The sequence below is a fragment of the Telmatherina bonti genome (assembly GCF_933228915.1).
Source record: "Telmatherina bonti genome assembly, chromosome: 19".
Lineage (NCBI taxonomy): Eukaryota > Metazoa > Chordata > Actinopteri > Atheriniformes > Telmatherinidae > Telmatherina > Telmatherina bonti.
The window spans coordinates 19,238,712-19,292,643 of record NC_136617.1 but is presented as its reverse complement, the minus strand read 5'-3'; the positions used below and the strand labels follow the sequence as shown (position 1 = coordinate 19,292,643).

The window sequence follows — 53,932 nt, the reverse complement described above, 5'->3', positions numbered from 1 at the left end:
AAATTTCTGGAACGTCTGATCCTAAAAATGAATATTATCAGATATTTAAAATGGCATTATTTTAAGTTGAGCATTGTGTGACACTTTAATCCAGTATAGCTAGAGGTGGTAATTTGGTTGAGGGGTGTGTTAAAACATTAGGGTCAAGTTTTACAAAATAATTTGCTTCAGACATTACAAAGTGAAGATAAAAAGTTTGAAGGTTGAATTCCCCAATTCAGGCACAACAAGTCTCGTCCTCTGGCTTTTTTGCTGCAGTCAGCCTTAAACAGGAATGCAGCTTTATCCTGTGTTGAAGACCTGCAACAGCAGTGGCAAATTTCTTTCACCTACCTGTTAATGAATGTTTGTCTGTTGTTTACTCAGGATGGCAAAGTGCTTCAACACCTAATAGATCTCTGACACAGAGCTAATATGAACCACCATGTATGCTGGAGTTTAAACAGGAGACCTGACACCCTGACTGTTACTAAATCCATCTCTGTCATTAATGTGACTGTATAAGTAGAGGAATGTTACACTTAATTTCGGCACTAATGTTTAGAAAGCTCAGAAAATATGTTCTCCTCATCAGAAGGATGCAAACATAATTGTTTTACAATTCACATAGAATTTGATCAGGAAATACAAATGTTTTGTCGAGTAAATGAAAAAGTGAGTAAAAAGTGCTTACATTTAAAAAACATTTTTTTAAAAATCTTGTGGCCACCACTTCAATGCCACTTATGAGATTCTTGATCAAATGTTTACATTTAGTCAATTTTATTATGAGTGGGGTTATATGTTAAATCTCATTAAAATAAACCTCAATGACCAAAAACCTGTTGATTAGTTGCATGTTGAAAATTGTGATAAACTTACTTGAGCAGACCTCATGCTTGTCAAACCATGTGGTAATTCTGGTCTCCATCTGCTGGTAAGGATTGCAATTACATTACTCAGACTACTGGCAAATTACTGAAAAAAAATTTTTTCCCTTCATTACAAATTAGTTTTGAGTAATCACTTTTATTACATGACGAAACTTTTTTTCATCCAGACAAGAGTAATCTGTTGAAGAATGCAACATCCTGTTCATCCTGTTAGAACAGGAGGAGATACTGAATGATCTAATATGTGGGGGGAAAAAAACAGTAAGTTAAATCATATGCTATAACCTCTGCTCTGACTTGAAACTTAGGATAAATTTCTATTAGTGTGACGATCTTCTAAAAAAAAAATTAAAAAAAGAAAAGAAAAAAGCTTTCAGTCATTTGTGATTTATGCTAAAGTAAACATAGGTTCTCCTAATTTTGTGGCAGTCCAACACCCTAGTAAAAAAGCCAACTGTTAATCCAAAGGATATCCATTTACGGCCAGACCTATTGATGAAAAGAGATTAAATAAATTGGTATGAAAGTACAATAAATGCATTAATGCAGGGGACAGCTAACAGCATCACTGTATAGTGAAACAGAATATAAATTGTGTTTGAACATGTTTATAACTCTCATTAAACCAAAAGTCCCATAAGACAGTTGAAATTAAAGTAAAATTAGAATTCTGAAAGGCATCATTGCATGCTGCTCTCAGCACCTTAAAACTTCATAACTGAAGCAATAAATGAAGAGGCTAATGTCTTTGCTCTTCAAGAGGGAGCATAAGATCATTGACCAAAGATAAGTAAGAATAAGAATTAATTTGCCAATACATGGTTAGGTAGGTTCCCTAATAGTAATCCTAGCCTCCCCAACTGCTTTTTTATCCAAGAGCAAGCTCAGCTTTTATCTGCTGGGCTCAATTTATCTAAAGAGTACGTAGGGCAAGAACCACCACTAAAATCTAATTGTTTCCTCGGGTGCATCCCAAAGATAAAGAATCAAAATCTAAACTAAATTTAATCAAATCAAAGGGGGTTTTTTTTGTATAGCACTTTTCATACAAGAAGCAGTTCAAAGTACATATATTAAAACAACAGTAAAACAAATAGACACATCATCATTGAAACACACACACTGACACACTCCCAAACTCATGTTGCCTGATGAAGCTTCTAAAATAGTCTACTGTCTCTTTAACCAATAATAATAATAATAATAATAATAATAATAATAATAATAGTAAAAGAATAAACATAAAAAAGATAACATCTGGCTGGGCGAACTGAGGAAAAATTTAGTCCAACTTAACCTATAGCTGGGTAATCCTCAGATGTCCAATTGTAAGTGAATGCACCACGTAACGCGCTAGCTACTAAATGATATTCTAATCTACATCATTACCATATTCTTGATCATATTGCAGTATTTATTCAGTATCATCTCACATGCTGGGTATGTAGATAATAATATTTCTCTGTTCAAACTGTTTACACTGTATGAAGATCGTGTAAATGTCATAAAACCACCAGACGTGGTGACTGAAGTTCAACAGCCAGTAATGCAGAGTAACAGTTATGAGTTTAGGGGATAATCCTAAACAAAAGGTTGTTCTTAAGAAATAATAATCTAATTGGCTGGTTTATTTTTTCAGAATTTGGCGAATAAACATAAATGTATAGAAATACACACGGTCTCAAAGGTGGTAGAAATTTACAACACACGATTGTAACTGTGAACATTTTTGACTCCTACAAGCTCCCGTCCACTGTGCAGAACACGTGACGCAGTCAGTTGACAAGGCAAAACACGGCAGTAGTTCAGAAAAACAGGCGACATGGACCATCACCGGGTCGACAGGGTGGGTCTTCTGTCCCCTCTTGAAGAGTCCAGCGCGGAAATAAGCAGAGACAGCGGCATTGTCTCTCAGAGTGCGAGCAGTTTGTCCATGGTGAGCGACATCCTGAGCAGCGGGACCGTGTCGCAGAGCCCCAGCTTCGGAGCAGCAGCAGCAGCAGCTAACGTGATACCTGGAAGCCTCGACGAAGCAGGAGAGCAGGTTACAGGCGACCAGCACGGCTCAGAGCAGGACGACGAAGTCCTGAGACAAACCGCACTCGACTATTCCTCATACATCAGGGCGACAGCTGGAGAGGAGGTTTGTCCGTCACTTAAAGGTTTACGGTTTAACTAGCTGAAGTTAGCGTTAGCTTTTTGTTAATGGTTTGCTTGTTCAAGTGTCCCATCACAGTTTGTAGAGTTCAGCTCTTTTCGAGATGTAGTTTAAATAACACGGGTAAACAGTTGTGCAACTTTGAGTATTATCTTATTTGTTTTGAGGGATTATGTCACTTACAACCCACACAGTAGAACAGCTCCAAGGAGTATCACTTGTTTCCATCGCATAAAGAGTTTTTGTGTGAGCTTTTATGTTTTGTGCTGACTGACTAACCGGCTCACTGTCACTCATGAGTGGGCATTAAGTGGTTAGGCATGACACGAAGCAATTTATAGTAAAACTGGTCTCATAGAAAGACAAAGGCCCCTGTGTTTATAAGCTTATGGTTACATCTCATCTCAGACATATTACTTAGACACTCAATTTCAGCTGAAATTCCTTCCATTGAGGCTGTAACATAACTTTTGACTAAGACTTTTTCTTTACATATGCTTTTGCACGGTTGATATCCATGTCACATGATGCTCTTGTCTTTATTTCTCTTTTAGATCTTGTGCTTGGAGAAAAGCTTGGAAGAAATGTTGACGAGAGTGGATGAGTTTGTTGGGATGCTGGACATGGTAAGTTTGGTCAGTTCATGAAGCGATAGAGGCTTGTGGTACTCTTATTGTATAATTTCACCTGCTTTCCTTTCTGTTTCATCTTCAGATCCGGAACGATACCAACCAAATAGTGAATGACAATCTACCTCAAATCCAACAGAAGTCTGATGAAATGAGACAAATATACAGAAGAATTGATAAATTAGAGGTAAGTGATCATTTTAACTTTAAGGGAACAAAGTGTGTCAAACTGCTGTTTCAAAAATATTCATTTAGCCTATCCTGGCCTCTCCACCACCATCAAAGAAAATTGTTTTGTAATCAGATTGATCAGAGTTAATATTTGTGGGGTTTTTTGGGTACAAGTGGACTGGCAGTTCAAAAACATCTTTGCAACACAAATTTTTAATATATAATGTAATATATTAGAAAAGCAGTGTGTTATGTAAACATGATATATGATGGACGTTTGTCTGTTCCCTCTCCCAGATAAAGATGTACCTGAGTGGTCTCCTTTAACATATGTCATTTGTTTATGCAATTGCAATTTCCTGATGTGAAAAAACAGAAGGGAAAGCAAAGAATTTTGATTCATCATCTTGTGCCCTATAACTCTGCTATGGTTTCAGGCCTTTGTAAAGATGGTGGGAGCCAACGTTAGTGCAATGGAGGAGCAGGTCACACAGGCAGAGGGAGAACTAGGAACGCTACCGAGTACTTTCAAGAAGATTCTTCGCACAATGAGTGTTCCGGGTTTCTTAAATGTAAGAGCTGATTCATGCAAATGTAAACTCTCATCGTCTGCATTTGTTTAAAATAACCACTGGTTTTAATGTTTTATACTTCAGAATTAAACATAAATGGGGTTTTTTTTTTCTTCTTCTTTCTCAGTGGATGCTCTGAAAACATTTGTTTATGTGTCTATCCACTCACAGAAACAGGCCAGCCCACGAAGACCAGCACCACATCAACGTCAAGAGATCCCCAGCGTTTTTCGGACAGATGATTATTTCACATCACAGCCAGAACAGTGACACGGTGGAACATTTCAAACAGAGTTTGGTTCTAACCTCAGAGGCCTGATGGACAAACTGTACAAACAACTTTTACTGCCATCTCTTGGAAGAGGATCTTTCAGTGCAGTGGCCTCAATGAAGCAATAGCAGCCTTTCTGAACAATTCACTGGAAGTCTGGTGCATGAGGACATTCTACTTTTTGGGGTGCAATTTTCCTGGCAGCGATGAGCACTGGACTGTAGCAACATCATTTTTTAAAGTGCCTACATAGGTCTTAAGTCTTTCAGTTTGTTTTGTGATGAAAACAATGCCAGATGTTTGGGCTGCGACATGTAAGAAGGACAAAAGAATCCTGCTTGCCAATAAGATGTAAAGATGGTACATAGAGTTGCTGTAAAGATCGTTCGATGTAATACATGAAAAATTAACCCAGCTTTTTCTTATTATTATTTTATAAATCAAATTCCTGTCACTCGTATTTGTAAAGACCTGCACGCTCTTATGATCTGAAATGCATTTTGTGTTTTCTCGCTTCCCAAGCAATACTGACCTTGCCCAGTCAAGCAGTAAATGTCTTCCATTTCATTCACATTATATCTAGCCTTATTTATAATGGCTGTGGACGACAGTTGTCTCACTGACAAGGAGCTACATCTTAAACAGCAGCTTTTTTTTTTTTTTTTTTTTTTTTTTAGAAAAGCACAGGTATACTGATGACTAAGTTTTTGCGCCAAGGACACATTTACTTTGTAAACAATTATTGGAAGAACGTTTTGATTTAATTTCTTAAGATGATGTGGTAAAGCCTCTGTTCTTTCAACAATTCTTTCAACAAGGCAGCAAAGATCACTGGTATGATTGATTATTTGCCAAAGTAGTTAGTAAAAATATCTCATTTGCATATTCTTTTGGTTTACATTTTTAAAATCATTAAAATTTATTTAAGGCAAGGTACTTGTTTTCTGACCTCTTTGTGCATTTCGTTTTTTTTTTTTACCTGTTATATGTGACTTGGGAAGAGGGCACCATAATTGCATTGTCGCTTGTCAGAATTTGTAACTTCATACTATTTCCATAGAAAAAAAAAACTATTTGCCAAGGCACAATTAGGTGTCTTCACCTTAATTTTTGTTTATCTCTGTTTCATTAAACTACAATGCACAGTTTAGGGACTAAACGTAGAGGCTGCCTTCAAGCACCTGACAGTCTAAACTCAGGGCACTACTAACAACCACAGCTATACAATAGATTATGACTCGCAGGAAGCGGGAACACGGCCTCATTCTTTTCCAGTAAGCTTTCACTCTGACCTGCCTGCTCCAGGGAAAAGTAAGCTTCGTACCAAACAGTGAAATACTTTTTTTGTATTAAGTCTTTCTCTGTTGTTGGCCCTTTCTTGTTCCTTCTCATTTAGAGGAGTGTATTACACAGAACTTAGGAACATAACTTCCGAGAAAAGACTCGTGTTTGCACCGTACATGTTCAACCGACATGTGTTTTACTTGTTAACTAAGTTTAGTTTTGGGTAATTTTTTATGACATTACACACTCGATTAAAGATCTTATCCGTCCACGGTCGAACTACACTGGCTCTTTGCGGAGTTTCGTTAGCAAAGGCTGAAACATTATACTGAACAGCGCTGCTAATTGTTGGTAAAAGTTGGACCTCTGTCAAGCAGAAACTGCTACACGGAAAATGAAAAGTGTCACACCAAATAATGCTGCTCATCTATCATATATTAAGATATGATGAGGATTTTTCAGTTGCTTAAAGTGTTTAATTTTATGTTTAGCTATTTTGTTTTATGGATGGTTTTACATAAATATAGAGGGTAACACGTGATCTGTGGTAGCATATAAATTACCACAGAATCGGACACATTTCTTTCCGTCTGTAAAAGTTGCATTTTAGTATTTATATCATATGACTGCGTCTGATTGGCAACTTAACTGTTAATCTTCAAGACTTGTGAAAGAGGTTTTGTTTGAATGTTTTTTTTTCTCTCTCTCTCTTTTAAATGATCCTTCCTGTCAGTGGTGTAGTCCAGGGTATACGGAATATACCTACTTCTTTTTCAGTCAGCATTGAGTATACCCACTTCTAAACTTGTAAACCTCCTGTGATGCTGTTTTTACAATTACAAACATCTCTACACATGTACCTAGGTCGCCCGGCAGCTCAGATAAGGTTACCGATCCTACACTGGTTCAGTCATTAGTTGCGTTAACTTTAGCCTGAACATAGACTTTTAGATATATGTATATAAATCTATGAGCCTGTCTCTCACAAGTCTGTGTGCCAGTATTGGTTTAGTCATTTCATAACTCTTCATCTCTGGAATCGAAAAGCAGAAATTATGTGATAATGAGCAAATATCTTGATGGATTTTAGTGGTGAACTAAATACGAGTAGTCTTAAAAGTCACTTTTATTAAACAGGGGCTTTTTGTTTGTTTGTTTTTTAAAAAAGGACGAAAAATTTAGAGTATACCCACTTTCTGAGGGACCACAACACAATTGCTTCCTGTTTATAACATGAAGCATTTGAATGGGATGATTACCAAATAAAATATGTATTTAAATTGAGGTGAGATCCCTTTATAAAAATTCAAATTCAAAGCAAGGGTCAAATTATAATGTATCGCTAAAAAGTTGACCTATAGAAGAGCAGAGCTGTATGATGATTGAAATCCACTTAATTGCAATAGATCTTTTTATATATTTTTATTTACATAGTTTATAATGTGTATATTTTAGGTAGCCTGATTTTTTTCTCTCTCTCCTTTTAGTAAAAATGTCCTAATCTTCTTCTTTTAGATCCATAGCTTCACATATGGCTGGAGAGAAAGAACTATGGCAAAAGATTGGAGAGGGGTTTGTCCAGGAATATTATAACCAGTTTGACAATACCAACAGGTTGGGACTTGCCAACCTATATGTAAGTTCTTTTTTTTTTAAATTTTTTTAATACAATAATACTGAGATCTGTAAACAGTGACATTTGCCTCAAATCAGATCCCATGACAGTTCTGTAATACTATCGTGTTTAGTTAAAAAAAAATAGCTGTGAATACAATTGATAAAACATTTTTTTACTCTCAATCTGACTCAGTCAGCTGATGCTTGTTTGACATGGGAAGGATCACCATTTCAAGGGAGAGAAGCAATTGCTGGCAAGCTAGTAGTAAGCATCTTCATTATTTTATGTTTTGCACAAATGACTGATGTTGCTACATCCTCGTCCAAGTTTGTTGTACTTTTTGAGTACCTGCATTTGTTCACTACTGATGAGGATGTTTTTTTAAACACAATTTTTCCCCATATACATCAATTGCAAACTATTCTTGGTCTTAAATTTTCATTCATCCAGCATTGTTTGTAATCCACAGAACCTGCCTTTCAAGCGTATTAAGCACATAATTACAGAGCAAGACTTCCAGCCGACAATAGACAGCTGTATCCTCATCATGGTCTTTGGACAGTTGCAGGTAAGCTAGTGAACATCAGTTAAATCAGGGTGATCACCAGAATCATGAACATGCAAGACTCATTTAGCTCCCATTGGCTTGTTGCATTTGCCTGATCTATCCTATAATACATTTTATGAATACAGCTTAAAGGTCCTGTGTTGAAAAGGAAGTTTAATTATCCAGTGGATTTCAGCCAGCTTGCTCTTTTTTTTCTTTTTTTTTTCTTTTTTTTTAAAGACCTTCCACTCAAATATTTCTTTTCTTTTAACAGGCAGATGATGATCCACCAATGGCTTTTCATCAGGTGTTTATGCTGAAGTCCCAAAATTGTGCATGGGCATGCACAAATGACGTGTTTCGGCTGGGAGTGCACAATATACCAGTGTAGTAGTCAGGGTTTGCTGTGAGCATTAATGTCTGGCTTTGAATTTATATTGCTGAAGCATTGCCTTCTCTAAAGGAAATTGTAAACCTCCTTCACTTTTACAGATCAGAATTATTCCACTTTGTGGTTAATATTCCATATTAAAAAAATGACATTCCTGTCAAATTAAAGAATTTATTACTCTGAAGTGTTGTTTTTGTTTTCCTTTTCTTTACCAGTTTTTGTTGTTTTACATACTAATGAAAAACTGAACTATAACTACTAATATAGATACAGTTAGTAGGTAAATTAAGAGAAAGTATGAAGTCTTAGTCATTTTGGTGCAACCCAGTCGTGCCATGTGGTTTTAAAATATCTCATGTTGTATTCTGATGCGCCGCTAGGGGCGCTGTAGGCATATTCCTCTGTGTAAATGTCGGCTCAAAGCCAGAGTTTAAAGCTACAGCCACATTAAAAGGGTCATGGAAAGACTCCAGATAACCAAAAAACTAAAGCCCTGAATTCATTCTTCATAATGACACCGACGGTGAAAAAAGCGCAGGAAGCGGATCGCTTAAATGTAAGTCGATAATTTAATCTTCTTAGACAATCGGTAGCAGGTTAAGTAAGGACAGACCTCATCATGGGTGAAGCCCGGTTGTCGTTAGTGTAACTCACTTTCAGCTGTGTTAACGCTGTTGGTATTTAAATGGACAAATATAAATTTTATTTCGTAAATATGGGATTTCTTCCATAAAGTCCAAGTTTTCTACATATGAACCCCCCATTAAATGTCAAATGTGTGACTTGTACCATCGTAAAAATGTCCTTGTGTGCTTGTGTTAGCCATGTTTTTGTCGTGTTTTGTGACGTTGTTGTTTAGAAGTAACCACTGCAGCATAAATGTAACTATAATGTAATGAATATAGAAAAAATAGCCCACGCAGCAATGTGGCAATTTACATATAAATGTCATGTCCTTTGTTGAGTAAATGCGCAAGCGCACTGGCTGGTTTTGTAACTACAGGAGCAATTCGTAAATTTAACCTGTTTTATGAGTCTATTTAAAGTTAATGCAGCAGACACCAACAGAAATGCATTTGGTGATTTACAGAACGGCTTCGGAGAAAAAGATGCAGGTTGTCAAACTAGTTCAGAGACCGAGGACGAACCTTTACTTCGTGAGAACCCTCGAAGGTTCGTCATCTTCCCCATCCAGTATCCGGATATCTGGAAGATGTACAAGCAGGCACAAGCCTCTTTCTGGACGGTGGAGGAGGTGGGTATGAATTGCTGATTCTCATTAAGATATCTCAAAGGTTATTATCCCATTTAACGTTAATAAAAGCAGACCAAATATGCATTTACTATGGTGCATTGTGTTGTCAAAATAACATGTGCACCCATGTTTTAAGTAGGTTATCACTCAGGGATGCATATTGTATTTGCTATCTTACATCAATAATTCCTCTGACGAATCAGTTTACTTTCCATCACAGCTTACATTTGGTACAGTCTGAGAAATCCATGAAATTGCTGCACTGTTGATGGTGTCTTTCAGGTTGATCTATCCAAAGACTTGGTACATTGGGACTGTTTGAAGCCTGAGGAAAAACACTTTGTCTCACATGTCTTAGCCTTCTTTGCTGCCAGTGATGGTATTGTCAACGAGAACCTGGTAAGAAATAGCTGAGGGATGTCACTTTGCTTCAACAATTGTCCTTTAGCTTCTCTGACTAAAGAATTCACTTGTAATATGTGGACTCATGACAAAACTCTAATGTTGAAAGAATATGGAATAGGTGTGATAAATTTAACTTCCTCCTGCTCTTTTTCATTTGTGGTGTACAAGGGAGAAAAAAAAAAAGAACCAAAAGATCCGAACAAATTTATTTATGTAAACGATGAAGGAATGAATAAATAATGGGTCTAGGTTGGGTATCTTTTAAAACCCCCTATAAGTATTTCCAGATAGCGCTTCAGTGTCTGAGCTAGACTGATACATTTGTTTTACATAAAGCTAAGAGGTAGCTTAACCGATGTGTGGTTTAACTGTTTTCCCACAACAGGTGCAGAGGTTCAGCCAGGAGGTGCAGATCCCAGAGGCACGTTCCTTCTACAGCTTCCAGATCCTCATAGAGACTGTTCACTCAGAGATGTACAGTATGCTCATCAACACGTACATCAGGGACCTGAAGGAGAGGTCAGTGACTTTTTTTTTTTTTTTTTTTTTTTTTTAAATTTCATTTTATGAGTGGGTTTAGCTGGTTGTGCCACTGCAGTGTGAGATGTAACCATCCTGTTTCCTGAAGTTAAATCGAACAAGAACCTGAACCTGTTTGTCAGGTTCATTTTACGTTGGTGATTTCTTTTGCAATCCCAGCTGCAGTGGATTTAATGTACACACAGAAGATTTCAACAGCTATTTGTAATTCATAATACTTGTTTGTTCATGCATTCATTCAGTCATTCATTCATTGCCTCTACCAGACTTTTGTATTTTGAATGACATATTTTAAAAATATTTTTAGATGAAAACATATTACTTAATAAACCATAAATAATTTGTGTCTCATATAAAAAAAAAAATAATTTAAAAACATAAATGATAAGAAAAGAAAAAACTCCAGTATTGATTGATGGGGTGTCATTTAAAAAAGAAAAGCTCCATATCGACTGTTCATAGGCACTGTCCTTTTCATTGTTTGAGCTAGTTATTTCAAATGTTTCTGTTGTTGTGTTATTTATGACAATCTGTGTATTATAGGGATTATTTATTCAATGCCGTTCAGACCATGCCTTGCGTGCAACGAAAAGCAGACTGGGCTCTCCAGTGGATAAATGACAACAAATCCACATTCGGTAAGAACATGACGTTTGAAACGTGGTTCTGAAAACTCAATATAAGAAACAACTGTGGCCTAGACTAATTTCCTGTTTAGGGTCCATTAATGCTAATTCTAACATTTGTGTCCTCAGGGGAGAGACTTGTAGCTTTTGCAGCTGTGGAGGGCATCTTTTTCTCTGGCTCTTTTGCTGCCATCTATTGGCTAAAGAAGAGAGGCCTAATGCCCGGTCTTACCTACTCCAATGAGCTCATCAGCAGAGATGAGGTGAGTTTGATTCACACAAATAAAGGCATGTTGTTCTGTTTGATAAATTAATTACGTAGCTGTGAGAACCTATGGAAAAATAATCATAATAATCTATGGTTTTAGTGCATATGCTGAGTTTAGATCAGAGGTGAGGAACGTTGGCCCTCGTCCTGACAGTTTACGATGTGTCCTTGTTCCAACACTCTCGATTCAAAGGAATGAATCACTGTGCAGATCTTTATAAGCTGTTGGATCCATTTGTTTTGAATCAGTATTGCTGGACTAGGGATACATGGAAAACCTGCAGGATTCCAGTCCTCAAGGACCAGGGTTCTCCACCCCTGCTTTAGGTAGTTATTAGCTTCTTAAATTCACTGTAGGTTATCAGCATCTTGCAGTACATAAAATAAAACATGAAGATCTTATTCATTGCTGTTGGATGATGCTGTGCAGGCATATTTAACCTGGATGACACATTCGACATACAAATTTTCTAAGTATGTTTTAAACAGTTGTGCTTATAGAGAGCAAATCTCTGCAACATTTACTCTGATCTTAATACATTCAAATACATACATTATTGATATTGAGCCAGAATTATTCACGATGGGTCGGGCATGTCTCACCTGATGGTGCCCAGAATTGGCCTGAGCATAAAAAACATCAAATGTGATGTTCATGAGCAGCAACTAAGTAAAAACCCAGATCTAGTTATTTGTTTGGGTTTTTTTTCCTCCCTCCACAATTTTTCATAGTCTCTCTGGTCTGGTTCTTCATGTAGTAAGAACCAGGCTTCTGCCAACTGCCTTCTATTTTGCAACTAGAGTTGAGTTCATGCATGTTTAAGGTAACTCTACGTGAGTCTCAATAGTCAAATACCTCTCTTATAATGATGCAGAATCTGGGAGAAAAAAAATACAAAGTTGTGTTTGTCCATTATATTTTCCCAGTGTAGCCATTAGCTGCTATTCAGTTCTTGTTGACTTCATCACAAAGCTAACATTTATGAAACATTGTTTATGGAAATATTGGACTCTTGTTTCACGGGTTAAATGGACTGTCTTCAGCCAATGGCTTCCTTGCTTCTGAGTAAATGTGCTGAACCTTTCAGACTATGATGCCACTTCCATCTTTCACGGTCGGTAAAATGTCAGAACAATGTCTGCTTAGCCAATCAACTTGCAGAAATATAACTTGCAAAATATAACCAAATAAGATGAACAGTCTCTGAATTGACAAAGGTCAATTGAAAATCACCAATTAATGTAACGTATATAACCTTCTTACTCCTGCAAGGGTACCTGGAGAGAACCTAGACATGCACAGAAAGGATGTGCAAAAATTCTACAGAGAACAACTTTTACCACAATTCAAAGCAGAACCATCTGGCTGTGAAGCAGTGCTGACCACCACACCACCTTGCAACCTAAATTTCATTATGGTGCTTAATACTAACATACCTTGTCCACATGCTTTACTTAAGCCATCCACAAATATGGGGATGATCCAGGTTATAATATAAAAATGTTCAATTATTGGTAAATGTGTGTTTTGTTTTGTTTTCATTCCCAGGGTCTGCACTGTAACTTTGCCTGCCTTCTGTACAGCTACCTGGTAAATAAGCCCTCAGAGGACAGGGTCAAAGATATCATCACCAAAGCTGTTAGCATTGAGCAGGTCAGATGGGTCCACAGAAGAGCAAACTTCACATTACAAATTGCTGCAACAAATGTGTTTGTTTTACATTGTATTTTTGATTTACACGAATGGAAATGGAAGTAGTTCAATGATATCTAATAAATCTTTTTTTTCTATTTTAAATAACTTGATCTGTATCACAGCAGTTTGTAAATGGATAATTACCTGATTTATAATGCAGGAGTTCTTGACGGAGGCCCTTCCTGTTGATCTAATTGGAATAAATTGTCTTCTGATGAAGCAGTACATTGAGTTTGTGGCTGATCGCCTTCTCACCGATCTTGGACTGGCCAAGGTAAATGAACATATAAAAGGTGTAAATGATGCCAAATGGTTACTTCTCATCAATTGCAAGCTTATACCCCAGAGGAGTCCAAAGCAGGTCCTCAATGGTCACAGTGCTGCAGGTTTTCAATGTATTATCCCTTCAACACACCTGACTTCAATTAAATGGGTCCAACAGCCTATGAAGTTTTGCACAATTACTCATTGTTTTGAGCTAGATTTTTTGCAACAAAGATGCATTTTAACCTGCATGACTGTGGCCCTCGAGGGTCAGGGCAAGACACCCCTGCTGTACACCATTGCACTCCAAATAATAATTGTCCTTGCAAACGATACCGTGTGCTTTAACGTTTTTCTGTTCTTTAAGGTTTACAAAGCTGAAAATCCATTTGACTTCATGGAGTCCATCTCACTGGAAGGGAAAACAAACTTTTTTGAGAAAAGGGTTGCAGAGTATCAGAGATTTGGAGTGATGTCAAACATGATGGATGGTGAATTCACTCTGGATGCAGACTTCTGAAACTGAGATGATGCTCAGTTACATATTTGTTACATTAGATTGATTTGCTTTTTGTTAAAGCAGACATTGACAAATACACTCATATTTTGTCTCAGCAATATTCTTGTCTTTCAAACTTCACAAGGCTTACAGAGTTATACTGTCCGTATGTTGCAGGTTTTATAAATGGAAAGGTGAACAAATGAGACTAAAATACTGAGCTGTGGCTTTTTAAATTTTCACATACTGCAGCAAGGGATTTGAATGTGTGGTTTACCATGTGATAGAAATTACTTATGGTGGGTATATATTGTACAGCACTTGTCTGGGAACTTAGAGGTTGGTTATTTGTTTTTGTTTTGTTTTTCCCCAAAGATGTAAAGAAGAATTATGCGGTTTTGGGTGTTCACTTTTATGGCAAAGTGTTATTTGTTCATACTTTTAATTGTTCAATAAAATTTTGTAAACATTTTTTCCTTATTTTTTTATTATGTAAAAATTAGTATGTGTGATCAATGTTCAGCAAGCTGAGTCAACCTCAGCTTTGTCACTGGATTTAAACTGATGCAGGTACATGATCTTGCTGCCACAACGTTGATTTGTTCGCAAGCAGGAAATTTTTTACACTGAGCAGTTTTACTCAGATTTCTTCCAGCAGTCAGATTAGATTAGCCACTCCTCCATTAGCATACGGATGCTGGATATACTTGGAAATGAAAGCTAACAGCTAGTGTTTACGCGTTTTGTGAAGATGGCAGGAGACTTGAAGGATTTTGCGCTGGAGAAAGCCGAAGAGCTATCCAGCCTTTTGAAAGAGCTTGTATCTTCTGGGCAGAGCTATGTTCGGAACCAGTTTGGGGTAGACCTGGGTCTGAAGCCCGAGCTGTACCAGACGTGGGTTATCCTGTCTACGGCTGCGGTGGGTCTCCTGCTGCTGCTCGGTGTGTCCTGGGCCGCTGTCTGCGGCGGTCTGCTCTTCGGGAAAAAGCGGGGATCCCCGGTCACCCACGGTGGCGGTGAGCCTGACAAGGCCAACTTTATTAAAAGTACTAAACCGGAGGATCAGAGAAGGAAGAACAAAAAGAAAACCCTAGAAAAGGTAGGCAGCACTATGAACCTGTAGTATCACAGTCAATCAAAACAAGTTCTACTCTTCCAATAATGTAAACGACGCTCAACAAAGGTGTACATTCATTTTAGCCACTCAAAATTAAGCTAGTTATTGTTAATTAACTGACAAGAGTTATACTATTTGGCGCTATCAGCACCCTTTATTTGCACAGCATACATTAAGCCATCAGAAAACAACCCTTTTGACCGTCTTGTGAATGAAAACCTAAAATCAGTTTGCTTGCTGAGTATGCTATCAAAGAGCGTTTTAAATATGAAAGGACGCTAACTATAGCTATGTAGCTAACTGACACGTCATTGCTTTGGGTATCATGAGCGAAAATATCTGGTCTAATGAACGTCAGTCAGCGCACATTACGGTAACACCTTTTAAACAAATATTTTACCTTTTATATGTGATCGTGATTATCTACGAAACCCATTTTTAGCCACTTTGAAGAGTATGACACCATTTAAATGATTTAATCTTTCTTACATAGTAATATAGTTTTTAATTGAAGGGTATTTCATGTTAAACGATAGCAACAAGATTTCTAGCAAACCTACCAACTGCTAAGAAATTATTGTCACATAATTAACTGCTATTTTAGCATATATTTAAATGGTTAAATATATTACTAAGTGAAAGGGTGTAAGTCATATTACAATGGAAAAGAAGGACCAGTTGTTATAAGGAGTCATTAATAACTATATTTTAGAGGTACAATAAAAAATAAATAATGAGCTTACTAAAGCTGAATCCTTATTTATTTGTAATTGTTCTTGATCACAAGTACGGTGGTGTTAATAAAATGTCTCCTCTTTAGAAGGCTCAATCTAATGGACATCCAGTGACTGTAGCTCAGGAGGAAGTTAAAGTGGTTGAGAAAGTTTCCAAACTACCACCACAGATTAAAGCTGATAAGGTAAGGCATAGTTTAAAGGGGATCTGAAAGTGTTGTTGCTGGAAAATGTAGTTACAGTATCACTGTTGTGCTTAGTTATTTTCAAGTTATACAAAACAGAATAACTTCAAGTTTTATTTTTCAGGTACAGGAGGTTCAGGCTCCAGTGTTGGTGAAAAAGAACAAGAAGAAAACTAAATCAGAAGTGAAACCACTTAAGCATGCGCCCACAAATGATGGGAAAGAACCTGATGATGGTAACTCGGTTTATGAAGTTTTTTTTTTTTTTTTTAAGAACTTTTAATTTTTAAACAGTTTAATTTACCCACTGCATAGCAAATGGCTCTTAATAGACTTGTTAAGTGTTATTGTTAAAGTCAGTAGTCACATAAGCATTATGTGATCATTTATATGCATGTGTGTTTGTCAGGTGCATGGGAGACTAAAGTCAGCAATCGAGAAAAGAGGCAACAGCGCAAGAAGGAAAAAGGCCCTGAGGACTCTGGCGGTGCTGGAGCTGTGGAAGCACCTAAACCCCATGTGGAGGCCTTGGTGGCCACAGTTCCCTCAAAGAAGAGCAGAGCAAACCATGGTATTCATCTATTAAAGATTAAATTCATTAAGAAAACTTTCATGTGGTGATATACATGACTGCAGTAGAAATGTTTTGTTTGGTATGAAATCACAAATGAATTAGCATAGATTATTTATAAAAGATTTAAATATTTGGTACATGTTCAGAATGTAATTCTCCCCTTTCCAGACTCCCAGCATTCAAGAACAACCACAAAGGGCGATGGAGCCAGAGGAGCTGGTAAATACTAAGCTGCACTACTGTAATTTATGACTGTTCTCTTTCACTTTCATTTTAAGTTTGACTCTTAATTTTACTTTTCGTAACATTGTGTAAGCAAAACTACTGTGGACTGACTCCATATCTCTGCTTTTTACATGTTTTCACAGTATCCACCTGGAGAGAGGAGACTTCGGTCAATGGTGGAGGCTGGTCTGACATGTCATTGAAGATTCCAGGTCAGATGGCTTCAATGGAAGGAGCAAAATGGAGCTCCATATCTTCATCTACACATTACAGGCCCCAGCCTGAACCCCAGCCCTGGGTTCAGGATTCACAAGGTACTATGTCTTCCATATTTTCATACCAAAAACATGCCAGTTTGTGTGTGTGTGTGTGTGTGTGTTTTTTTTTTTTATTCTTAAAGACAAAATAAAAGTTGACATTCTGTTACACAGACTTGCAAGCTTTACTCATAATATCCATTTTGTTTCATGCAAACACACATATCAAATGTCAGGAGAATAATTTTTGGTCTTCCTCTTGACTTTATGAAAGATTGCACAGACAAAAAGATTAACAAATTGAGAGAAAAAAAAATTGTAATACAAAGCTGCAAAGAATTTGGGGGTTTAATCACCCATGCGCATAAAGATTCAACAAATCTCTATTCGAAGAAGAGGGCTGAAAAATTTCACTTCTGCACCTGTGGATGCTGGTTGATTGTAGAACATGCACATATGGAGAACTTCTTAGTAGAATGATTTCCTCATCGATACACCTGGCTTGTTTTAATGTTTTAAGTCAAAATATCTGCGTTTAGTTTGTCTTTTGCTTATTTTGGACACGTGTTTTTTGAGCTACATGTATTCACCCGCTTACTCAGAAGGAAAGGACTTTTGTGTCTAAACCCTTTAATCAATTATAGTTTATTAAGTTTTTACTATGCTGGAGATTGCTGCTATACAGAGCTTTGCTGTAGCCTGCTGTACAGCGACAATAAAGCTAGTATTTTAGTGTTTAACAAAAAATGAAAATCGTTATGTTTTTCATTCAGTTCTTGTTTGTTAATGCCAAATCTGAGCTGGTGCATGTTTGCTAGAATACTTATCCAAGATCCATATGTCCTTTTGGGTTGTCATCTTCAGCGTGGAGCAGCATTGATGGCCGGATAAAGACCAGCCTCCGCCCTGTGTCTTTCTCCATGCTTGGACTAAATAGTACAGGTTAGTACTGTGGTTAACTGTCACAAATCAACTCTATTTCCTGGATGTATTGCTAAAGACAGTTTTCACAGCCATCAGTCATTTTGTAGCAGCGCAGCTCCTTTACTTCTCTTCTCCCTCTTATAGATCCACTATCAAATTCAACTGAGCTGCAGTGGGAGAATCAACCAAATGTTGATGATGAATGGTCAGGATTCAGTAAGTAACCAATAGACACTCCCACACATTATACCTTCCTAAATACCTGGTGCTTGTTGGGAAGTAAAGTTTGTTAGGATTTTTGTCCATCTAGCTTCTATCTGTTTGATGTCCATTTTTTAGATGGCTTGTCAGCAACAGATCCAAGCTCTGACTGGAACGCTCCAGCAGAACACTGGGGAAACTATGAAGAGCCTCCAGTATTTGAGGCTTCAGCTCCTCTGCAGAGGGATCACCCTGTCCCCAACAAGGTTTTTCATAGTCATTTTCAGATTTTGGTTGTTGCAGTACATTTCTAAATTATGCCCAATGAAGGTTTTAACATCTTGATAACATGCAATAGTGTTAGCAGTTCCTTGCTCTCTTGTATCTGCTTTGCCATGAACATACTAGAAAAGATAGTTTAATTTTTGTCTAATATACTTGCGTTTTGGGACTGTAGGCATCAGATGATGAAAAGAACACTGATGATCCCTCTGGAGGAGCAGCCAAATCTAAAAAGAAGAGAAAAAAGAAGAAGACAACCGAAGAGGAGGCTGCATCTGATGCCCAGGCAAGAAATGGCATCAAGCTGTTAAGATTTCTGTCTTGCAAACCTTTAAATCATTCTTTTTATTCTAAGGGAATGTGGCAATTTAACCAGTTTTAACATAACCCTGTTTGATTTGTTTGATTGTAGATGGCAAGTACAGTAAACACTGTCACCAAAGCCCAAGAGGTTCCTGTTCTGCCTACTAAAAAGCCGAATACCAGCATATCATCCTCTCAGAGTAGGTTTTGGCAGATTTTTTAAGAAAATAGATATGATAAATTCTTAAAACCAAAATGTTCAAGTTTAAGTTCATGTTGTAATTTGAGTTGTAAACGTCTTTCTACATCAGAGGTATCCAAGTCCAGTTCTCAAGATCTAACATCCTGCAACTTTTAGATGCGTTCTTTCTCCAACACACCTGAATTAAATGAATGGCTTGTTACCTGCATGACATGTGGATGAGGGAATTGAGCAATTTGGTTCTGGTGTGTTGGATATGGGTTGCATGTAAAAGTTGCAGGATAGTAGATCTTGAGGTCCAGACTTCCTTGGTCTACACATATCCATGTGCTTGTTTTTATTTCCTCTTTTTCCAGAGAAGTCTGAGCAGATTGTTGAGCCCCCAAAATCCGTCCAGAAGAAAAAAGTCAGAAAGGAAACTTGAACATCACAGGTCTACACAAAGCATATGCAAATGATTGTTAAATGTGTCACATGCAATAATTACCAGGTACAGTGTCTTTTTGAGATACGCAACAGTTAATTGATTACAGAAACAAAATGAAAACAAGCAGCAGATAAAACCTGCTGAAATAAATACTGTATGGTGATGAAATGTGGTCCTATGGACTGAAAGCTTAACTACTTTTGCACTATTTGCTACACTGCAACCAGAGTGGAATTTGTGGTGAATTTTTAGAGGGTACATGTTTAGTGGCTTCAGAAGTTTTTTTGTTTTTTTCCCCTTCCTACAAGAGTGTATGCATTATCGACCCAAAAGTGTATAACAGGTTTTAATTGTATGTCTTTTTATGATGATAGAGAACAATGCATTTTTGTTATCCCATATGATGCACTTTGATTTGACTGCCATGCTGCTGTCCCTCCATGAATTGTATACATACATTACATATGTAATAATGACAAAAAGTTTAGGGTATTCTACTTTTTACATGATGTCAGCTTGTACATAAATGTACTATAACCTTTATAGTGAACTTCAATTTCTTTTTCTAAACTTCTGAATGCACATATTTTGTTGTGCAATGCTTATCCTTAACTTTTTGTAAGTAGTGTGTATTGATAAATTGAAGGGTTTAATTCCACCTGTCTCTATAGTAAGTATTAAGTGATAACTCATAGAGCAAAAACAGCATTGTATACTGTAGAAATGGGATAGGGGGTGCTTTTTTCTGCAAAAATAATGCAGCTGTCTGAATTTTATGAATATTTTCCAAAGTATTGCCCTTTTGAGTACATCATTTAATGTATTTTGCACCCATTTTCTTCAAAGTACATAGTCAAATGAAGTTATTCCTACCCAGTTAGTATGGGAGATAAGAATAGCTGGAACTCTTTTGACATATAGCACATACTGTATGGCGCATGTGTTGTATTAAAATAGACATATCTGTGCTCTTATGTGATATTCCCTAATTGATTAGAGGTAGTCACTGCTGTATTATTTGGGTAGTTTCAGCTGTGGTCCACATCAGTTATGGTGGAGTTTAAAATATCTTAGCTCAACAACCAGCCAGTCTGTAGGGTAATCCACTTCTAAACCACTTAACAGTGCAGTTGCATTTCCCAAAAAATTACTAAAATGCAGTTAAATAAAATGATTTTATTAGAACTTTGGGAATTTTGGAACTTTCTGTGATCTGAAATGACAATTAATTATAAACTGATTTAGCTTTTTTTTTGAGACCTCATTAACATATGTGAACCACTAGGGGGCACTGTAATATAAAGTTAATGGTTGGATCAAACCACTGAAGCACAAATACATGTAGTACTTCTACTTTTATCATCAATATCACTATGATTAGATCTAAATAGACTGTATGTTAATTTTTAAATGTTTCCTTCTGCACTCTGTATGATTTCTCTAAAACTGTTTCTTCCATTTTTGTGTTAGAAAGAGCCATGGCATTTGTACAGATAGTAAGGGCTTTATCCAGCTCTTTAATTGCACTGTGCAAAAGGCTGTATTGGGTTTCTTTCATTGTAGATGAATTGTTTGAATACCTTCTGCTGAATGTGAATTTTATTTTAATTTTTGGTGGTGGGGCTATTTCTGACTTCACAGTTTAGTGATGGGAAAAGATGTTTTAGACTGAGAATGAAAACTTCCATACAGATGTGACTTAGTACAGCTTTAATTCCACATTGTTTGTTTTAATGAGATATTCAGACACACATATGAACACCGTTACACACACACACACACACACACTCACACTTAAAAGGAATTTAATTCCATTGCCTTAACCAGTAGTTTAACATAAAGTGCATTGGAATCATTTTTAGAGTTTCCATCCATTTACAAGTTTTGATGTCTGAATTACTTTCATTTGCATGACTTTGATAGTACATATATTGTGGACATAAAATATGATCAGTCTTTTGCTTTAACTGATAGTTGTTGCTTTTAGAGTGCCACTCTAAAAAAAGAAAAAGAAAAAACTGTAATACCTTTCTGTTGGGAGACATGTTTGAATTTTTTTTTTTTAATTCAATAATTTCTTTGTTTTTATGGTGGGAGAGTCTTAGTGCATTAAGGTGTCAATCAACTGGTTTTGGTAGTTGTTTTTAAGATCTGATAGATCCCAAAATCTTGTGTCACTGTGGCTTCAGGTGCCCTCTAGTTCACTTTTTACTGATGGGTAAAAAGGTTTTGTCAATGTATTTATATATTTGTTTCTCTGCAATGGATTTGTGGATGATTTTGTTAATTGAGGACATACAAATGATATTTATATGTTTGTATGGTAAAGATGACAGTTAAATGAGAACTGCTTAATATCATTTTGTATGGGGTTTTTATTTCTTTCTGCTGAAAAAAACACAAAATATAGTTAAGTTATTTATACAGGGTGATAGAGCTTTTTTGAGGGGTCTGTTAGTTCCTAAATAAAGATCTTCAAATTTAAACTAGTTGCAAATTGGTTCAACAAAAGACACCATTCCAAAGAAGTACTAAAAACCATACTGCTATCTTTATGTGTTTTTTTTGTTATACCTAAAGTGTAAATTAGAATTCTTTTAGCAGAATACAACACATATGGTACAATATTACTGGCCCTTTTTATGTTTGTTATTGGAATAATCTCAAAGCCATCATAAATACTGTTTATGCTGTGGTGCAAATCTGTGTCAGGCCCAGGATGCGCTGACCCTCCCGAGGCCAAACTGCTGCCTCAGTCAATGTGGTCAGGCAGTCGCGTGGCAGCTCACAGAATCTGACCTCCTTCGGATCTCCTCTCTCTGTCTCATCTCTCGGTCCATTTAGGATTTACCAGCTTTTAATCTCTGACCATCACTGGCTCAGTGTGCATTCAGTTACAGTTCTGTGAGGTCTCACGTTTTCCATTCATCCCTGTTCAGAGATTATTGTACTCACTTTCTGTGAATATAAAAGGCAGATATATAAATAGTACAGGTCACTCTGATGAATAGGACTTTGGTTGATAAAAGCTCTGCTTAAAAAAAAAAGGAAAATTCTTCCTTAAAAAGAAGATAATTGCTCCCTGAAACCCAAAAGCTTTGCACTTTTGCATCCCAATATTTGGAATAATAACATTGCAAACATTGTATAAAATGAACAAACTGTTCTCCCAAGCATCATCTGTGAGACTTAATTGTTTCCAATAACTTTGAGAGAGATTATCAGGCTTTGAAGTCATTATATCAGAGCCCTCTCTACAAAGACACAAAACAAATTTTTGAATGTTCTTTAAAGCTTCAAAACGGATCATGAGATTGAGATCATGTGTGTCTACTCTGCCTCAGCATTTAGAGAGGTAGCCATCATGTCATGGCAGGAGAGGAAAATCCCCAATCTGAGTGACGGGGTCCAACAACCAGAGCTTAAAGCTGTGCTCAGTGGTCGCCCATCTGTCAGGCTTGTTTCAGGATTTTTGCACAAAGAGACTGACATGAAATACTGTCTGAGCTCAACAAAACGCATAAATGTGTCTTGTTTAGAGACATTTTTAAAATTAGAAGGAAAACGTGTCAAGGAAATATCCAGAAACATACTGGTTTGGCATATGATTTCCAGATGATTCAATTTGACCTTGGAGGGGGTAATAACACTGATTTATTTCATTTCTTAAAAGATAAATTATGCATGGAAAAATAATTTCCTCTGTTTTTCCTACTTAATCCATGAGCCTTTTCAATGTTTGCATAGAATATTTATTTATTCACATTACAAGTTAAACCATGAACAACAACATACAAGCCATACTCCTGGTCAAAATTATTATCCTTAAATTTGATAATTTATAACAATTGATAATATAGTCAGTTTTTATTAAATCAAACAAACACATCGCACTTCACATTCCCCAAAAGACCAATAATTATAGCTTAAATCTTATCATATGACACAGTTCATGAATTATATTGGTAATCTTTGTAATTCAGCTTTCATTTGACACTGAATACCTTTTGATACTGGAAGCTGCAAAGCATTCCAATAAAATGATTTACAAAAAAAAAACTTTTTGAGTAGGAGAGATCCCATCCTTATAGACATCACTGCCACATAAGTAAACTGATGCAGTTCCTTTTTTCCTCTCTGCTGCAAAACTATCACTGTTTAATACAGTTCATGTGAATAACTAAAAATTCCTCTCAATTCCCTTTAATTTTAAGAGCCAAAACGATTATTAAATGCTTTCTTATATTGACAACAAATCCCTTTTTTTTTTTTTTTTTTTTTTTAAACTTTTAATCAAAGCTAAATATTTTTGAAAACATTTTGTTTGCAATTAGCTGTATTAGACTCACATTTATGATCAAGACTATAAATTCAAAAAAGAGAAAAATAAATAAATTCGGTTATACATCTATATAAGTATGATTGTTGATTAAGTAGGTTAATTTCTTTCAATGAGAAAGCTTCAGATGAAAACTTTACATGGCGCTGCATTCACTGACCGGAAATAAAGTCTATTTCAGAAAGAAAGAGATTCTATGTTAAATATTTCTGGAGGATTCCAGCTCATTTCCACCTTCGTCATCATCACCATCATCATCATCATCATTATCATCATCCGTCTCTCTGATCTTGGTCAAAATCCTCCTGTGGTCACGTGACGCGGGGATAAACCAGATTAACGGCTTTCCGCCTGCCAGGAGTCCACTCGCGGAAACAGGCAAACAAACGCTGGATGTGGCGCCAACTCTTCCATCTTTTTCCAACACTGTAGCCTTGAACAAAACACTATAGTTTTTTTTCGGCAGCATTCATGAAATAACTTAAAATTCATTGGGTGTTAAAGATGATTTCACCGTGGGACCGGTGGTACTCGACGAGCTGCTGCCTTTGCTGCCATGTACGGACGGGCACCATTATTCTGGGAATATGGTATATGGTAAGTCGGGTTTTTCCATTTGGTGTCAACCCAGAATGTGTAGGAATGTGATTGAATCTGCTCAGTTTGCGTTGAGATGTTACTTTATTCTCACTAAGTGTTGAGTTTTAGAGCAGTAGCTTGCTAACTACACCTGCTCATTTGTTGTGGACTTCATTTGCCATTTTCAGAATGGTTTGACGGACTGAAACAGACGATAGTAATCACTCAGTAATCACCATCGTAATTACATGTCCATAGAAATATATTCCTATTAAATAGACCTATTTATTCAGACATACGCCTTTTCACTAACGTACAATACATTTTTATTTCATACTGTGCTATTCCTTACCCACTTTCCCACATTTTTCTTACAAATTAGGTGACATTTTCAGCCCTTGTTGTTTGTTTAAATTTAGTTATCTTCCCCTTTTAACCCGCAGGATAACTTATAGTTTTATACATAGTTCAGTAAGCCTGGTAAATCCTTGACCTTTTTGGAAGAGTCGTCCCTTTTTTTAGCTTGACCCTAGTATTAAACATCACCGTCATGTAGAGCCAAAGCTATAAAAAGAAAGCAGTAATATCCTTTAAGTTTTTTTCCTCTATAATGGTTGAAAACGATGACATAAGAGTTTTAAAGTAATACTCCTGATCCTTACAGGAAAACACCTGAATTTATTGGACCTTGTCAGTACTTTATCATTGGCACTTTCATAGTAAATCTTTCACAGTACAACAAACTTGTAGTATTTTTACAATTTCATGATACTTACATGATCAGTTTAAATATTGGTTAAGTAATGTAAGGAGTATAATTGGTCTGGCATTTTATCTGTACTGGCTGATAAGGTTACATTTGTGCCTGCTGTTGCAACTTTTTCATGTTAATGAAGTGTACTGCATTGTGTGTTGATGTCAGGACAGAAGAAACATGATTAAATCTGCTTTTTGGTGGGCAATAAATGTGTGTATTGGTGCTTGCATCAACAATCTGCTAAAATGAATCAGATGATTTTAGATGTAAAAAAAATACAATAGCCTACATCCTATTATTTATTTATAACAAACTCATTTTGTAATTTATTGTTACACTTTTACAGGTCTGACGTGATACCTTAGAGAATAGCAGAACTCAAATACCAAATTCATTCTCTCTTCTTTAACTATTTCTTATTTTTATCACTTAACCCATTAAGACTCTTATAATATTGATTTTGTATTACTGTATAGTATTACTGTAGTGTTCTTTAAAAATAGATTTAACTTTTGCATGTATTTCCCTTTAATATTTAGTTTAATATAATGTTATTGTAACATGACTCATAACTTTTTTATTTTACCTTTTTTATTGTTGAAAAAATAGGAAGGCCAAAGACAATAAAACTGAAGCATTGACATATATCCTATTTCATGTTTCTGTGTTTGTCCTTTGGATTGAAAAGTCTTGTCTTCTGTCAAAATAAAACTTTAAGCTGCAGAAAGCTGTTTCAAAGACCCAGCACACAATTTGATATTGATACAGATTTTCTTTCTTCCTCAGCTCATAAATGCAGTGGTCCTACTCATCCTCCTGTCAGCTCTCAATGACCCAATACAGTACCGCTACCACCTTACCAGCTCCGAGCTGGGAACTGACATTGATGTCATGGACGATGCAAGTAAGTAAACACATCAGAGATTGGTCATAAAGGTTTGTTTCGATTTTGTATTGTAGCATTGACTACGCATATCTGCATAATTGAATTGGACAAAGAGTGACTGCGTCCAGTCAATACCAAAGCCATATCCAGAGCCCAGTTCCCAGTAAACATTATGTTTCATAGCTCAGTAACAGCAGTGGATGAATGTCGCGCAAATGTCCTGCCAGAGAAATTAGATGCTATGTCAATATGGATCATTGTGTGTCTGCAGCACTAGATCCCCATTTCTTTTTTTCTGCCCACCACTTCTTTTCTGAGAATGCTGCCCTCAGCACAGACACAGCTGAGTAAGCTCGGCATAGAGAACAAATGTGAGCGCATGTGTAGTTTCAGTGCTTCCTTCCAGCAGCTATCATCTTCATCACAGTCGCTTCTGGACGGCTTCAGAAACTGTTACTGGCAGCTGATTAAAAATGACTGCTCTGAGTCAATGTTGGATTAAAATCGCCATCTTGACTAACTCCTCCCTCACATGGCGCTCACACTCGTAATGCATCGGTCTAAAATGTATTACGAGAAGCTTGTATAATGTTACAATTTCCCTGATAATTTACAAAGAAATGTCACAAGGGTGGACTGACTGGACTGGTGGCATTGTCTTTATGCATGTTTGTGTTTATTATATACAAAATGTATGTGTCTCTAGTGTAAGGGCACATGCTTAGAGGCAGACCATTATTTCCTGCTGTAGGTCTAAACACAGTATCAGTAAGGATAGGGATATATGCAGTAGTTGCTTACAGTTTTTTTTTTTTAGTTTTTATTTTGTGTGAAGTTACTTTGTAAGATATGTTTAAAATCTAACAACAATGCAGAAACTAGTCAGGTTGTGTAAGAGCTACTACTGCATGTTGATCTGAGTTTTCATTTATTCAACAAGACTTAGCTTAATATCAACGGATGTTTATAGTTTTTTCTGTTGGGTGCTACAATGACATGGACAAGTGTGAGCTCCTATGGCTTTAGAAAGGCTTGCATAACATTGTTGATCATGTTTTGTGCAGGGCAAACGGTCTACTTGTAAAAAGTATGATTACATTAAAGTACTCTGTGCTTTGTGAAAATTTATGTCCTGTTTAGTAGGGCATTCGGATCAATTTCATCAGGTATATACATAAAGTAACATTTCAGGCTTACGTCTTTGACACTGATAATATGTGAAGTATAGTCTCAGCATTTAAAGGCAAATGAATTCTATCTAACACTCATCAGGGGTAGAAATGCTATAAGAAAATTGACCTACTTTATTATTAATCACCGCAAACATTTTCCTATTGGGTTTATAGTCTTAAGCATCAGTTCTGAGTCTTCTTCAATACAGAATGATATTCATTTAGTAAAAATTTGGTTCAGTTAGAGGGAAATTAAGTAATTTGGAAAAAACACAGGCTTTTGGATGGAGCTGCCTTGTGATTCACAGGTCACTGCTGTACCATCAGTTAGCCCCTTGCTCACACACAGTAGTGATTTCCTCAAGGTCTCAAAACAATTGCCCTGAAATCTTATATACAACAGGAAGTCTTATATACAACATTTAACACAAAAAGCAGCGTGTACATTTAGTGTTAAATCAAATCAAATCAAACTTTATTTCTATAGCACTTTTCATGCTTAAAAAAACACTACAAAGTGCTTCACATAATAAAACAATTTACATTAAATGAAATACAGTCTATGGTTAGATATCATATTTTTTAAAACGTAACACTGTAGCACATCTCAGTCCTATTATACTGCCCAAACCTAATTGGAAAGAAACCAGAAACATTGTCAGTAACTTTTTGTAAAAAATGGTCGTTTTTACATTTGCCCAGCAATACTTTTCAGTCAGTGACTACACAGGCTCAGAAACAGTAGGTATTTAGTGTTGCTCTGCACTTACCAACTATAGTAAGTCCTTTCGCATCTTATCATGTTTCTCTCTTGTTTCTTTGTGTTTTTCTCCACCAGATATCTGCATAGCTACTGCAATATCCCTACTCATGATTCTTATATGTGGCATGGCAACATATGGTGCTTACAAGGTAAGTATTCAAAACAAGTAAGAGCCAAACCCACATCTGGACTTGAGAAAATGAGTTCCTCCATCTAATCCTAATCTCTACTTTGTAGCAACATGCTGCTTGGATCATTCCATTCTTCTGCTACCAAATCTTCGACTTTGCCCTTAACACACTGGTAGCCATTAGCGTGGTGGTTTATCCCAACACAGTGCAGGACTATCTCCAGCAGCTGGTGAGGACCATTTCCTTTCCATTTAAAAAGCTACTCTAAATGATTGAATGATGCTTTCTGTAAGTGGATGTTTTACAGAGGAATCACTCATTTCTGTCAAAGGCAAAAATGTAACTTCTGTTAAACGGTAGAAGGGCACAGATTTTGGGCATAAAGATTTTGTGTACCTACTTGACTTTTATTGAGTTTTAGTTTGAGAACGATTAGAAAAAGGCAACTTTTGTTCTTTCTGTTCCATATTTCTCAATAATGTTTATTATCATATGATTTATTTTCATCTCCCTCTCTCCCTCCCTCATAGCCAGGAACATTCCCTTACAAAGAGGACATCATGTCCACCAACAACATGTGCCTAGTCTTTGCAGTCCTTCTCTTCATTGGCTGCATTCTTTCTTTCAAGGTAAGACTGAGCCAGGCTTTTTGTCTAGCTGTATTCATTGACTGAAACTGTGCAGATAGAGTCAAAGCACATATTTAGTATATACATGTACGTCAGTGTAAGATATTACATTAACTTACTGAACATCTTCTCGCTCTGTAGCGGCTGTTTTACAGAGGTTCATCATATGGCAGTGTAATTAAGTCAAGTCTCACATTGTGCACAAACGTATGGCAGCATGGACCATATGACATATAGAGAGAATTTACCAATGTGGACATTTTGATTATCAATGGTCTTTATAAGATGATCACGCAGTCGGAGAGCAGAGGGTCAGGGACATCAGGAAACCAACTCCTGTCAAAATAACTCTCCCTTAATGCATGGCTGATTCTCTAGGCGCAGCTCTGCTCTGAGGCTCTTGGATGAGACGGGGCATGAAGTTGCAGTCATCTGTACAATCAAATCAACTTGTTTCTCCTCTAAGCTGAGATTAGAAATGTTCTCGGCAGATATCCAAAGCCAGAGCAGGGGCTTTATGACAGGATGCAGCCACTGGAAGACAGCCTGCAGTCAAAAGAGTAATAAATGTCATGCTATAGATACTAAGCTTTGTTTAGTCTATATTTGAATTTGCACATACATTTGTGATGTTAGCCAAGCAAAATGAATAGAACTCTGTTATTAACAGGCTGCTAGTCTTTTTACTTACAATGGTTAAGTTTCCCAAAAAGACCCAGATGTTAAACCTCAGGGACTCCTCCAGCTCTCAGCAGGGAGCGAACACCTGCTGAAGTTACTGCTGATGCCAATCTCCTTCACCTGACTGCACTTGGCATAGATGGCAGAGACAGACAGGAAAAGGGAGAACTGGAGAGAAGAGATGGTAGGAACTTAGAGAAGAGGTTGAAGCAGAAAGAGTAATGTAATTGGATAAATGGGTCAGCTGAAATGAGAATCAGATTAAAAGTAGGAAGAAATGCTAAGAAAAGTTGTGATTTGGTGGTGATTTGCACTGATGTGACATGTTCAGTCAAGCTAGAAGGGAAAAAAAAAGAAAAAGGTTTTAACCAGAGAAACAAGTAAATAGTGAATCTAGAAAGGAAATTTATTAAATAGTGAACAAAAATACATTTTGATCAATGTTACAAATATCTGAAAATCAAAGCTTGCATTTGTATCAACAATCAGAATATGTGCAGAGTTACTGTTATTGGATGAGTTGACCTTACACTTGTGTTGCGCAGAGAAGGAGGTCAACTCAGCAGATGGTTAAGTGATTGGCTAGCACTCTACTTGTCTTCCTGGTTGGTTGCTCCTACTGCTGGCAGAGGCGCCAACTCAGCAGGCTACTCACACACACATACACACAATGAACCTCCTTTTCTTTTGCCAAGTCAGGCAAACCACCCCCAGTGCATACATCGGCTTAGTGAGGCAAGAAAAGCCGGATGAGTTGCTTCTGGTAAAATAGTGGCTGCTAAACTGAAAGGACCATGTTGTCTGGGAAAATGTCTTAATAAAACCATCACATCTTGTTCAGTGGTGCATTTCTGCTGCCACCATCCTTAATCCTGATAAATCTAAACAAACAGCATGGGTGATCATTTAATAAAAGTAGTGTTTGTAATGGCCATTGTGTTTCTTTTGGTCTTTTCAGGCTTATCTGATTGGCTGTGTGTGGAACTGCTACAGATATGTGAGCGGCAGGGGAACCACAGAAGTCCTGGTTTATGTCACTACGAACGACACCACGGTGAGTCCTTGAATGCACCCGCCTCTTATCTCACCTCAGTGACACACTGAGCACACCTTCACCATCAGATAACAACATGATCTCATTTCAACTGCGATGTTTTTTACATTTTCATCTTAGAAGCTGTCTGTTCTCAATTTTAATTGTATGAGTTGACTGTTAGAGGCAAGCCAACTTGAGTGACTTGAAAGCATCTTTAACCCCAAAGAGTATTGATTAACAAATCTCATAGGCCTCATTGGATTTTTTAGTAATTTGCTTAATATTATTAGACATTTTAAAACAACAGAAAGTAGCTGTTACTTATAAAACTTACTGTCTTCTGAAATGTTTTTGTTTGTTTAAGAAAACGATTATGCTGTTTCCTAAGTGAAACTGGTGAAAGTCAAACGTAATTAATATGTATGACTTCATTCACTAAACTGTATTTACAAATACTTTGAAAAGTAATTGTGTAGTGTTGTTAGGCCCCCTTTAATGTGATCTGAATTATTTATACTGTAAACCCCAGCTCAGTAGCATACTGTATATAATACCATCTTCATAATACAGAGACAATGTCTAAGGCCCTGATTGAAGTTGTTTTGCAGTCGGTCTCAGCTGTTTCACAGCTGTTGGAAGTGTCAAGGTGCTGTAGGTCGTCCTGACTGTGTGATTTGTTAGTCGTCCATTCCAATGGGGTGCATTCAGCGTTGAGTCTAGATGTTTCTAAGAGGCATTAGCTTCGTCATGGTTTCCGCGTGTCTGTCTTGCTTATAATCCCCCATCCTGATAGATAAGACATTAATCTGCCTCACACCCTCTGTCCACTCAGTACGCAGCACTCTGTCTGTCACTTTGTCCTTGCGCTGCAGTGGCCATGCTTGACACTGATGACGTTTTTCACTTTATGAAACAAGACTTGACACCCAGGAGCTAATCCAGCAGGATCTGATGTCATAGTGTGCATCATATGTGCTCGGAGCAATTAACAGATATGTGGACGTTACTGTGTCCCCTGCAGATAGGATTTGAGGATTTCTTTTTTCTGCAAAAGTAAAAACTTTTTATACTAAATGTGTTTGTATTTATTTCAGTAGATGTGTAGTATTAATAGTAGTAGTAGATGTTAATTAAGATGTGCTTAATTTGTGTGGGTTTGCTGATTTAAGGACAGTGGAAGCAAAGAAACAAGCAAAAGGAAAATACGAAGAGTCTGAAATTGGAAATTCAAAAAGTACTTTATTTAAAGCTGATTATTCTGTGAAACACAGAGGCTTCATGTAATATTTCTGTTAAACGTAGTGAGTAAACAGGTTCATTTTCTTTTTGAGAAAAATGCTATTACCATAAAACTATTTTTAAAAGCTACATTTCCAAATAGATCTAAAGCTTTAATAAGGAGACTTATTTCAAATTACAGGTGCAGAAATGTAATAAAGTATACATTTTTATTAACTAGCTAATTGAGAATACACGCCTAAATCTAGCTTTGAAAATCAAATGTTTTTTATCTATTTTTTTTAATTGGTTGAAATTTGAAATACTTCCCTAAAGATGTCAAAAGTAAACATGGGAAAGAACATCTGAAGTTAATGGGTGAAAAGGAATGCCACAGAACAGGCTGTGTGACTTTTAATTAGAGAAATATAAAAGAGAATATTGTACTTCAGTGTAACAAATGTAAACGGATGAATAAAGCCTCCATCTATTTTTACTACTAAAAAGACAGCAGTGTGTCGAAATGGCTTTTTACAGCCTCGAACATCAAGTACCCAGCTGCTTCTGCTTATCTGTTGTGCTTCTCTATAAATGCCATTAAAATGCGCAAGGGTCATCCCTCTCTTTCTCTCTCCCTCCTCCTCTTCCTCTAACCACATATCTCTTTCCATCCTCACTTCTTCTGGAAAGGTTACATAACTGTCTGCTTGTCTGCTTCATTTCAAATCCTCTCTGTGATGTGCTTGCCGGGCCTCCCTGGCTGCTTCACTATTCCAACCCCTTGGAGCATATTCTCTCACTCACTGAATTAGCAGCAGTGCTGGTTTTATAACATCATTTATAGAAAAGGACCTCTGACGGGCTTATGTACATGTGAATGGTATCCTTGGAGCTACTCGCTCCCTGTAAAGGGACGACATAAAGGGCGGCAGTGATGAAGGAGACAGTGAGCTGTGTCCAAAACCACTTTATCACCAGTAGTGCGCTATATGATCAGTGAGTGTATCTAATTCTGATACAGAGTTTGACCCAATATTGTAGCTCTCAGAGTCACATGAAAATATGTTTTGTGACTTTGTAGCTCACAAAAATATTGATCCTCCTCAAGAATTGAGCACTAATGAAAGACATCTTTATATATGAGGTAGTAAATTACTAGAAATAACAATTATTTACATCACAGCTTAAGATGAAGACTGTTACATAAATTCCTTTAGTGGCTATAAGTGTCAATTACATCAGAATAACTAAAGCTTTGTGTCATGGTAGCACAAATTGTGAAGATTTTCTGGATTAACAGAAGAAATTGATGCAGTAATCTCAGTTAAGGTCATCTTTGTTGTTTCATATTTAAGGTAGGATCAGCTAAAACCCTTGAGGCCTTTAGCTAATGTTGCAAGTCAAGCTATAAGTTTCTGGAAAACGTTTCACATAACAATCAATTGCTCAAGATTGTTTTGTGAAACTTTCTATCTCTCAGCATTCACCCGTAGCAGGACTGACTGGTGGTGTGATGTAGCAACCACTGATATGAACACAGTGGAGAATTTCGCTCACTTTGTTTACAACCTTTTTCTTTTAGCTGGTAACTTTTGCCTTATTTGGCAAGTTTGGCAAGTTGAGCAGCGTCAGCAGCATCAGGCCAGATATAGAGACAGAATCCTGAAGTTAATTTTTATTTTGGCATAAATGATCAGATGAAGGGTTGGGTTGTGTGTGTGTGTGGGTAACATGTATGTGTGTTTTTAAATATGAAACTGTTTTTTAAGGTTGTTAAGCACTTTAATATGTTTCTGAATGAAAAGTGCAATATAAATAAAGTTAGATTTGATGCATTTTGTATGTTTGATAAAAATCACTGCTGATTTTTAATCAATTTTCACTTCATTGAATATTCCGTCTACGGCCACCAAATATTTTACTAAATACATTTTTCTTTTTTCTTTTTTTTTTTTAAATAATGTCACACTGACTCTTCGGGAACTGACAATAGAGGAAAAAAACATAAGACTTTTGGTATTTGACTGCTTTTTTTCTGTTTGATTTCAGGTTTTGCTGCCACCATATGAGGAGGCTGTCACTATGCCACCAAAAGAGCCCCCTCCCCAGTACATGGAAGCATGACACACACCCTGACTGCTAGCTTTTATACCCCAACACCTACCATATTTCCCTCCAAACTTTAGGATTCCAGCGCTGGCTACAGTGTGTCCAAAACAAGGCAAAACAGTGTCTTAGACTTTCATCTTGGATTCTGGCCCACTTTAGATTAGATTAAGCTAACCCCGAGGCAGTAACTCTGTCCCCTCTCTCCCATTTACCCCCCCAGTTGTTGTGACGTATTGTCTTTTATCTCCTGTGTCCTCCTCCAAGGACAGCATCACCTCCAGCAGCCCTCCTTCTGGGCTGCTGCTGTTCCCCAGAAGAATCTAAACTTTTGCTGGACGTTCTGACCCAACTTAATGGGCACTTTTTCTTTTTAGTTCAAAGTGCACCTGTTTGGCCACCAACTGTTAACCCCCAATACTGTGAATTACCCTTGTGGTCTTTATCTAGAAACAAACTACCTGAAGAAAGGTATCAAGCTTGAGAAGGAAAGCGACAAAAATCAGTAAAACATGAGCACTTTTTTCAGGATTGACAAAATTTCTTCATTGAATGTAATGTCTGGGTATTTTTGTATGACTTTTTGTATAACTTGAGAGGAAAAATGTGAGAAGTGAGAGGCTGTCTTGTTGTGATAGGATACCATGTTGTGCTGTGATGTCGCTCACCTTGCTGGAAGGCATATTGGAAGAGACAGACTCCTTGACCAATGAAAACTGTCTTCCTTTTGTACGTTCCAGACTGTAAACCTGTAAATCATTGACTGCCAGTGAAAATCCCTTGTTCACCCATTGATTTTTGTCACGATATTCCAGTTTGCCTTCCTACCTTTTTACAAGATCTAAGATAACCAAGTGATCCAGTGAAGCACTCATCACAAAAACACCAACTAAACACACATTTATACACTCCAGGTTCACACCCAGAAAGGCAATACACAAAAAACCAAAGTGTGTAAATGTGTGTAAATGTTGGGGTTTTTGTCGTCATTGGGCTGCAGCTGCAGTAGCATCGACTGTGTCTTTATGTTAATTTTTTTTTTTTCTTTTCTTTTTAAATAAGGATCATGATGTATTCTGGGATCATTTTAGTTGAGCTGACTTAGCTGGACTGAGGGCATTTTCCCATAAAGACTGCATGACATGCTGCTGTACATGCAGAGACTGTATGTTTTTATTTGTGTGTGCTTGTCTGCGTATGGCATGTGATGTAACTCTTGGGTCCTTTATCTGTAGTATTCATTTTCATGGTGAAATGTTTATTTTTGTGCAGGCGATCCCTTTGAGGCATTGACTTAGATCAGCAGAGAAGCACAAAATCAATATGAAGTTTGTTTAACGGTGTAAAACGCTTGTCATACGCTTCAGCTTTTCAGGCAGTCAGCATTGTGACAGATAATTATGGGGCAAATAGTAAAAGTACTTAATCCATCTATTCTGTTAGTATTAATTTAGTTTCACGTTGTCATAAAGAATATGCAGTAGTGCATTCATCCGCTCAATAGTCCTAAACACTCTCACCAATTCCATTTCATACTAATCCTGTAGTTAATAACGTAGCCATTTGTTGGCCCCGTTGTCATTATCCCTGTGAATTATGTCCACTGCTTCTCCAAATCCAACCAAACTCAAAAAATGAAAATGCACTTTAAAGTCTGAGCGAGCTAACTGAATACTGTTGTGTATGTGTTATTGTTCACCTTTACTATACTATACAGTAGCTAGATGGCTCTAATATAAACAGCTACCCTTGCCCGAACCATATAAGCATATAAAACATGACATAAATCAGTATTTTTAGTTTGTGATGGCTGCAAAGCTGACACATATACACTTGGTTTAGGAATTTTAGGTTTGCCCTGTATCTGAAGTAGTGTAAGGCTGACGTCTCCCTTCATTTATCATGTCATGACTGTTCTCTCGCTCTTTCCTGTTGTTGGATCTCCATGAGCTCATGTGTTCAATGCAGAATAACAATAAAAAGGTAAATTAACAAAGCATGTTCTGGATTTATTTATAGAGAAAATGGGTTTGTTCGACAGCTCTGTATTGTCATCCAGAGTTACCAGTTCAAAATGTTTAAACAAGGAAGCACTGAAAATAAGTGAAAAGCCTTAAATCTACTTGTTTATTTGAAAGTCAAATTACATAATGTATGTCTAATGTTTTTCTTTAGTGGGGTTGGAGGGTTTATGTAACACCGGAGGCTTGCTACGTTATCTTGCTAAATGGCAATATCTGTAATCTGTGGAATGGTCCAGATTTTAATCATGACATAGAAATCAAAGTTTTCTTACATAATGTCCCCCTTTTTTTCATGTCAGTGTATTAACTGAAATAGTTTTTATGAATACATGGATAAGATTTTACTTTATTTCTTCAACATTGTTGACCGGTTAACAAAATCTTTCAAAATTGAAAAATGACTGCTTTACATCTTCCTCAAATTGATTTATCTGGTTATTAGAGCCGAGTGAAACCGGCTTCCTGCTTAAATTACAGTGTGTCCTTAGTTTTTTTGTGGTAGAAGAGGTTTTGTGGAAAACACCACTCAACAAAAATAAAATGCATCATTGGCTAAATATGAGTACTGAGGGGTGACGATGCATTCAATGCCGAGAAGCGTTTGAGTCAGTGAAAACATCTGGAGTTTTCCTTGCATTCTCCAGGAAGAAAAACAAGCATATATAACATGTCTGAACTAGTTAAAAAAAAAAAAAAAATCAGAAAAATGGTTGCCTGTCTGGTGCCCTTTCAAATGACATGGATTAAAACAGGCAGAAACACAAGGATTTAGCCTCCTGCATCTAAATGGAGGCTGGCATTACTCTGGGTCCTGCAGTAGGATACCAGACGGGTGCACTCACCTACTTTCTGTCAGCAGGAAGAAAGTGGGTCACATTCTGTCTCCTCTCACTAAAATGCTTGTCAGAAGCAGAAACAGGGTTGTACAATGTCATCAGCATCTGAATATGAGATTTTAATAGAGGACTCAAGAGCCAGAAGGCTGTTTAGTAAAGATCTGTCAATAAATGTGACCTAGATACTGTAAAGTAGAAAGAACCACTCATTATTTGATGTTACATTACAAAGCATGAAATCATTACTTTTTTTTATTTCTATTCTGCAAATTTTAACTAATTGTAAAACAAACCTGCCACAGGCTGTTCCAGCATCAGCTAAGTGCTCTACGAGCCATTTGTCTATTTATGGATCAGATTGTTCACACTTAATTCCAATCTGATTACGCAGCCTCTTCAGATATTGTCCTCGTTTCGATCCAGGCTTCTGCTGCACGTGAAATCAGTTCAGCGGAGATGATTTCATTCTATTAATTGGGAATTCAGAAACAGCTTAGGGATGCAACCAGTGGAAAAACTGGGCCAAACTGCTGAGCGGATGATGGAGTTAAGAGTTGGTTTGGCTGCTAAATGACTCCACACGGGACCCTCAAGCAGATTTTGAGAAGCTTTTAAACATGTAAGTGTTCATCAGGATTGTCTGCTAAATTATGAGCAAAAGCAAAGATTTTTTTTCTTTTAATCACTAAAACTTTTCTTCCAACTCAAGGCTCTGTCAGTTTGATGTCCACGGAGTTGGGAGGATTTTATCTGCTAGTGTCCATCATATGCAGCCAGATTGCCCCTCAGCACTACCAGCTGGCTGAGCAGCTGCAGCAGAGCAGATTGGTGCTTGCACTGTGATTTCTACTGAAATGTTAAGCCAGAAAGAATAGTAAAAAATACATATTTAAAAGAAAAAATAGCTTTAAGGGAAAATTTATCTTCCCATTATACCCCTCTATGGTTACATCCATGTCATTTAGCTATGCAGCTCTGCCTTTCAGCCATGTATAGTAAACTATGCCCCCTTAAACGCACACAGCCAAAACATATCCATTATATTGTGCCACAAAAGCACTGTTGGCTTGTGACATCCCTGCTGATTTATGACTTATTTCTGCTGACTGAAATTATGAACAGTTGATCTTGAAGGCGGAGAAAATATTAAAATATTGTTGGATAAACCATCTGAGTGTCCAGTCTAAAGATTTTCAACATTGCTGAAGATCTAGGAGGTCAGATATGCTAAACACAACTTTTATAGGGTTTTTTTTGTTTTGTTTTTTTACCCCACAAGAGGTTTTTTTTTTTTTTTTTTAATTTGTCAACTTTTTTTTTTTTTAAATTCAGAAGCTGATCAGAGTACAAGAACAGATATGTCAACATAATAGCTGCTCATCACTCCGCAGTCTTTGATACCTCTTGACACTGTCCTTTCTCAATTACAGCCACTGTGCTGCATTTTGCACAGCACATGGGTCATCCCAGAGGTTATGTAAGTGTTGGGAACAAATAAATCTCAAAGATCCACAGATGCATAATTTAGACATCAGTCAGATCCTGATGGTTTAGACTGCAAGTGATAATCCACTTGTTATACTTTGTTACAAGAGTTCAGTGAGTAGGATACTACTGAATTTGACATCTGTTTTTCAAAGACTATCTGGTATAATACTGTTAACTTATGGGCTGAGACAAGAAAATCCCTTATTGCACATGAAAAACAAAAGGGTGCTGCAAGTTTCCTTAGATTTGTTCACAACGAACAGCTGGATATATTGAATAAAATAATAAAAAAGAATAGAATACAGAACTGTTGTGTCCACTTTATTTATAACAATATGGGAGAAGCTCTACTGAGCCTGCTGCTGCTGATCTGGCATGCTCCTGATGATGTCAGAATCACCTGAGGAAAAAAAAAAAAGAGAATTAGCTAAGTCAGAAAATTTAGGACTATCTCATACAATGAAACAGACATGCAGCTGTAACATCTGAGAGGTACATTTCTACCAGTCCAAGCATAAAAGTTGACAGCACCAGGATAAATGTAACCAGCGGAGCATTCATGAACTGGTCAGAGTACTGGCAGTTTAAGAAAGTGTCCAGCTGGCTTTCATCTAGCGAACCACTAGTCCTGAACTGGACCACTTCGGTTAACAGATCCAACAGGCGCAATAATTCGCAGAGAAAACCAAAAGAAAAGCACCGTCACACTGCTGCCAACCTTTACTGAAAGCACCATCTATCATACTCTCCTTAGGTAAATTAAGGCATATCTGTGGTATAGCTAACCGTGTTTGTGTTGATGTTCTCACTTTGCAATAACTATGTTACTATTTTATCTACACTTACATCTGGATGCCACATCTTGGTCATAGAAAACAACTGTCCAAACCACTTGACCACAGAAAAAACCATGACAATCCCTCGTTTCTAACCACAAGTTAGAAATGCATATCCCTTGATTAATTATTCCGAATGTGGCTTGGTGATCTGTGTGTGCAGCATTCACTGCCGCCCTTCATCATGTCTGTGGATCAATTTTATCAATCAGCAGTGTAACAAATCTGACACATTCATTAATTGTAACAAAGATCTTTTTCAAATTCAGAATTTGCTTCCAAATTCAGGTTATTCAGTATGAAGGGATCTGGATACTCACCGGGGTCAATGATCGCCAGTGTGCACACCCTGTAGTACTTGCCACAGGCTGTGCCAAGCTCAATGTTGTTTCCACTGTAGTGATGGACACCAGTCTTGGCCAGCATGGCGTAGTACTCGATCTCAGATTTCCTGAACAGGGAAGGGAAAAGGGCAAAGTCTGAATCAGAACATTTGCTTACTCAATGCAAATGTGGAAAATCCCAGAAGGAATGGAAAAATAGGCTTCGTTTTCCCTGTGCATCTTGTGCCTGGTGATGTTCTGCATGTGCAAACTGTTACTACCCACATTTTCAGTGCATTGCCATTTTGTAATTCATATCTTTGCACAGAGACTATTATTTTAGACTGTTAATGAGTCTAGTCTCTTTACTATGTGTGACTTAATGCACTTTGGAAAGCATGCTATAAAATTTGTAGAACTAAATTTCAACCACTTAATAGAACATAGCAAATTTAATTGTCAATTATGGGTCAGATTATGGTTTGGATTTAGAATCAAAATAAACTAGCCATTTCTGACTTAAGTTTAATTCCTAATGGTCATTTTTAATTAGTCTTATTTAAATAAAGTTGTTATAATGTATTTTTAAGCTTTGTAAAGTGGATTTAATGTTTCATTCTGAATTTAAAAAATTAAGACTATGTAAACATGGCCAATTTAGGCTTTGAGTTTTAAATGTAAAAAAAGAAAGGAAAAAAAAAAAAAAGAGATAAGAAAATCACAACTTGAAACCTGAAGCTGGATTTATACAGAGGGTACAATAAAGCTTGTGAAGCTCAGCATAGCGTTGTAGCACTGTGTTTCAGTTTATCTTGTTAATCGCATAAACTCAGCAAAAAACTACAGAAATCCTGAAACAAATAATCAAACTCGCCAATTGCAAGGGATCTACTTTAGGGGGTGCACATCAGGCCTGGAAGATGTGTGTGTCAAGCCTTTGCAGACTGAAAAAGCATACAGTGGTGACGCCATCCTTACACAGACACTGAGTATAAACCAGGCTTGTAATTTAATGTTCCCTTTTTTTTGTGTGTGTGCGCATTTGTGCTAATTGAGACAATGGAGATATATTTCTACTGTATGTAATGTAATGAGTTCCATTACAATAAGCAGAGCTCTTACATCCAAAGACTCTGGTCAACTATTCCAGACCAGAGTCCAGACTAAACATGGAGATGCAGCATTTAGCCGCTTTGCTGCAAACAAGTGGACAAAGGAAGATTAAAGCTGGGGTAGATAACATTGGAGAGCTAGCAAGATTTTAAAGTGGCACCCTGTCTTGGCTCCTCGCCCTCTGGTTTTGCTCCTAGTATGATTTTTTTTTTATTTTATACAAATTTACAGAAAACTGAGGGGGTCTAACTATATTTCTTATTGTTTATGATTACAAAAAGAATAGACTACTATCAGGACGAGAAAACACTTCCCCCAGAGTAACCCAAAAAAAAAAGAAGTCTCCAAGCAAGATTACTTACTCCATCTTTAAACTCACCACATGTAGAAACTTCTAAATCCAGGTTAAGAATTTTTCTCATGCACTTGTGCATTAAAACTGCACATCAAATTTTAACACCCCCCCTCCCACAGATTTTGGTAACTATTTATGTTAATAATTGTTGTAATTTTTGCTATTTGTGCCAACTTCTCATTACAACATCTGTAATGGTTTTGATTCTTTTGTAAATGTGAAGCACTTTAAATTGTTTTGTACATGAAATTTACTATACTAATAAACTTGTCTTGCTTAAGTGAGAATTTAAAAGGTGCCGCTATCAGGCGTTAAAGGTCTTGCTCCTTATTCATTTTCAGCATCCCTGTCCTCCATTGCCAAATTGAATTTTGGGTCATTTGCTTAGCTTTACTTAGAATGAAGTAGAAAGTTGGGGAGTAGTTCAATGTTTCATGACAACGGTGCAGTTGTTAGCCAATTAAATAGCTTGTCTGACCAAGTGATAGACATGTATTTGTTCTCAGCATCTGGTCCATCTAATTGTCAAATGTCAAATCCTGTTACATGTTACAAATCCTTATAAACTGACATGACTATTTACTGCGAAACTTACCATCTATTGCAAAGTACGTTTAAAATGAATAAATCTCATTTCAGATATGATAATGCAAAGATCAACTATGATATGTCGCTACCTAAGAGCAGGGCAGTTGTTGGCCAAGATGACAAGCTTGGCTTTTCCTTGACGGATCATCTTCTGGGACTGCTTGTAGCCCAGGACGTACTTTCCACTCTTCATCACCAGCTGGAGACGAGAGTTAATGGACTCCATGGACTTTTTCTGGAGGACAGAATCCACATCAGCAACAAAATTAAGGGCGTCATACAAATTATACAAACCTTTCAGAAGTTGGCAAGAAGGGGAGCACTTCTTTTAAGTATAACCTACTGGTGAAAAGCATTTCGACGTTTTAAGAACTGTTTTTTTTTTTGTTTTTTTTTTTAAAAAAAGGATTCGCTTATAGTTGGTTAACAAGGTTTTCCAGATCAATAGTTTAGCCAACGTTAATGTAACAAACTAAAAATATGATATATAGACAATAGCACGTGTAAGCATTTAAAAGGCAGGCAGCACTAAGTCAATGTAAATCTGTGCCTGACAAGTAAAAGTACAGTTCTGGTGGAAAACGACATCGCTTGTTAGCAAGCACTGCTAGCAGGCTCGTCTCCACGTGAACGAGCAAAGCGGCGTGTGCGTCTCAGGCTAGGCTAATGCCGCTCACCGTTTTCTTTGCAGCCACCATCTTTGCTGTTTATTCCGGACAGGCCAACCTAAAGGGAAAAACGAGGAACAAGAGGAGTACAGTTAACCTCTTAATTCTGACAGAATGACAAAATGTCAATAAAATGATGACTTTTCGATAGAAAACTCGGAGCTCGTCTTACTCTGCTTTAACTACAATAAGGCCTCGGAGAGAAAGGAAGTTCCAGGGTGCATTGCGCTGGGATGTTCCGGTGAGTGTGCGCAAAATTGTTAGTGCGCACAATGTCGTCACTTTATTATGGGTGCCTATCATAGACATCATATATACATTATGATGTATACGTATATATGATGTCTTTGGGTACCTATGATGGAAGCAACGAGGCACACACATTACTATTACTTTGCGTTTGCGATCATATTTTCTCGTATCAGTCAAATTTCGGCGTCTGAATCCGCCCGCATTTCTAATCCATCCCCACAAAGTCAGAACTGTCTTCTCGATCGGGAATTCTGTGCCTTGACTTTAGCTGTACAAAAAAATCTTACAGGTTTACGTTATTAGCAAAAAAAAAAAAAAAAAAAAAAGCCAGAACACCCTTTTTCCAGACCCCCCAAATTGGTGATTTTTTTTTTGTTTTGTTTTGTTGTTTTTTTTTTTTTTAAATGGCAAGGCATCTCAACTTTCAAATTTTGTCCACCTTAAAGTAGACATAAAGCACTTGAATACATTTATGAATTATTATTGTTTAGCTGCTGACTGAAGTCACCTCACATCCACTTATAGCTAAAAAAACAAAAGAAGAAGAAGAAAGAAACAAGAGGGCTATGAAGTTTGACTATAGAACAAAAAGAAAAAAATAATCTTATTCTCTTACATATGCTGTCATCATCAGCAAGGGAGCAAGACCAACAGTGAACAACCAAAGTAGAATAGAATATAAAGATATATGTATACATAGATATACACTGCTTAAAAAAAATAAAGGGAACACTTAAACAACACAATGTAACTCCAAGTCAACCCCACTTCTGTGAAATTGAACTGCCCACTGAGGAAGCAACACTGACTGACAATCAATTCCACATGCTGTTGTGCACATGGAATAGACAACAGGTGGAAATTACAGGCAATTAGCAAGACCCAATAAAGTAGTGGTTCTGCAGGTGGTGACCACAGACCACTTCTCAGTTCCGATGCTTTCTGGCTGATGTTTTGGTCACTTTTTAATCCTGACGGTGCTTTCACTCTAATCATAGCAGGAGGCAGAGTCTACAACCCACACAAGTGGCTCAGGTAGTGCAGCTCATCCAGGATGGCACATCAATGTGAGCTGTGGCAAGAAGGTGGGGGTTGTGCTTATAGCCCAACACCATGCAGGATGTTTGGCATTTGCCAGCAAACACCAAGATTGGCAAATTCACCACTGGTGCCCTGTTCTCTTCACAGAGAAAGCAAGTTCACACTGAGCACATGTGACAGATGTGACAGAGTCTGGAGACGCCGTGGAGAATGTTCTGCTGCCTGCAACATCCTCCAGCATGACCGGTTTGTCAGTGGGTCAGTAATGGTGTGGGGTGGTATTTCTTTGGAGGGCTGCACAGCCCTCCATGTGCTCGCCAGAGGTAGCCTGACATTAGGTACCGAGATGATATCCTCAGACCCCTTGTGAGACCCCTTGTGACCCCATATGCTGTTGCAGTTGGTCCTAAGTGGCTCCTAATCCAAGACAATGCTAGACCTCATGTGGCTAGAGTTTGTCCAGTGTGTTCCTGTAACACGGAGGCATTGATGTTATGGACTGACCCGCTCGTTCCCCAGACCTGAATCCAATTGAGCACATCTGGGACATCATGTCTCGCTCCGTCCACCAACGCCAAGTTGCACCACAGACTGTCCAGGAGTTGGCGGATGCTTTAGTCCAGTTCTGGGAGGAGATCCCTCAGGAGAATATCCGCCACCTGATAAGAAGCATGCCCAGACGCTGTAGGGAGGCCATACAGGCACACGGAGGCCACACACACTGAGCCTCATTTTGACTTGTTTAAAGGACATTTCATCAAAGTTGGATCAGCCTGTAGTGTGTTTTTCCACTTTCATTTTGAGTATTACTCCAAATCCAGTCCTCCAGGGGTTGATACATTTGATTTTCATTGATCATTTTTGTTTTGTCAGCAAATTCAACTATGGAAAGATCAAAGTATTTAAAAAATATTGCATTCATTCAGATTCATGTATTACTTTAGTGTTTCCTTTATTTTTTTTGAGCCGTGAATATACACAGTCATCCTCAAATTTATTCATACTCCTCCATTGAAGAAAAAGCTAAATTCACAATAGTAACTTGTATAACTAGAAACAAAGTAGCCTATAAATAAAAATGTGATCAATTATAATTACCAAAATGAGGTATTTGAATTTTGATTGAAGAGTTAAAAACAAAACAAAACTGTTGGACAAATTATAGCAGTTTTTGGTTGAGCAGTGAGCCACTATACCTCTTAACAAATGCAGAATTCAGTTACAGAAAACTTAATTGTAGGGACTGTCATAAAGGATCATTCAACAAAATATTACATCAAGCTTTTCTTCCGGTTTTTTTTATTTATTTATTTATTTATAAATATTTCTATTAAACCACAAACAAAAACTGAAAATTTCTGGAAAGATGAAAAGAAATTATGAATGCTGAAATGAAACATGCAAGTTATTTAAATCCATATAAAGACCCAACTATTCTATGCTACATTTCCAAAGTTTTTTTTTTTAATTTTTTAAACTTGATCATGTTTTTAATATTGCTTTTATTTTATGTTTTTATTTTTTTTCTCTATTGTTTTAAATGTTAAATTATACTTCTTACTTTCTAATGTTTTGATGTCTCTTATAAGCACTCTGAATCACCTTTTTTTTCTAGCTGCGCTGTACAAATAAACCTGCCTTGCCTATTATTTATAAACAAAAGATTGTCTACATCATTTAAATATTTAATGACAAATATAAAACGTTTCCATCGAAAATAGTTTTAGTAGAGATCTTTGTTGATGCTGTCTTTCAGTTGGACTTTGTCTCCTACCTGGAGCGTTGCTCATTAATTTACCTTAAAAAAAAATAAACCATACAGCATTTGCTTAGAGACTGTATTAAAATTTAGAAAGGTCCTTCGTGAACTGGCTTGGCCATTTTAATGTGTATTTCAGATTTATTTAGAACTTACACACACACACACACACACAAAACTTTATAGTTTTAATTTGTGTTCTATCTTTTGCCAAGAGGTTTGTTAATTTCTAATTTACAAATTGAATAATAGAATATTTTAATCCACCTGATTAAAGTTAAATGGTTCTCAAATCGCTTGTTGAGAAGTTCTGCACAAGCTCTGAACAACAAAAACCAAAACCACCAGCATGTTAACAACAAACAAAAACATTTGAACTGGACTATCACGGGTTTTCAGATTTCCCTCCTGGAAATGTGTTGGAACAGTTTGGCAAAAGTTACCATCTATCCATCCACACTGAAGCAATGTTTCAACCCTTTTCAGAGCTGTTTGCTCCATGTTTCTCCCAACTATAAGCAATGCATTTACTCGCAACCTAACATACAGACCTTTTCCTTCTACATTAAATAGTTCCAGTAAAATGTGTCCGCCATTTTTCCGATATTCCTGTATAAATAGGTATAGTCTTAAAACACATTTCCCCACATGTTCCTAAAGTACTTTGTTTTCTTAAAAAGTAAGGCTAAATAAAGTTTTTACATGGGCTGGTGAAGTTTAACTGAAAAACTCCCGCATCAACAGGTGGCGCACCGACTGAATGATGCGTTTCTGTCCTCGTGGAAACAGTCCAAGTTACACGACACACATAAACACACAAAAAGTCGTTACCTGTATGCCTGGCTTTTGAGAAACTCCGCAGCGCAAGTAAGTCTGACCCATTTCTTGAAGGAAACAGACGCAGATAACGCCAGTGACCGGATAATTTGACGACCAGCTTGACTTTTCGTGTCTCCCGCAGCGTGCTACGTCATCACCGCGGCGGCAGTCTGAAAGCGCTTCTTCACTGTACATTTCTTCACTCCTATATGCGCTCAGGGCAGGAAGGATGGGATGCTCCACCAGCTCTCAGACCTCAGCGGTTGATACGACTCGACCCAGTGCAAAACCCGACGAGAGCAACGGAGCCAGCACCACTGGTGAGGCAATAATCCATTCTAAAAGCTTGCAAAAACAAAAAACATCGTTCTCAAAAGGCTTACGTGGAAAGTCCTAACATTTTATGAAAGTGGATGTGCTGCAGAGAATACAAAACTTAGTAGAGCTATATTTTACGTACCCAAACATCTACTGGTTTACCTGATCAATTACTTTCAGGTGATACGCTGTCATGACGTCATTGGAATAATTTGGCACCCACAAACTTTTCCTGTGGTTTCATTTATAGGCTTTTTTTTTTCTCTAGATGTATTTTTCTTATTAATACAGTGCAGCAATCTAAGTATTTCTTTGAATTAATTTAATTGAAGCTAAAAAATAGCCTCCAAAGTAGTGATGGTGTCATGTTAGAAGTCTGCTGCTGTCTCCATATAAGGTTGCACCATCTATCTAATGCTGTTGTAAATATGATAAAGACCTCACAGTCTTAATGCAAATATCAGCCAGTGCTACCCTCCTTCACTTTTAATGACTCACATTTCCGCACTGACAGGATTAGAAAGTTTATTGTCATTATTTAACTGTGGTTTCTGGCTCTGTCCTCTGCGAGAGGGGCATGAAAGCAGATTTGGTGACAGTCTAAAATTTCAATAGGAAATGGAGAAGCTGCTTTGGACACTTATTTGTTGTTGTGGGGTCAGAGATGGCCTAGCTGTGGTGCAAACCAGCACATGTTTCTTGATGATAAAACCTCATACAATGGATCTTGTTTAAAATATGAACATTAAGGAAAAGCTTCTGATTGAATTTACTGTGTGTGACTTTGGAGTGTAGCCAGCTCAGGTTGGCCGCAACACAGCTCTCACAATAAGGAGGTGAAAGATTCACTAAGTCGGACCACCTCGGAGCCAGTATGATTAAAGTGCACACCCACATGCAAGCTTAGTATTGTCAGGATAGAATGAAACAAGGAAATACAAAACTGCTTTTTACCACTGACCTCCTCGCAGAGATAACCGTGAAAGAGAGTTTCTTGTTGGCAAATGATGATGGCGCCTCAGACACTCACATTCAGTATATCAGCCGAGTGACACCGAGCATTCCTGTCGTCTTGTTATCATTGTCTTAGAGGTCAAATGGAAATTTGTCTGGATGTTTTGCTTACTTATGTAAACATCTTATTTGATTCACAAGAAGACCTATATCACACCCAAGGAGGGAGGATGACACTTATTAACTTAAGGTTCCCTCACTTACGCTCAAACTTCCTTTTTGTTCCTTTTCTTATTTGGGGCTTTCCAGCCTTACTGGCTTCACCTCTTCTTTCAGGATCACTGTTTAACCAATGTGTTGAAAGTAGCTCTAAAACTATTCTTAGTTGATAGTCAAGACTTCTCTGATCCATGCAACTAACTGCAATGCAAATTCATCAAAAGGAATATACAGGGAAATGAAACCGTGTCGCCAGATATGCAGCAGCGTCCTTATAGAGCTGTGAACTATGTTGCCTTCGGCAGTTAATGTTTATTAACACAACTCCTTATAAAGATTAACTCTTTATGGGTCTATTAATGCGTAAAAGGAAGTCTCTTTTTACGCTTTTTTTGCTTTCAGCCCAAAAACGCATCAGCAGCACTTATTTTCACAGACAACTGGATTAAAAATGGATTAAATAAGTTTTTATTTTCTTTTCGGGGATTTGTGCAACTTCAGTTTTCTGTAATGGAAATGTTAAATAGTGTAGTGCTTACAGGGTTTCATTTATACTCATTACTGACTCCTTTCTTCACATTAGTCTCAAATGAAGCCATATATTCTATATTTAAACTTATTTTTTAATCTAAAAATGTCAACGCACTACATATTCATGCAGTTTTTATTTGTGGTCAAAATGTATTTATTGTATGTATTGTATGTAAATGTATGTATTTTAAAAAAAAAAAAATCCAGCCTGTGTTTTATGGTACATGTAAGGAAGACTGGACATCAAATAATTCTTTTCTCGGGTTTTAGATTAAATTACATCTGTAACTTTCATGGAAGAAACAGGAACATTAATCACCCAGAAGCAAAGAACAAAGCTGAAATGCTTTGTCTTTTAACTTACCACCCAGGTTCTGTTTGCATGTTTGTGTGGGCATGTTGTCACCAAGTAACCACCATAACTCAAAGTTCAGCCTCTGACCCACGTTGCTATAATTTAAAGCATCCATGAGTTGGCGCGAGAGACTTTTGCATAACTTTTTGTGGGATAAATCATCCAGCACATCTCAGCATGACAAATTAAACAAAATGTTTCCCTTCTATTGTGCCGCATTGCCAGATTTAAAAAAAAAAAAAAATGCAGTAATGTTGTGTACCAATGTACTTTTCCAACAGGGGTGGCCAGTGAGAATGGAAACATAGCTGAGGACAGTGAAACTATTCCAGACCAGACACCAGCTGAAGGCAGTGATGCTAAGCTGGATGGAGAGCTGGCTGTCACCACCACATCTGCAGAAAGCACCTCTGATAACCCACCGGCAGGGGATGAGTCTCAACCTTCTGCAGCCGGCCCCCCAGCAGATGCACCAGCAGCAGATGCACCAGCAGCAGATGCACCAGCAGCAGATGCACCAGCAGCAGATGCACCAGCAGCAGATGCACCAGCAGCAGATAGCCCAACTGAAACAGCAGCCAGCTCCTCAGAAGCTGCAGCTCCAGAGCAAGGTATGTTTAATTCAGAAACAGCAGACATACTGATTTATATTTGGAGAGTTATTAGTATTGTTCACAAACCTGAAGTAGATTGTTCATTTAAAAAAAAAAAAAAAAAAAAAATCATATTTTGGTAGACTGGGCTACTGAGAAACACTCTCAGCTGTGGATTTGGTTTTAATTATTCTGACCCTTTTAATCTAAATAACGTTTTTTAATCTGTCTTTAAATTAAGTTAGCGTTCAGCTGAACTCTTGCCTTTTTAAGAAGTTGCTTTATTTTCAATGCAAATCACTCTCTGTATCCAAATGTCTCTTGACAGAGTGACTAGTGACAGCGTTTTGATAAGGATCAGGGTGACTTCAGTAATACAGCAGATAAAGATGTGAAAGAGCTGCAAGTTCCTTTTTGTTTTTCTGGAACCATCAAGTGTGAGAATTGTTCTTGGAAATGGTGAAAAAGATCAGCAAAGTGTTCACAGGATTCACGAATCCCAGTGATAAGACAAACAACATGCATTTTATTCCTCACTAGCCAGCAGTAACCTGAGCAGTGTCATGCCATTTTGCCCAGGTACACAATAAGCTTTTTTCCTTTCCCCAGACCCCTCCCCAGTACCTTTGCAATGGCAGTAACCAGGCAGTATCCAAAACACACAGACATGACCATGGCTTTTAATGAACACACCGGGGTTGGCCACAGGAATGTGTTTCCTTGTCGCACCTCCAATTATTTTTAGTTTTAAAAAAAAATCTGCCTTCATGATTGGATTATGTTTAGTTGACTGGATTCAAAAACAGTGTCTTTATGAACTATTTAAATTATGATTTTTTTTTAAAAAAAATTTATGTAACGCTTGATTTAACTCAAAAGTATTTTCATAGAGGTTTGAATGAGACGTCACAGCCCTACAAAATATATGGCTAAATGACTACATTGTATCATTTTAGCTATTTTTCATTCCTAGAAGCTGCCACATATTATTTTTAACCAGCCGGTCCAGAATCAAGTCACTACTGAAGTAGAAATGCTTTATTAGGAAAATAGATATTAGATATATCTTTTCAATAGATAGGATGCATGTAAGTGTAAACAGTCTATACTAAATATCCAATGTGCCTCTAAAGTATGAAATTACATAAGAAAATGAGTTAGTGCTGTTAATTTCTAGACAGCACTTTAAGTCTGTGAACTGATCATTGTTGTGAATGCTTGCCTCCTAAACATTTGTAAATAGACCTGCTTCACAGGAAGCTGCAAACACTGTGCTGCGTTGCATTCGTAGCTGTTGGTCCAGTTTGTGCTACAAGATGCAAATGACAAGCAGCCAAAAGGTCCATAAGATCAGCTCATTACTTTCCTCTTTATCAAATGCAAAGTGTACTCCACTGTAAAAACACAGGCCACTTAGGAGATATGCACTAGTTAGCATAGTTGTTATGACTCTACCTTTAGGTGCAGCATAAAGGAAGATTATACAGTTTTATTGGACCAGGAGTAAATATAAAAAAAAAAGCTCTGTAACACACTTTCTGAGGCGCAGCTAATCTGGATAGTAGAAGAGATTGCTTGGTTGTTGTTTCATAAATCCATATTAAGGGTCTGTGTAATAATGACTGTAGCAGTCAGTGAAACAGCATTGCCCTGCAGTAAAATCTTCTGATCGTTTTATTGCAAGGTCATATTTGGTGTAACCACTAATCAAATGTGGTTACACCAAATATGATGAGGAGTATGCCGATCTTGCATTATGCTGACATGTAGACACCTTAAATGCAATGGAAAAAAAATTCTAGTGACTGGGACATTTTGCTTTGGGCTGTGCACACTGCTGCTTTACATTGTGTACCTTCATCTCCACTGTTGCAATATCTGCTTTATGAGCAATCATTGCCTAGTTTTATAGGAACTCAGTTAGTTGTTTTGGCCGTTTTTTTTTTTTTTCTTTGTAGATAGGGTTGTTTCTGTCAAAGATTTTGGCCACAAGGCAGCAGCTACTCCTGCAAGCACTTGTTGAGTAGTGGCACTATTTCTGTCCATGCACACATAGTTAGTGTCTTACCTGTAGTAGAGAAGGAGAAATGTATGTTAACTAAGCTGAGTGCTACTGAGAAGGGGAAAGTGCGAATTTGTTACCATCTGCTACAGGGGTGCTCAAAGTTGGTCCTTGAGGGCCGCTGTTCTGCAGGTTTTTTGTATGTATCCCCATTCCAACACACCTGGCTTCCACTAAATGTATCCAACAGCCTATGAAGTTCTACATAATGACGGATTAGTTTGAGTCAAGTGTGTTGGAACAGGGATACACTGAAAACCTGCAGGATTGTGACCCTTTGAGGACCAGAGTTGTCAAGATTCAGCAGTTTCATACAGATTAAAGTAAACAAACTATCATGAAACTTGATAATATTCTAACTGCATCATTTCTGCTTCAGACAGCGTTTTGTTGTTTTCATACATGAGGGAGATCCATGTATAAATGGATGCATCCTGCCGTCAGTAAGCATGATGTGTCTCTTCTGAGTCACACTGAGCATTCATTTTGCAAAGATGTTTTTGCTTTCCCAGACTTTTTCACTGATTTTCTGTATTTAGTGCTTGGTATTTTGGGATTATGATCTGTGAATTTCACAATAGCAGTAGGTTACAGTGAGCTGCCGCCATGTGCAGTGACGTAGAGGTACATGAATTTTCTTCAGTTGAGAAACTGGAGACAAAGTAAGCAACTGTCTGATTCAGAGGCATCATGGTTTAAAGTTCACTGTATACTATGAAGAATTTGCTTGACTTTTTTTATGGCTCTGCTTTGTTTAAGATGGTTTAAAAACTCACTTCTTTCATTCCGGACCATGCACAACCAAAATAAGTCATGCACCACCTCTGCAAGGTTGGCATAGATACACATGGGAATAAGGCATAAACCCTTCCTTGATTAAGAGTTTTAACTTATGAGCCCAAACAAAGCTCCTCTGCAGCCTTGCTTACTCATTCAGCCTTCAGACTACAAGATAGTGAGAAAAGACTAGCAGCCACAGATAGTAAACACGCCTACACAAGGCCACTGTAACAGAACAAGTGTCTAATCAAATAGCAGTTCAACAAATATGTTCTGGCTGACACACACACACACACACACACACACACACACACACACACACACACAGAGACAACTTTACATAAAGAGAGATTGTTAGATCATGGATTTTGATCACTGAATTGTTGCAGTCACATCAAAGTAGGTTTTTCTATAGTGTTCACCTATTGGAACAAAATCTTTCCGTCTTTTCACTTGATCTTGACCCCCTTTGGCATCCAACTTGACTCATCCTCTGTTCCAGCTTGACTACAACCCTGTTCTGTATGCAGTGTGTGTTGTCACTTTGTTGTCACTGTGGTCTCATTAAAGTGCAATCGGAGTCTGTAGGGGAAACTAGAGCATGCCGACACATATAGGGCTTCCACGATGTCGGGCTGTGGGTGAGTCTTCATTTCACAGCCAATGGAGACAGAGGGTCAAGTGTCACTTAAGCTGAATGCACAGAGCAGCTCATCCATTGGAGTCGGTCAGGAGTTGGTTGTCCGATTCACTTGTTGAAAACAAAGTTTACAACAAGTGAATCGGACAACCAACTCCACAAGTCTTAAGCAAGAAGCAAGTCTTGAAGCAAGAAATTAAACAAACTATGATTTACAACAAGTTTACAAGATTTACTGTAGCAAAACTTCTGTTGGAGGGGAGTTTTGGTGCAGCAAAAAACACAATATTATAGTGTGTCTTAAAAAATGATGATGCAATGCGTGTCTGAGGGGAAAAAAATAAATGTGTTGCTCTTGATAAATAATGGGTGGAATGCTAAACTTATTAGCAAGCAGCTAACAGGAAGTTTATTGATCATACTCTTGAAGCTTCCTCCAGCAAGTGCATCCACATCGACATGAGATGCGAAAAGAAAAGAAAATAAAGTTATTCAGCTGACAGCACAAACGCCTGTCTGAGTGTTTGCATCCCAGGTCAACACTGTAAGCCAAGCCCTGTCTCGCTTTGTAGATCAGGTTCATTCTCCAAAAACAGAAATGATTCAGGTTTCATTTATAATTGTTTGAGTTATAGTGTAGGGAAGGGATCACCAAGTCTGCGCACCTGATTTATGTGAAGTAAACAGCTTGTTAAGAAGTTCTGCACAAGCCTCTTAACTCATAAATTTTAGTCAGGTGTTTTGCAGTTGAAAGATCCAAAACCTGCAGAATGGTAGATCTCAAGGACCGGAGTTGGATATCACTGGTCTAGAGCAAAGTTAAGGTCTGATTTAATGTTTTAGCCCCTACAGCCAGCACATAAGATAATCATGTTTATATGACCTGTATCTCACAATACATGTTGGGTATGTCAAGTGTTCAAAGATGAAAATTACAGGCTCTAGGGAGGTCAACTATTAAAAGGCAATGTTATAATCATGATGATATTTATAGTAAAAACTCTAAAAAAGAAAATAGACTCTGTCATCTCAAAAAGTACATTTGCTTTCAGTCTGCCTGAATTCCTACACACTGCACCTCTATATAGCATTTAGCACCTTCCTCAGCATCAAACCTGCAACACATGTCACCCTTTTGAATTTGGGTGAGCAAAATTGAGATACATGTGAAGTCTTGGACACACTGACTAACTGCAAGATGGCACTGCTTATAATGTTGTAAATATGCTTATAGTGCAGTTTATGTGAATTTACAAGAACCTAAAGAGCTGACAGAGAAATGTCTGTCTATGTGTGATGCAATGGGTAGGTTCTTACATCTTTAGCAACCATTTAAAAAACAAAAAAAACACTGGTTGTGGGAAAGACATTAATCTTTCCAGCTACTCATTGCATCAGTTTGATTTAAATAACTTGTTGCCAGCGGAAAATCACCCATGCAGTATTTATCCCAAAGGAGGCTTGTACCTATTTGCTTAGTTAAATCAAGGTCCCTCAGCCACGATGAGTGCCTTTTTTTTCCCTAACATGTACATTTCTGTCTCTCTAGAGGCCACAGCAACTGACTCAGAGCCCAAAGCAGAA

At 37.4% G+C, this 53,932-nt stretch overlaps 6 protein-coding genes across 6 annotated transcripts; 5 read left to right on the top strand and 1 right to left on the bottom strand.

The window, feature by feature from the left end:
* Window positions 1-2,694: 2,694 nt before the first annotated feature.
* Window positions 2,695-5,190, top strand: bloc1s4 (biogenesis of lysosomal organelles complex-1, subunit 4, cappuccino; the record flags this gene model as incomplete). The annotated part of the gene is made up of 5 exons (XM_079258971.1): window positions 2,695-3,015; window positions 3,585-3,656; window positions 3,745-3,846; window positions 4,268-4,402; window positions 4,574-5,190. The coding sequence occupies 5 exons, from the start codon at window positions 2,695-2,697 to the stop codon at window positions 4,670-4,672; spliced, it is 729 nt and encodes a 242-aa protein (XP_079115097.1). The 3' UTR covers window positions 4,673-5,190.
* Window positions 5,191-5,921: 731 nt separating this feature from the next.
* LOC306770243 (nuclear transport factor 2-like) lies at window positions 5,922-8,569 on the top strand. Its single transcript, XM_079259084.1, has 5 exons — window positions 5,922-5,984; window positions 7,473-7,593; window positions 7,768-7,839; window positions 8,045-8,143; window positions 8,397-8,569. The coding sequence occupies exons 2-5, from the start codon at window positions 7,489-7,491 to the stop codon at window positions 8,511-8,513; spliced, it is 393 nt and encodes a 130-aa protein (XP_079115210.1). The 5' UTR covers window positions 5,922-5,984; window positions 7,473-7,488; the 3' UTR covers window positions 8,514-8,569.
* A 360-nt stretch (window positions 8,570-8,929) lies between these two features.
* On the top strand, window positions 8,930-14,531 carry rrm2b (ribonucleotide reductase M2 b). Its single transcript, XM_079259141.1, has 9 exons — window positions 8,930-9,069; window positions 9,604-9,768; window positions 10,051-10,167; window positions 10,559-10,692; window positions 11,257-11,351; window positions 11,469-11,602; window positions 13,157-13,261; window positions 13,464-13,577; window positions 13,935-14,531. Exons 1-9 carry the CDS (start codon window positions 9,025-9,027, stop codon window positions 14,085-14,087), a joined length of 1,062 nt encoding a protein of 353 aa, XP_079115267.1. The 5' UTR covers window positions 8,930-9,024; the 3' UTR covers window positions 14,088-14,531.
* A 248-nt stretch (window positions 14,532-14,779) lies between these two features.
* Window positions 14,780-21,854, top strand: mtdha (metadherin a). Its single transcript, XM_079259158.1, has 12 exons — window positions 14,780-15,165; window positions 16,004-16,102; window positions 16,227-16,338; window positions 16,512-16,673; window positions 16,845-16,895; window positions 17,045-17,215; window positions 18,023-18,100; window positions 18,227-18,298; window positions 18,422-18,549; window positions 18,741-18,851; window positions 18,978-19,068; window positions 19,427-21,854. Exons 1-12 carry the CDS (start codon window positions 14,818-14,820, stop codon window positions 19,492-19,494), a joined length of 1,491 nt encoding a protein of 496 aa, XP_079115284.1. The 5' UTR covers window positions 14,780-14,817; the 3' UTR covers window positions 19,495-21,854.
* A 2,486-nt stretch (window positions 21,855-24,340) lies between these two features.
* laptm4b (lysosomal protein transmembrane 4 beta) lies at window positions 24,341-33,812 on the top strand (the record flags this gene model as incomplete). The annotated part of the gene is made up of 7 exons (XM_079259199.1): window positions 24,341-24,433; window positions 25,959-26,076; window positions 28,069-28,142; window positions 28,231-28,353; window positions 28,655-28,753; window positions 30,393-30,488; window positions 33,738-33,812. The coding sequence occupies 7 exons, from the start codon at window positions 24,341-24,343 to the stop codon at window positions 33,810-33,812; spliced, it is 678 nt and encodes a 225-aa protein (XP_079115325.1).
* Window positions 33,813-38,450: 4,638 nt separating this feature from the next.
* On the bottom strand, window positions 38,451-42,260 carry rpl30 (ribosomal protein L30). The gene is made up of 5 exons (XM_079258879.1): window positions 42,198-42,260; window positions 42,035-42,083; window positions 41,447-41,592; window positions 39,299-39,429; window positions 38,451-38,542 (listed from the first exon to the last, which is right to left on the bottom strand). The coding sequence occupies exons 2-5, from the start codon at window positions 42,053-42,055 to the stop codon at window positions 38,490-38,492; spliced, it is 351 nt and encodes a 116-aa protein (XP_079115005.1). The 5' UTR covers window positions 42,056-42,083; window positions 42,198-42,260; the 3' UTR covers window positions 38,451-38,489.
* Window positions 42,261-53,932: the final 11,672 nt, after the last annotated feature.

Excerpts from the sequence above, each read along its gene's own strand:
- LOC306770243 (XM_079259084.1), top strand. The coding sequence starts at position 7,489 with ATGGCTGGAGAGAAAGAACTATGGCAAAAGATTGGAGAGGGGTTTGTC. Across the intron at positions 7,840-8,044 it reads CAATTGCTGGCAAGCTAGTA|AACCTGCCTTTCAAGCGTAT; the intron begins GTAAGCATCTTC and ends TGTAATCCACAG. Across the intron at positions 8,144-8,396 it reads TGGTCTTTGGACAGTTGCAG|GCAGATGATGATCCACCAAT; the intron begins GTAAGCTAGTGA and ends TTCTTTTAACAG.
- rrm2b (XM_079259141.1), top strand. The coding sequence starts at position 9,025 with ATGACACCGACGGTGAAAAAAGCGCAGGAAGCGGATCGCTTAAAT. Across the intron at positions 10,693-11,256 it reads ATCAGGGACCTGAAGGAGAG|GGATTATTTATTCAATGCCG; the intron begins GTCAGTGACTTT and ends TGTGTATTATAG. Across the intron at positions 13,578-13,934 it reads CCGATCTTGGACTGGCCAAG|GTTTACAAAGCTGAAAATCC; the intron begins GTAAATGAACAT and ends CTGTTCTTTAAG.
- mtdha (XM_079259158.1), top strand. The coding sequence starts at position 14,818 with ATGGCAGGAGACTTGAAGGATTTTGCGCTGGAGAAAGCCGAAGAGCTA. Across the intron at positions 16,896-17,044 it reads CGATGGAGCCAGAGGAGCTG|TATCCACCTGGAGAGAGGAG; the intron begins GTAAATACTAAG and ends ATGTTTTCACAG. Across the intron at positions 18,550-18,740 it reads ATCACCCTGTCCCCAACAAG|GCATCAGATGATGAAAAGAA; the intron begins GTTTTTCATAGT and ends TTGGGACTGTAG.
- rpl30 (XM_079258879.1), bottom strand. The coding sequence starts at position 42,055 with ATGGTGGCTGCAAAGAAAACG. Across the intron at positions 39,430-41,446 it reads AACAACTGCCCTGCTCTTAG|GAAATCTGAGATCGAGTACT; the intron begins GTAGCGACATAT and ends TTCCCTGTTCAG. Across the intron at positions 38,543-39,298 it reads ACTGGCGATCATTGACCCCG|GTGATTCTGACATCATCAGG; the intron begins GTGAGTATCCAG and ends TTTTTTCCTCAG.